The sequence below is a fragment of the Salvelinus fontinalis genome, chromosome 3 (assembly GCF_029448725.1).
Source record: "Salvelinus fontinalis isolate EN_2023a chromosome 3, ASM2944872v1, whole genome shotgun sequence".
NCBI classification, from domain to species: Eukaryota; Metazoa; Chordata; class Actinopteri; order Salmoniformes; family Salmonidae; genus Salvelinus; species Salvelinus fontinalis.
Window position 1 is genome coordinate 19,256,861 of NC_074667.1, and position 72,089 is coordinate 19,328,949.

General features: G+C 44.0%; 2 protein-coding genes across 2 annotated transcripts; one reads left to right on the forward strand and one right to left on the reverse strand.

Moving 5' to 3' along the window:
• Positions 1-2,196: 2,196 nt before the first annotated feature.
• On the reverse strand, positions 2,197-22,060 carry LOC129840586 (protein APCDD1-like). The gene is made up of 4 exons (XM_055908574.1): positions 21,447-22,060; positions 10,834-11,011; positions 10,001-10,520; positions 2,197-9,704 (listed from the first exon to the last, which is right to left on the reverse strand). Exons 1-4 carry the CDS (start codon positions 21,505-21,507, stop codon positions 8,937-8,939), a joined length of 1,527 nt encoding a protein of 508 aa, XP_055764549.1. The 5' UTR covers positions 21,508-22,060; the 3' UTR covers positions 2,197-8,936.
• LOC129840595 (chromobox protein homolog 2-like) lies at positions 16,345-36,200 on the forward strand. The gene is made up of 2 exons (XM_055908586.1): positions 16,345-16,617; positions 35,532-36,200. Exons 1-2 carry the CDS (start codon positions 16,508-16,510, stop codon positions 35,926-35,928), a joined length of 507 nt encoding a protein of 168 aa, XP_055764561.1. The 5' UTR covers positions 16,345-16,507; the 3' UTR covers positions 35,929-36,200.
• The last annotated feature ends 35,889 nt before the right edge of the window (positions 36,201-72,089 follow it).

The following is a 72,089-nucleotide window of genomic DNA, read 5'->3' on the forward strand; positions in this document are numbered from 1 at the left end:
AAGCCTGTTATGTGCTTTTGAGTGACAACCGCAGAAAGGTTGAGGCTAGAAACAAAATTCACCCATGGGATTGTTCAACAGACCCTCCCAATGAACGCAAGCCTACATCTGACCATGTGAATTTGACTCTTCACAGTGAAAACTTGGTCCCACAGAGAACAAGGCTTTTCTTTCATAGACAAGCATTACCAACAGCCCTCACATAACCTGTTGACTGCGATTGAGCTAGCTAACCGTCCTTGCAAACAACCAATCGTGACCTTATGGGGATGCCCTGTATTGAGGTTCAGCTTCCTGTGGAAAAAGGAAGTGTCTTAATTCATCCTCAACATGGTCCTTCATTCTCTCTGCAGTTTACACAATTTCCCACTTCTGCTGAGGAGGGTACATTGTGTTATAGGCTGGCTTAACTGTGAGCATTCTAATCAAATGCATCAAAATAGATATTGCTCTGTGTTTTACGCCAAAAGTTGGAGATGCATAGCAATGCCTAATATGTGAGGCATATGACAGTTAGTTCTCAAATAGCAGCACTCCTATCCAGTAACTGGGCAGTCAAACTTGGACCATTGTTTGGAAAGCTTCTTTAATGGAAGAATCCCACCTTTACTGTAGTACTGAGGTGGCTATTTTATCTTAAGGATTAATAATTGAATATGATATGAACATTAAACATGATTAATAATGATTATGATTCATTTCACAATCATTATTTATGACTAATTATTCATTTCACAGCCAACTCTTTTTTTCTTTTGAAAGTTTGGCATTAATGTATCATGATATAAGACTGAAGACTTATTTTTTTTTACATTTACGTCATTTAGCAGACGCTCTTATCCAGAGCGACTTACAAATTGGAAAGTTCATACATATTCATCCTGGTCCCCCCGTGGGGAATGAACCCACAACCCTGGCGTTGCAAGCGCCATGCTCTACCAACTGAGCCACACGGGACCACTTATCTCTTCAGTAGGTCATATGATTGAGTGTAGTATGGCCCAGGAGTGTGAAAGTGAACGGAAAGGCTCTGGAGCCATGAACCGCCCTTGCTGTCTCTGCCTGGCCGGTTCCCCTCTCTCCACTGGGATTCTCTGCCTCTAACCCTATTACAGGGGCTGAGTCACTGGCTTACTGGTGCTCTTTCATGCCGTCCCTAGGAGGGGTGCGTCACTTGAGTGGGTTGAGTTACTGACGTGATCTTCCTGTCTGGGTTGGCGCCCCCCCTTGGTTTGTGGTGTGGTGGAGATCTTTGTGGGCTATACTCGGCCTTGTCTCAGGATTGTAAGTTGGTGGTTGAAGGTATCCCTCTAGTGGTGCGGGGGCTGTGCTTTGGCAAAGTGGGTGGGGTTATATCCTTCCTGTTTGGCCCTGTCCGGGGGTATCATCAGATGGGGCCACAGTGTCTCCTGACCCCTCCTGTCTCAGCCTCCAGTATTTATGCTGCAGTAGTTTGTGTCGGGGGGCTAGGGTCAGTTAGTTATATCTGAAGTACTTCTCCTGTCTTATCCAGTGTACTGTGTGAATTTAAGTATGCTCTCTCTAATTCTCTCCTTCTCTCTTTCTTTCTCTCGGAGGACCTGAGCCCTAGGACCATGCGTCAGGACTACCGGGCATGATGACTCCTTGCTGTCCCCAGTCCACCTGGCCTTGCTGCTGTTCCAGTTTCAACGGTTCTGCCTGCGGTTATGGAACCCTGACCTGTCCACCGGACGTGCTACCTGTCCCAGACCTGCTGTTTTCAACTCTTAATGATCGGCTATGAAAATCCAACTGACATTTATTCCTGATTATTATTTGACCATGCTGGTTATGTATGAACATTTTGAACATCTTGGCCATGATCTGTTATAATCTCCATCCGGCACAGCCAGAAGAGGACTGGCCACCCCTCATAGCCTGATTCCTCTCTAGGTTTCTTCCTAGGTTTTGGCCTTTCTAGGGAGTTTTTCCTAGCCGCCGTGCTTCTACACCTGCATTGCTTGGTGTTTGGGGTTTTAGACTGGGTTTCTGTAAAGCACTTCGAGATATTAGCTGATGTACGAAGGGCTATATAAAATAAACTTCATTGATTGAAACTTGATTTCTCATGCAGCTCAATAGTTAATCAATATAACACATCTAGTGGAAATATTTAAAAAGAGAAAGAAGCTCCAAGGACAGACTGTACATAACAGATAAAAACATAGACAGGAGTATTCAATAATTATTTTTAATATCAAAATTAGTAAATCAATGACAATAAATATGGTTTGTATGTCTTCTCTCTACAATGAGTTCACCAATGTTATATTGGAGGATATTGGGCAGCAGTACGCTTGTGGGCACTTCAACATTGTGAGGAAAATGTATAATAGCATTCTGAACTAGGGTCCAATTAGTGCACTGGTCATGTCTGGTTTTCCACCTATCAAAAATGGACACGTTAGATCAGTACCAATGAGAATCAATGTGTTTCTTGTCAACATCTGTTGACAAGACACAAGTTGGCGTTTCCTCCATGATATCCAGTTCCTGATTTGCACAACCTGAAGTCGATTGGAATGTCTGTTGCTTGTGCTTTGAAGGTATTGGTAAATATTGGTCTTGTTTTTTTGTGCTTTGTTTTGTTAGAAAATATACTGCATTATTGGTGGAATTCCGACCCGAGTTAAGTGTGCGTACATGGAACATACAGTACTTCCCTTTTTATGCAATTTTCTCTCTACCTGTATTCTGACCTTAAAGTTAAGCATGAGAATAGCTTGCTATTCACCAGCTATTTGTTTGGGGTGGAGATCAAATAAGTGAAGGTGTTGCGGAGGTGTCTACAGATACGCTGTATTCTGACGACTAATAATTCAACCACATTTACCTGTGAGGAAACCATGAATAAGGTCTAGCGAACCTACTGGTTCCAAGTGGAAAAAGCATCTACTAGATTTTTTTCTGATTGAAAGAACAACATTCTCCATGCACTGTAATTTCCAATTTAAGAAGAGCTTGGTAAATGCGTAATCCGTTGAATAAGGTACATTTAAATGTTAACTGTCACTTTTACATCTATTTAACCTTAAAATCGCTGGAGAGAAATGTGAAACCAGTCATACGGCAGAAATCTGAAGCGTATAAACTTTCCCACAGTAAAAGTGATGAAATGCTGTGCCCTTTTGAAGAATTTAAATTGTATGGCCTTTTAACTTGCAAGGATGACATCCTGGTCTCATAGACGTAACATAGTAACGTAAATCCTGGACACTCAAATTAGAATCATGTATTACGTTTGGTAGGTTACACAAGACAAAAGGTTACTTGAGGCAAGCATTTTAGTGGGGTGGGGTGGGGTGGGGTGGGGTGGGTGGATGGGTGGGTGGGTGTATAATGCAAACGTCTAGCAACCCGAAGGTTGCATGTTCAAATTTCATCACGGACAATTTTTAGCTAATTAGCAACTTTATACTTACTTAGCATGTTAGCTAACTCTAACCTTAATCCTAACCTTAACCCCTAGCTTAGCTAACGTTAGCCGTATAATGCAAACGTCTAGCAACCCGAAGGTTGCATGTTCAAATTTCATCACGGACAATTTTTAGCTGATTAGCAACTTTACACTTACTTAGCATGTTAGCTAACTCTAACCTTAATCCTAACCTTAACCCCTAGCTTAGCTAACGTTAGCCGTTTAGCTAATGTTAGCCATCTGGCTAACTTTATCATTAGCCACTTACCCATCAAGCTAATTTTAGCCACAACTAATTTAATTGGTATCATATCATACATATTGCAAATTCGTAACAGATCATATGAAATGGATGATGGGCATCCACAAATGAATACAGTGTATTCACACCCCTTGACTTTTTCCACAATTAGTTGAGTTACAGCCTGAATTTTAAAAATGTATTAAATTGAGATGTTTTGTCACTGGCATAGACACAATACCCCATAATGTCAAAGTGGAAATATGTTTTTCTAAATGTTTACAAATTAATACAAAAATGAAAAGCTGAAATGTCAATAAGTATTCAACCCCTTTGTTATGGCAAGCCTAAATACGTTCAGGAGTAAACATTTGCTTAACAAGTCACATAAGTTGCATGGTCTCCCTCATTTTGAATGACTACCTCATCTCTGTACCTCACCCATACAATTATCTGTAAGGTATCTCAGTCAAAGACAGTGAATTTCAAATACAAGTTCAACCCCAAAGACCAGGGAGGTTTTCCAATGCTTCGTAAAGAAGGGCTCCTATTGGTAGATGGGTAAAAAACAGACATTGAATATCCCTTTTCGCATGGTAAAGTTATTAATTACACTCTGGATGGTGTATCAGTCACTACAAAGTTGCAGGCGTGCTCAGGTATTTCACCAGGAAACCAATGGTGACTTTAAAACTTACTGAGTAATGGCTGTGATAGGAGAAAACTGAGGATGGATCAACAACATTGTAGTTACTCCACAATACTAACCTAATTGAGTGAAAAGAAGGAAGCCTGTACAGAATAAAAATATATTTTTTAAATGCATCCTGTTTATTTATTTAACCTTTATTTAACTAGGCAAGTCAATTAAGAACAAATTCTTATTTACAATGACAGCCTACTGAGGAACAGTGGGTTAACTGCCTTGTTCAGGGGCAGAACAACAGATCTTTACCTTGTCAGCTCAGGGATTCAATCCAGCAATCTTTTGGTTACTGGCGAAACACTCTAACCCCTAGGCTACCTGCCACTCCTGTTTGCAACAAGGCACCAAGGTAATACTGCAAAAAATTAGACAAAGCAATTCACTTTTTGTCATGAATACAAAGTGTTATGTTTGGGGCAAATCCAATTTGCCAACATTAAGGAGTACCACTGCCCATATTTTCAAGCATAATGGTGGCTGGATTATGTTATGGATACAGTATGCTTGGGGAATTTTTCAGGATTAAAAAGGTTATGGAATGGAGCTTTTTGGAACAGAATCTCTCTTGGCAGAATCTGTTTTGGAGCTGAATTGGACTATTACCGAATTTTGCATCTATGTCCATATGGTTAAAAGTGATTTAGCTCCATCATGTCTAACTAGCATCCACTTTTCATATTTTGTAAACCTATCTTTTACTACCATGTTTTTGTGTTAGGATTTGGATTTAGTAATGGACACTTTTTTTTTTACATAGAGGAAAACCTGTCTCAGTCTCCTTTCCACCAGGCACTGGGAGATGAATTCCCCTTTCAGCAGGACAATAACCTAAAACACAAGGCCAAATCTACACTTGAGTTGCTTCCTAAGAAGACCATGAATGTTCCTAAGTGGCCGAGTTACAGTTTTTACTTAAATCTGCTTGAAAATCTATGGCAACCATTTTCAAAATGGTTGTCTAGCAATGATCAACAAACCATTTTTACAGAACTTGAAGAATTTTGAATAGAATAATGGGCAAACATTGTACAATCCAGGTGTGCAAAGCACTTAGTGACTTACCCAGAAAGACTCACAGCTGTAATCGCTACCAAAGTGGATCCTAACATGTATCGTCTCAGGGCTGTTAATACTTATTTAAATTAGATATTTCTGTTTAAATTTCGCTATATTTGCTAACATTTCTAAAAACATGTTTTCACTTTGTCATTATGAGGTATTGTGTGTAGATGGGTGAGAAATCAAATCTATTTAATCAATTTTGAATTCAGGCTGTAACACAGCAAAATGTGGAATAAGTCGAGGGGTATGAATACTTTCTGAAATGTATCATACTAATTGGAGTGTTCCGGATTTACATTTACAATGTTACGTCTACCCATGAGTCCAGGTTGGGGATAAACACTCTCAAATGTCTTTATTTTAGGCTATCCCAACTTTCTCAGTTTCCTATTTTCCTCGTGTTAAATATTAGCCACTATCAGCATCGACCGTCAGTAAGCCTAATAACCACACAAATTCAACTGCCAATTTACTGTTAGTTCCCTTCAGTTGGTATAGCCTACATTATCATTCCAATTAATTACAATGTTTCATTTACCATCATTTGCTTCCTCTGTAAACTCCGTCACGGATCATTAGTAACAGTTGAGAATATTTAAAAGGCAGGCTAATTAAATCGTTATGGAACGGAGCACAGACCAAGCTGTAACAGTTTAAACCCGATGCATGGCTTGTAATCACACAATTCCATGGTTAATACAGGCAATATACGAGGGTGTAGCCTACTATTGTACAGTATTCTCCCTATTATAATTATATGTACACTAATCTTCCAACATTAACATGGGTTGAAGATATGAATGTGGCAACTTTCAGGATGAATCAAACCATTCTATATTTTACCAATCAATATACAGTATCAGTCAAAAGTTTGGACACACCAACTCAAGGGTTTTTCTTTATTTTTAATATTTTCTACATTGTAGAATAATTGTGAAGACATCAAACTAGGAAATAACACATATGGAAGGAATCATGTAGTAACAAAAAAAGTGTTAAACAAATCAAAATATATTTTATATTCTTCAAAGTAGCCACCCTTTGCCTTGATGACAGCTTTGCACACTTGGCATTCTCTCAAAAAGCTTCAAATGGTGGCTAAATATAAAATAAATGTTTAACACTTTTTTGGTTTCTACATGATTCCATATGTGTAATATCATAGTTTTGATGTCTTCACTATTATTCTACAATGTAGAAAATAGTAAAAATAAAGAAAAACCCTTGAATGAGTAGGTGTGTCCAAACTTTTGACTGGTACTGTATTTTGTGCGTAAAAGCTCTCCAAACCTGTTTTTTTATTATTCATAGATTATTTCCTAAACCTAAATAATCTACAAAATCAGAATATTTTCAATCTACCAATTGGTGCTGAAACGGATACGAATATGCATGTATTTAGATTGGCTTTCTCATTGATCACTAATATTCGGAGCCCGTTCTCGCAATATGTTCTAGTGAGTCTGTTGACAAAATTCTAACTAAAAGGTATACCCTATTTAAAGGGATGGCCAGGGTTGGGTAGGTTTCTTTCTAATTGTAATCCGTTACTGTTACTAGTTATCTATCCAAATTTGTAATCAGTAACGTAACTTTTGGATTACCCAAACTCAAACATTGTTACTTTTAGATTACTTTCCCTTTAAGAGGCATTAGAAGAAGACAAAAATATATGTTACCAATTGAACGACATCTTTTGCAGGATAAATCAATGTTAAAGTTTACATAGCTGGCCATATATGGATGTTACATTTTACTTTATGGGTTGGTTATGTAGGTTTCTTCTAACCTATCGCTTTCTACTACATATAATAATACGATTAAATCTTTACATTAAAAACAAGAATTCCAGTCATTCCAATAAGTGTTCTAACCCTTAATTAATCTTAAAGAATAAGACTTGGAAATATGGAAATCTAGATAAGCCAAATTGTTTTACCTGAGCATGACCCCAAAACTAAGGATTTATTAGCCAGCCCAAATCTGTTGTTTATGATTTTGTTGTCATGGAGGATTGATTGGGCTCATTGATTTGAGTTGAAAAATAAATGCAGCGCTTATGGAATGGCATGCTTTGAGCATTACTGAAGAAAAAAAGAACCACTTGTATTACATAGGCTTGGATCTGCACTGTGCAGCTGTTGCAAGAGCGCATTTGTCACTGGCTGTCCACTGGTTTCAAAAACAATGATTGATGGGCAGCTTAAACTTCTTGAATTCAACCATTATTGGGTTCAAATACACATTTAGATTTGTGAACAGCCATCCACAACAACCACAATCCGTACGGAGCCAATAGTTAAATGAGAGAGCAGCAGTGTGATTCACATCAATGCACTATGTAGATATTCGTATCGCCGTAGATTAAACCACTGCTGTCATCCTTACCTCCAATCATTTATTCAAATTGGATAATCTTTGGATGCTGACAGCAGTCACACCATTGGAAGACATAGCTTGGACTGTAGCCTACAAAAGCCTATTGCTTCTCTTTTCCCGCGATCCATCAAACACGTTTGGTGTGTCATCATAGTGGTCTCTGACTTGTGGTCAGACTCGCTCAGGTGGAACAAACTTAAACTAGCGCCTTTTTTCAATGCTGATTTGAATGTCATTGAGCGAACAGATGAGTGTCAAAGATTTTTCCCGCAAACATCCTTTCTGAATTTCGAAGTAATCATCTAGTTTTTCAAAAGTATCTGTAATCTGATTACAATATTTTTGATTGTAACGTAATTGATTACAGTTATCATTTTTTGTAATCCCCATGTAATCCGTTACTCTCCAACCCTAGGAATGGCTTAACATAAATGTACTGAAAACCCATAGAGATAGATAGAGAACTCATCTTTTTATCTGTGCCATTATAGCGTCTGTGGTAGCATGGGCGGCGCCATTGAGGTTATCTCCGTTTTGAAGTAGTCTATTTTCTTCTTTATGATTGGCTGATCCCTCCTGATGACCTGGTTGGACATAACTCTAACAGGGTCACCAGGAGGGATCAGCCAATGAAGTTGGAAGTCCCACCAAGTTGACGACATTAAAATGGTGGAAGCCCTCAATGGTGCTGCCCATGCTTATAGGGCCTTTTGGCAGCTAGAAGCCTCTATCATTATCTATGTATATATACGTTACGTGACGGAATAGGGTAAGTCTGAATACCAAATACTGAGAAGTACATAGGAAATGCACGCTGTTCTAAAGTCTGAATCTGCCACTCTTTAGAAAAGGAGTGCTTACGTGACTTAAACATTTGCCAAAAGGCATCTCCGGTTTAAAAGAAAACAAAATGATACACATATAATATGATAGATATGCAACATGAATACACTGACAGTCTATGTACAGTTTGCTTGAAGATGGCTTCGGCCATCTATTATGTGGTCTGGCATTATCTTGATATTGAGGAGGAGCACATGGAGTTTCCTTATAGACCGCGAGCAGCTCCACCATCGTTTGTGTGTTCTTCTCCAATGTTCAGTTTTTCTCTAGAACACACAGTACCAACCCCACAGTAAAGAGACCAGTACTAGGACAAAGCAAGGGAGCCGTGGTAGGTTATTGGTTCCACTAGCTGCTAGCTTGAGCTGGTTGGTGTGGCGTTGCGACGTGGGGGTGTCTTCCTCGCTACAATGCACCAGGGCGGCCTGGTAAGACGTGGGCCTCTTCTGGGGCCGGTCAGGGCTGGAGCCATCCGTCGGCCTCTCGCCGATGAACAGCAGAGTGCGCCGTCGATGGTCCAGCTCCGTCTTGAACAGCTCGTACTCCTTGTGCGGCAGCTTGATCCCCAGGACGGTACACCCATCCGTGGGGGTCACGTCCTGCTCCACTCCCACCTCCCACCCCCCCGCCTTCCCGCAGCTGCCCCGCCTGGTCTCGTTGAGCACCCTGGCCGTGGCCCCTTCCAGAACGGTGACTCTGACCCGGGTTACCTTGAAGACGAACTCAGTCCCTCCCGCCACTTTGGCTGAGGGGCCTCCCTGGGCATAGTGGCCCGAAGCCCGCAGGGTGAAGGTGGGCTGGCTGCAAGTGGGTTCCGAGTAGTGGCGGTAGAGGCCTTCCCAGGAATGTTCATCTGGGCGGAAGGTGAAGTCTCGGGTGAGGAAGAGGACGGCGGGCCGGGCTTCGCAGCGTTGGCTCACCCATCGGCCGTCCAAGGACAGAGGCGTTGCTGCAGGGACATGGGGTAACACGGGGGGGCGCTGTTCTGAGGCCCGGAACAGCAAGGCGCACGCTGGGCAGGGGTGGATGTGGTGCTGGTGGAAATAGATATAGAAAGGTTAGGGTTATACAGTAGAACTGTCATCCAAAATGCCAAGCTAGTTAATATGAAGCCTTGTTTTGACCATAAAGTAGTATGCTTGTTTGGAGATTGGAACACTGTTTTATGTTTCAGTTAGTTAGTTTATCACTGTGGAAGGTATTCAGCATCAGATGAAGAATGGATAGAGAGAGAATTACCAAATTCACATACAATGTCCTGAAATACATTTTAATAAAACCCCTGCCTTGATCTACATGTATCTTATTAACAGGGAGTCCGTAATCTCACCATAGCATTCTGCAGTGGCTGCTGGTAGCCCATTGGTCGATAGTATGTCCTCTGGGTCCAGTCTGTGTGCACGTCCCCAAGGAAGAGCTCCTGAACCAGACCTCCATGGGGCTGATGCTGGGTCTCCACTCTCACCAAGCCCAACTCCATCATTGAGTACCCCGAGGCACCCAGACAGTCCCTCCCTGCCCGGGCGTTGTACAGCTCGTACAGGCGCCCGGGCACCATGCCACCCAAGGTGAGGCCCACACACATGGAGGGTAGACGGGTGGCAAGCTGGTGCATTGCACCTGGGCTGTGGATGACAATGCCCACTTTGTGGAGGTGGTGCTCGGTCTTGGTGGCACCCCGGGTGATCCAGGACGCCTGGCGCAGACGGAGCTTGCCCCGGACCACCAGAGAGTATGCGGGCTCCTCGCACCCACTGTCAGTGTAGTAGTGTTGCAGGGCTTTGAACAGGCGGCTTGGGTAGAAGGTGTAGGAACGGGTCAGGAACTCAGGGCCAGGCCGAACTTCACATCTACTCGGGAGAAAGAGGTTGAAGGGAGGTTGTCAGTTCCATTTTAGCAGCTAGCTGGATGGATGATTGATTGATTGATTGACTTGAATGAAATTGGATTAAATAATTAATTATCTGGGTGTCTTATGCAAACAACAACCTTCTGAATCACCCTGAGGCTAATTGAGCACACCACCACAAAGACAAAGAAGGTGACAGTTGTGGAAGAGTTTCCCACATTCATCATTAGATTGCAAAGGACGTGACAGACATAAATGGTACATATTCAGGAACTAGCCTGTACCGTTCTAAACTTTATTTGGACAACACTTGCCTTGTTGACACCCAGCTACCCTCCAGTCTTGGGGGAATGTCGGCTGTGATTCTGATGCCGTCCTGCAGGTGGGGATACTGACACTGTGGCTCCCATTCCAGGCTAGTCGTGTGGTTGGAGAAAGATCCAAAGAGGGCTATGGGTACCTCCCAGAGCTTACTACCCGACACAAGATCAGCTAGAACCAAGAAAAATAAGAACACTCCCGGTTATCACTCTGTCAATCGTATAAACACAGTTTATTTTTTACCCCATACTGTTTATACGAAACAGAAACACAAAATAATACGCTTGGAAGATGATTATCAATCTCATCCATCATAAATCAGGGGTTACACACAGAACAACTAATAGCCAAAGGAAATGATTCACTCCCTGGGCTTTTTAGGTCCAAACAAGATTTGGTTGACTGGAAGCAGTTTGAGGGTTCACATTTCTGTAACTGTCCATGTAATGAGATGTGATGGCTCCGTTACAGGCCATTTATAGATTTGAATTAGACCATGGCCACATCCACCGAGAGGACCTTTTCGAGGTTTGACACATCTATCAGCCAGCAGCTGGGCTCCAACTCCAACTCACATTTTTCCAAAATGTGTGTGCATGTGCGTGTGTGTGTGATATCTACATTGTGAAATTGAAATTGAAGTTTCAGACATGATTTGACATGATAGATGATAGATATTCAATTATATGAATTAGACCCTCCTTTGACACTTTTTATGTACTTTCACTGTGTTGGAATTATCATAGCTCAATCAAGAGTAGCAAACACAAACATGACAGCATGGTACATTTGCTCCTATCAAAATCAATATATTTTACTCAATTTTATCAACATAAGGGATCTGACGCATGTACATCTGCAATCTCTTTCTTTCTTTTGACTGCTATAGCCACACATTATGATGTATCTATGTACTCGTTTATGTGCATCGATTGGCCTGCCTTGGATGGAGCAAGGCCCACAATTCAGAGACCAATACAATCGTGCCCGAGTTGATTTCTTTGATTGAACCCAAATGATGCGAGCGTGAGGAGAGGGACTGATATCCAGCAAGAAGATCACTCATTGGTAATAGGACGCTATGGCTCCCGTTTCAGTCTCCCCAGCCAAACGTCAAACAGCAAGGGGATGAGTCCCCATTGACACCCACTAGTTTTCCCTCACCCACCCTGTTCTTTTTCTATATCTGTTCCCCTCTTGTTCTGTGTCTTGTCTTCCTTTCCCTTAGTCCCTCTTCGTCTCTCTCACTTTTTTTGGCCCTGTGCTGTCTCTCTCTCTGTGTGTCCTTATGTTGTCCCCCCTCTTTCTTTTGCTCTCTCTCTTTCTTTGTCCCTCTCTCTCGCTCCCTTTCTTTGTCCCTATGTACATATTATATTCATCCCTTTACATTTGTGTGTATTTGCGTGTATAAGGTAGTTCTTATGGATTTGTTAGATTACTGTTAGATATTACTGCATAGTCGGAACTAGAAGCACAAGCATTTCGCTACACTCGCATTAACATCTGCTAACCATGTGTATGTGACCAATAAAATTTGATTTGATTTGTCTTTGTCTGTTTTCCCTCTCTCCCCGGGGGTTGGTGGGCTTCGTCATGGCCCTGTGGACAGCTTTATGGATGTTCTTTGGGTCGGCTACCGGAAGTTTGTCTCTATGTCCCATGTTTGTCCCAGATAAAGCTCACTTCGCTGCCAGAGTCGCCACCAAGGCATCCTACTAGATGCCACTTTTCAGCTACTTCTTTGATTGGAGAGAAACCAATGTTTACTCAAAGTCAGCCAATCTACTTCCTTTTAAATCTTACGGAGAGTAATTGGACAGCTTTTATTTTCTGTGTCAATGTCAGCCTGGGGATGTTTGTTCCTTAGATGTTGGAATGGTTTCTGCGTGCCATTGAAGCTGCCTTATAGGCATTGTGCGAGACTCACTTAGATACTCTCTCTGCTCAGCATGATGTTTGGTTTGGGAGATTTTTGTCTTGAGGCACTTTTTGGGGAAATAGTGATCAAAGTCAATTAGTTAATATACAAAATAATTGTCCAAAGCAGAATAAACATGGTTGCAATTTTCCCTCTCTGAAGATGTATTTTTTTATTCTCTGTGTCTCCATTATTGGCGAGCACCACCGTCAAATTGACTCATTTTATTCCCTAAAGAGGACACTTTTTATGTACTTTCACTGTGTTGGAATTATCATAGCTCAATCAAGAGTAGCAAACACAAACATGACAGCATGGTACATTTACTCCTATCAAAATCAATATATTTTACTCAATTTTATCAACATAAGGGATCTGACGCATGTACATCTGCAATCTCTTTCTTTAATCAGGATTAATTAATTTGTTCCTCTTTGGTCATCTGACAAGTCTGTTTCAAGTTAGTAGAGAAAATCACCACACTCCATTGAATGGACAGGACTTATGAGATATGGCTGAAGAATCTTTTAGGGTGTAATATTCAGGCCTCTGTTTTGCCCACTTTTTCTAGTGTTTTTCAGGTGAGCTGTCATTCTGTTTCTCTCCTTCCTTGGATCTCATTCCAATGGGACATATGGTTGCATTTACCAAAAGAATAGAAGTTTAAAAAAATGTGCTTTATAAAAACTAAATTGTACAACCTGGGGTTTAAATTATTGTACTTAGTCTAAAAGGGGTATTATAGCATGACTTGTTAGAAGGTAACGTAGTAGTTTTATTTTCCACAGGTTTACAACATAATCTATTTTTCTTAATTTAGATTATTACGGTAGTTGTTTCTTAATTCAATGAATACCACTGATTCTTCACCTGTGGTCAGGGGAATATTCTAATTTGTTATTCAGCGACTCCTTGGTTTGCTATGAAGCTGAGGAATGGGGAGACATTTAAACCAACCACTTTCAATTTGGTGCTATGGATGCAAGGACTGACAGTCCATGAAATGAACATTTTAATATTGAACATGTTTTGAAGTTTTGCATTGTTTGTTAACAAAAAAAACGGAGTAAAACAACCTTATACTTTAGGTTATGATCTGGTAAAACTATTGGAATACTAATCTCATGAGGTATTTATAACTTATATTCTTCCAGAAGTGATGGCTATATACAGTATAATTCATTGTTATAGCCATCAAACATATAGCCATAAAAAATGCATGTATCAATCCCAAATTGCCTCTTTAGTTAAAATGACCAACAGCTGTACATATTGCAGATTGTACCTTAAATTAATGTAATTTCTGGCTGACCACCAGTCCTGGCTGTAACCTATGGAGGGTGCCAGTGCACTGCCACTGAGCCTCTGCTCATCAATTGCCTCACCTGTAGTATCTGACCAGCATGTGGTCACAGTTAGAAACTCCAGGGGACAATGCAGTGAATCAAGTGTGGTCTAACCCCCAGACTGCATTCCAAAGTTACCCTCCACAGCAAGGATCAGTGACATAATAGCAGCAACACTTTAATAGGGAATAGGGTGCCATTTGGGACATTGCCCTAGTCTATCAGCCCTACCGGTGCCACCCGGAAAGACAGGCATGTCTGAACCCCAGCCTAAGTCATCTACCTGCCTGGAAATTCCATCACAGGATCAATCCCACACACTGCAGACATTGATTTATAAAAGGGATGCCATTTATGATGGACCTCTGGGCTCCTGTTTGTGTTTGTGATTAGGGTTTGGCAACTCGGGCTTCTCCATCTCATGTCTCATCTACCAACAACCAGAGGCCAAGCGAAAATACTTTTTATGTACCTCTCTATTTGGATCTGTCTAGGTGCAAACACACATGAGGTGGGATCCAGGCGGTTTTTAATCTGCCACCCACGTCTTGTGGGGGAGTTGAGTGCTCGACGCCAGCCAGTCTCTCAGCCAGCCTGCTGTCAGACTCAAGTGTTTCCCAGTGCCTGTGGCCACTGTTCTGTGTGTTTGCCTCCCTCTCTTTTTCTCTCACTGCTTGTCTTACTGCTCCAATGCTGGAGGAGAAAACCCACTTTAACTGTCCCTGAATAGCTCCTTCACACACTGCTACATGGCTTTTGTGTGGAGCTAACACCTGCCTCTTGATTAGGGCAAACTTGATGAAAAAGCCATGTTTATGACTCATTACTTTTGGATGGATTTCAGAATATTTTCTCTTTTTTTCTTTCTCTTTCTGTATTTGTTTCTTTTTTTTGAGTGTGTGTCCGGGGTCTGATGAGGTACAGTTGGTCGGAAGGAAAAGCGTAAAGCTTCTTCGTCTGGTGTAATGAGTCTCCCAGTCCCCTGATTACTGGGGGGGAGTAGGGTCAAAGGGAAAGGGGATACCTAGTCAGTTGCACAACTGACTGCTTTCAGCCAAAATGTGTCTTCCACATGACCCAATCCCTCTGAATCAGAGAGGTGCGGGGGGCTGCCTTAATCGACATCCACGTCATCCACGTGTGTTTGTGTATGTGCGTGCATCTGTAAATGCATATGTGCATCTGCCTGTATTTGTGTGTGCGTGTGTGTGTGCCTGCATGTATGCGTCAGTGGGTGTTCGTCAGTGTGTGAGAAGTTTAAATTGAGTGGTACAGTGCAGATACACTATGTCTCCCAGGTTGAGTTGGCACTGGCCCCATCAAGCACAGCTGCTTTTTCAGACACTGCTGCGTTGGCCTCCACAGCAAGGATCAGTGATATAATAGCAGCAACACTTTAATAGAGGGAAGTATCTCACCGCCCATGTACAGATGGATAAAAAATATCCTCAGGCATCCTCATCGGGACAAGGCTTCTAACTCATTAACATTTCCACTATATTGATACTCAACCTACTGGGCACAGACATCAATTCAACATCGAATCTACGTTGGTTCAACGTAATTTCATTGAAATTACATAGAAGCAACATTGCTTCAACCAGTGTGTACTCAGTGGGAATGTTGTGCATTCAGCAGTACACAACACTGATAGAAATATAACATGTAAAACAAACATGCCTCTCTGACATGTAGAATCAGGAATAATGTCAGCTTTATTCATGACATTTCTATCTGCAATGTTCTGTAATGTTTGCCTGAAGCTTACTCTGCATTTCCCAGGTGCTCTTTTATTTGTCAGTGGAGGCTCCTCAGAGGAGGAAGGGGAGGACCATCCTCCTCAGTGTATTTCATAAAAAATAAAAATGGTAAAATATAGAAAAAGTTATCCTTTTTAGATAAAACTATACCAAATATATTCAAGTCACCAAATAATTGATTAAAACACACTGTTTTGCAATGAAGGTCTACAGTAGCCTCAACAACACTCTGTAGGGTAGCACAATGGTGTAGCCAGAGGACAGCTAGCTTCTGTCCTCCTCTTGGTACATTGACTTCAAAACAACACCTAGGAGACTCATGGTTCTCACCCCCTTCCATAGACTTATACAGTATTTATGACAACTTCCGGAGGACAACCTCCAACCTATCAAGAGCTCTTGCAGCATGAACTGAAATGGTGTCCACCCAATCAAAGGACCAGAGAATGAAACTAGTACTGAACACATAAACTACAGCTAGTTAGCACTGCAGTGCATAACATGTGGTGAGTAGTTGACTCAGAAAGAGAAAGACAATAGTAGAACAGTTTTCAAAAAATTATTTTCTTAAATGAAGGAGAAGCAAGCGAGAGAGAGATTTAGTTAAAAAAAATAACTTTCAGTTTCACTTACTTAGCTAGAAATGCAGCTCGCTAGTTTAGTTACTCAAACACCCGGCTCAAACAGAGGGATGCTATGTTATCTAGCTGTCTATGACTATCCAACACCGCACTGGAACTCTTCCAAATCAAGGTAAGCTTTTGGTTTTATTAATTTATTGCCACCGGGGAACCCTCTGGTGTAATTGCTTACTGACTATACACTGTAACGTTACTGCATGATTGTAGCGAGTTTACTAACGCATTAGTTCTATTAGCTACGTTGACTAGGACGTTACTTTAGCTAATATGGGAACAACGATGTAGGCCGTGTGTAGCGGTTATGACATGGTTTGGCTTGGAAAGGTTTTTTCGCCTGGTCACGTACAGCTGATGTGTTGTTCATTGAAGTCCACAAACGAAAGGAAAAGGTGAGAGGAGAAGAGTGCATAGAAGCTAGAATGAATACAACTTGGCTGCTGTGATCAGGGATGTATTCATTCTGCCGATTCTGTTGAAAAACGTTTCTTAAATGGAAGCAAACGAAACAAGGGATAAACATACCTGCATTTGTCCAATAGGAACTCTTGTTTACAACTGTTGGACTAATGATTACATCCTATATACGCTACTGCAGGCAAGAGTGTGCAAGGCGGTATTGAATGTGTCACTGTCTGTCCATGTGTCCCTGTCTGTCATCTCAAATGTTTCTCTCGACCTGTGTGCGCCCATGTTGTAAACGTTCATTCATAGGCTAGGTTGTAGCAGCCTCATGGTGGGTATAGGGAAAATGTATGTTTCATGTAGTAGCCTCAACTACGATGTTACATTGAACTGCGTGAATGGAATATGAATGACAGTCATCCAACATACTCTAATAGAAATAAGGCCATGTTCATTAATTTTTTGTTGTTGTCCTCCCTCATCATAAACGGCACTAACCGCCACTGTTATCCAAATAGCAGCTTAAATCAAATGTGACTTTGGTATAACATGTTTATCATATCAAATTATATGTATATTTTTTACTTGCCTTTATTAAATCAGGTAAGTTATTGGAAATACATGATGACCTCACATATGGGCACCTCCTATCATATGGGCACTATGGGACGGTCTGTGCGGTCAGTAAATACAACATCTGTGTCCCAAATGGAACCCTGTATACTATAACAGTGCACTACGTTTAACCTGATCCCTAAGGGCCTTGGTCAAAAGTAGTGCACTATAAAGGAAATATGGTGCCATTTGGGACGCATAGGTTTCAATGTACCAACAGCCATTCATCTCCTCAAGCTGTCACATCCTCATCGCGCTATAGCAGCCTCAGCCATTCACATTCTCTCTCTCTCTCGAAGACATCCTCACTGGAAACAACAAAGTCAGTCAAACCGAGATGTCTTTCTGCACGGGTTTAAGGGCGTTTCACAGGGGGCACCAGGTCGTTTTTGTTTTTTCCCCATCTCGAGTGTCCCCTCAAGTCGTATATAGCCACCCATTGTTGTCTTTTCATCAAAGTTAAACCTGACTTAATCCGGCGGCCCTGTTTATTTAGTCAAGGGATGAAGGGGGTGGGGGGAGGGGGGGGGTGTTCTTCCAATAAGGCCTGCCAGTTCCCTTGTGGTTCACTCTGGCTCCTATTAACCCAACAGTACTCCGCACATTCCTCTCTCCAAACACTTCCAATATTCACCCCCAGACACTGTGGTGAAGGCAGGAGCTTACCATCAAAAATTCCAGTGACGTTATGGAACCAGACGGTGGCTACTGTTATATAAATATATACACAGGTGATATACATTTGAATGAATGAGGTCAGATGGGTTAGTGAGATGAGTAGGGTGATAGGAATGTTAGGGATGGAAGGGATGAAAGGCAGGGATGAAATTGGGATTCTGAGCTCTGAGAATTCAGTGGCTGTTATTGCAAGTCTACTCGAGCTCTGGTAGGTGCTTTCACTCTGTCATTTGCATGTAAGTTCTACAGCAGGATGGTCTTTAGGCCGTATAAACATTATTTATTTAGTTTACAAAAAATGAATGTCCATTCTAGTAATTCTATTTCTATGGTTTATGCTACCTCCATCTTGCAAGACTTGTACTTTGCACCAGTAGGGTGGTTCTACTGAATATACTCTAATAGGGATGTTTCACTCATGGCCAGGGATATAAAACAGAGATCCAACTTGTCAAAGTTTGAAACAATCCCAAAGAGCAACAGTCAGCACCTAACATGCAATGCATGCTGGGCTACTTACAGAGAACAGTGGAGAAGATAACAGAGCGAGAGAGGGGGAAGTTGATTGTCTATTGACGTTATGGGGCTAGAGCTAATTGGTGGGTTGGTTTCTTCTTAAAGAGATAGTTCACTTGTCAAAAAGGTGAACTATCTCTTTAATTCTATCTGTTTGGGTTGGGTGAAATTCTAACAGTTGCTGGGTGTCAACGCTTTTCTCATATGATATGGTGTTTATCACATGCAAGTTTAAACCCAGGGTTGCTCAGTCATATCTCACCAATATGATTCAGGAGGAGGGGAGGGGGTACAACTAAGAGAGAGGTGAGATCATTTGGAATTATGTAAATAAGCCAAGTATTGACATTGTTGGACATTGTTGCTGTGTTGTTGCAACGTTAAGGTAGAGTTGTCCAAAAGTCTGAATCAATATGGAAGATTCTTAGTCTAAAGGCCCAGTGCAGTCAACATTCAGTTTTTCCTGTGTTTTATATCATATCGTGCAAGAGCTGATAAAACAAACACTGCAAAAGTTCCAAACATGTCTGCTAATAATAGCAAGTTTTCAGTTTCCCCCTCTCCACTAAGACTACTCCCAGCCAGTAAAACTCCCAGCCAGTAAAAGCAAAATTCTTGCTTGAGAAATAGTTTTTTGCTAAAAGGCTTTTTTTGTCCATTTAAATGGAGATCTTTTACGCTAAGGTACTTTATTGTTACCCAGAAATGATTTGGTATTTATATAAAAACAGCTGCATTGCTCCTTTAAGTCATTGCTTAGGTTATTGTCTTTTTGGAAACCCTTCGAATGAAGTAGTCTTGCATTGTTTGCGTGGCGTTGTCATGAGACTAGCATTCCACCTGTCACAAGCTCCAAAGTCCAAAGTCCAAAATCCAAAGTGCTGGAGTACAGAGCCAAAACAACAAAAAATGTGTCAGTCTCCCAATACTTTTGGATCTCACTGTATATGGTTCTAAATAACATAATTGCTTACTTAATTGTGTGCTGTGGATTCTTATCCTATATTAATTGTGTGATTTTCACACCAATCATTTTTGTCTCACTTCATAAACCTTTTGGAATTATGGTCGCTGTCCCAATACTTTTAGAGCTCACTGTATGTCCAACCACTAATGAAAGTGAATGGAAGTTCCTTGGATAACAACTTTGATCTACAAACAATGAGAAAAAGTATTGGGTTGTGGTGTAAACTAGACTCATGGCATGTGTCTGGGCCCAGGGACTCAAAAGCTCCTGTCTACTTGACTGAGCTGAAGCAAAAGAAAAACAGCTTTTCAAATACCAATCTATTGGCCCTGAGCAGCGGGTGTATTACGGTGATTATGAGTGGGCAGATGCCTCCCACCGTCTCCTCGCGCATCACCTTAGCGGGCCCTGATGGGCAAAATGCTTGTCTCCCCCAAGGCTGCTGGGAGGAAAATCAACTCTAAACGCTATCCTGAGGTAGGGTCAGTTAATGGTAGTGTCCTGTTATTCCATCTACTACCATAATGGCAATATTAGTTCCAGGACCACGCTTCCCTGCTGCTGGGGAACCATGCAAGGCTTTTTAAGAAGGCTTTTCAAGAAGGACTCCTGAGCTTACTATGCTGTTTGTCTCTCTGGAGAGAGAATGATAGCCTTTGATAAGACTTATTCTTCACTAATCTAATTTCAGTAAGCAGTTTTTTTTCTAAGGTTATAATATAACTTTAAATATGGGACTTTATGCAAGGATTTTAATCTTTCCTCAACAAGTTGCATCATTGCTAAAGTCCTCAGCATATTTCTCTTAATTTAATGTCCACTGCAGGCTCTTTCTGATAGACACACTGTTAGAGGCACTGTCAATTGTTCTCTGAATTTAACTTCACGTCAGACAAGTTTAACATACATTTCGAAAGCAGATCAGCCGGTGTGAACAATTGGATGCTTTTAACTACTGCCCCTTAAACGGTGGATACCTGCTCAAAGTTTCAACAACTTCTGATACGGTGATTTCAACATTTCAGCAATTCAGCGGTTAGACGACAGCCCTAGAGGTAAAAAATAAACGAGCTATTCGCTAATTAATTTGATCACTGATTATGTATGCAATCATTCAGTTGTATTGCTTTGTTACAACTTTGGATGAGTCAACTAGCAACAAGTTGTTAAAAGACAGGTCAAACATACATGATTCATATTTCTGTAAGTGTTTAAGCTATCCTTTAACACCTTGGTAAACAGCGCAGAAAAAGCAGTTCACCTTAGATTATGTTTTTGAGGAATCTGATTCTCGGCGATAGTTTCAAAGCCATGTGCTTTAGATATACGTGCTCATACATTTTTTAATCCATGTTAAATATATTTTTAAAGATCATGAAAACTGTAGGGGAAAATATTGTATCAAATTCATGGTGCTGCAATGTAATCTGATTCCTCAAGTTAAATAAATAAATCATCAAAGTAGGCATTCATCTGAAATCATGTTCAGTGAATTAAATAACATGTAAATTAATACATGTAGCCTTTAAAATCTACTTCTGAAAATAATACATTTTGGTGAAGATTCACCATAATTGACATAATATAAATCAGATATCATCATGGAATCATATGCACATAATCAGGCTTCAGTTTCATTTGAAGCTTGGCTGTTAAAGCTGTTACTGTCCAGATGCACAGTAAGTGGACAAAAACTGGGTCTTGAGGGCAACCAGAGGACACAGACTGACAGAGAGACAGAGAGAGCGCAAGTGTGAACTTACCTTGCCACAGCCACAGTACCCAAAGTCCCCTCAACAGGCGAGTGAAATTTCCTTTTGACATGATCCCTCTCACACACACACACACACACACACACTCACTCGCACTCAGAGAAAGACCCTCAAAGCCCACTGTGGTCCAGAACAAGCAGCCTCTTCAATACGTGCTAGTAATTTAGGACATCACCATGCCAAAGATTTAGAGAGGAAAGCCCAATAATCCAGTTTGAAATGTGGTCCTTTACAGATAGTGTTTGTTGGTTTCTTCTTCTATTTCAGCTTGTCCTCCCATGGTATGAAATGCAATCCACTCAGTCAGAATAAATTGCTTGAACCCCCTCACACTAAACTCAGTGGTAGAGAAGAGGATTTCTCTCTCTCTCTCAGTTGTCTATCTTGGTCCTGGGCTGCACTCTGTTTGCGTCCTGTGCATGTGTGGCTGTGTGTGTGCTCCCCCCGTCTGACTGTTGGTTTGAGCGGAGAGGAGTGAGTGTGCGAGAGAGAGAATAAAAGAGAGAGTAAAAGAGAGTTTAAAACTTCTCCAACTGAAGCCTCTGGGAGTTTTCAGAGTAAGTTGCAAAAGGGCAAAGAAATAGCTGCAGGCTAAGTGAGAAACGATCAAATCCCCAACATATCTATAAAGTGAAAAAGTCTTAATACTTGAGAGAATTACCATGTATAATGTTTTTTTGCGATTTCCTTCCTTTTTTCACACGCCTCACTATACGTTATACATTATTATGCCTCTAATTTGTGGAAGCTACATAGCAACACAGTACACAGCCCCCAGATCACACCTCACTGCTGAGGCACACACACACACATTCAAAGGGCAGAGTTGACATTGCTGACCACTGCAGAGGTAAAGTGGGGGTTTGCTGGAATTTCAAAGGTGGCTGCCAGGGCAGTGTTGGCAGGGGTTCTGGAATCAGTGGGCAGACTGGGGCTCTGGCTCAGCCCCACAGACGGGTAATAGAGGTGGGTGGCTTTTGGGCTGATCACAGGCCAGCCAATTGGTTCCCTGAGGAGTTTCTACCCCGGGTGTGTGGAGCTTTGATCCACTCCACGCAAATGGCTGGAATTTTCATACACTCGCACACACCAGTAGCGTAGCCAGAAATTCATTGGTGGGTGGGCCTAAAGAGATTTGGGTGGTGTAACGGTTGTCTTCCTCTTCTGATGGGGAATATGAAGGATCAGACAAAAATGCAGCGTGGTAAAGTGTCCATGTTGTTTTAATATAACAGAACACGAAAAAAGACAAAAATAACAAAGAACAGTCCTGAATGGTGAAACAAACACAAAAACAGGAAACAACTACCCACAAACACAGGTGGGAACAGGCTACCTAAGTATGGTTCTCAATCAGAGACAACGATTGACAGCTGCCTCTGATTGGGAACCATACTAGGCCAAACACAGAAATACAACACATAGAACAAAACATATAATATAGAACATAGAATGCCCACCCCAACTCACGCCCTGACCAAACCAAAATAAAGACATAAAAAAGGGACTAAGGTCAGAACGTGACAGTACCCCCACTCCAAAGGTGCAGACTCCGGCCGCAAAACCTGAACCTATAGGGGAGGGTCTGGGTGGGCATTACACCGTGGTGGCGGCTCTGGTGTGGGACGTAGACCCCACTCCACCTTAGTCCTGGCCCACTTATGTGGTGCCCCTGGAGTGGCGACCCACGCCGCCGACCCCGGACTGGGGACCCTTACAGCGGGCCCCGAATAGGAGGGAGGCTCTGGCAGCGCCGGACAGGCGGGAGGCTCTGGCAGCGCCGGACAGGCGGGAGGCTCTGGCAGCGCCGGACAGGCGGGAGGCTCTGGCAGCGCCGGACAGGCGGGAGGCTCTGGCAGCGCCGGACAGGCGGGAGGCTCTGGCAGCGCCGGACAGGCGGGAGGCTCTGGCAGCTCCGGACTGGAGAGAGAACCTGGAGGGAGGAGACGGAGAGAGCCTGGTGCGTGGAGCTGCCACAGGACCCACCAGGCTGGGGAGACCTACAGGAGGCCTGGTGCGTGGAGGAGGCACCGGATGGACCGGGCTGTGGGGGAGCACTGGAGCTCTGGTGCGCAGCCTTGCCACCACTCCTCCAGGCTGGATGACCACTTTAGCCCGGACCCTCCAGAGTGCAGCCACAGGTTGAACCGGGCTGTGGGGGAGCACTGGAGATCTGGTGCATACCACTTGCACCTCTCCCTTAGGTTTACAATTGGCTCATTCATCCCCCTCCTCTCCCCTGTAACTATTCCCCAGGTCGTTGCTGCAAATGAGAACGTGTTCTCAGTCAACTTACCTGGTAAAATAACGGTAAAATAAAATAAAAATAAACAAAAAAGGCTCAATGCCCACATTCGCCCGGCACGAGCAGAGAGCAGGCATAGGGCGCACTGCACCCTCCCAGCGCCCCGGAGACACAGCACGCAGAGCCGGCACAGGATACCCTGGGCCGAAATGGCGTACCGGGGACCAAACATGCTGAGCCGGCACAATACGCCCTGGTTGGATGCCCACTCTCGCATGGCACCAATTTGCAGCGTGATAAGTGTCCATTTTAATTAAATGCAACTGAACACTGAAAGACAAAACAAAAAGAGAAATGAACGAGACTGAAACAGTTCTGTATGGTAAAACACAGACACAGAAAACAACTACCCACAACCCATAGTGGGAAAACAGGCTACCTAAGTATGATTCTCAATCAGAGACAACGATCGACAGCTGCCTCTGATTGAGAACCATACCAGGCCAAACACAGAAATACAAACATAGAAAAACAACATAGAATGCCCACCCCAACTCACGCCCTGACCAAACCAAAACAAAGACATAAAAAAGGAACTAAGGTCAGAACGTGACAGTACCCCCCCCCCCCAAAGGGGGTAAAAACCTGAACCTATAGGGGAGGGTCTGGGTGGGCATTTCACCGCGGTGGCTGCTCTGGTGCGGGACATAGTCTTTTTTCATTTTTTTTTCAATTACTACGATGTCCTAACCGACTTGCCAAAACTATAGTTTGTTAAAACCTCTCTGGAATATGTGGGACACTAACGTCCCACTTGGCCAAAAGCCAGTAAAAATGCATAGCGCCAAATTCAAATTAATTACTATAAAAATCAAACTTTCATGAAATCACACATGAAAGATACCAAATTAAAGCTACACTTGTTGTGAATCCAGCCAACATGTCAGAATTCAAATAGGCTTTTCGGCGAAAGCAAACGATGCTATTATCTGAGGATAGCAACAGAGTAAACAAAGAGAAGCATATTTCAACCCTGCAGGCGCGACACAAAATGCAGAAATAAAAATATAATGCATGCCTTACCTTTGACGAGCTTCTGTTGTTGGCACTCCAATATGTCCCATAAACATCCCAAATGGTCCTTTTGTTTGATTAATTCCGTCGATATATATCCAAAAAATGTCCATTTATTTGGCGCGTTTGATCTAGAAAAACACCGGTTCCAACTTGTGCAACGTGACTACAAAATATCTCAAAAGTTACCTGTAAACTTTGCCAAAACATTTCAAACTACTTTTGTAATACAACTTTATGTATTTTTTAACGTAAATAATCGATACAATTGAAGACAGGATGATCTGTGTTCAATACAGGATTAAAACAAACTGTAGCTAGCTTTCTGGTCATGCGCCTCTATCTAACGTACACTTCTAGTGACCCTCGTTCAAGATGACCGTACTTCTTCATTACACAAAGGAAAAAACCTCAACCAAATTCTAAAGACTGTTGACATCCAGTGGAAGCGGTAGGAACTGCAAGAAGGTCATTTAGAAATCTGGATTCCCAATGAAAACTCATTGAAGAGAGAGTGACCTCAAAAAAAAAAAATCTGAATGGTTTGTCCTCTGGGATTCGCCTGCTAAATAAGTTCTGTTATACTCATAGACATGATTCAAACAGTTTTAGAAACTTCAGAGTGTTTTCTATCCAAATCTACTAATAATATGCATATCTTATCTTCTGGGGATGAGTAGCTGGCAGTTGAACTTGGGTATGCTTTTCATCCAAACGTGAAAATGCTGCCCCCTATCTTAGAGAAGTTTTAACAAGAAATTTGTGAAGTGGTTGAAAAATATGTTTTAATGGTTCCTACCTATGTGTATGTAAACTTCCGACTTCAACTGTACATACTGTATACACCTACAGTAGAACAAGAACAGATATAAGGAACTTACTTTGATAGGAATGCACACATGTCCGAAGTTATTATGTGTAAGAAAAACAACAAGGAAGGCAAAGCGAGCGCCAGTAAGAAAATGTTCCAATTCTTGCAAGACTATGTGAATTAATGAGGAGGCAGAACACACCTCAATTCAAACTGTTGTTAGAAAATACAACTTGTTAGAAAATAATTTTAAATGGACAAGTTGAAACATAGTCTATAGATAATTACAGATTCTACCCCCAAGCCATAAGACTCCTGAACATCTAGTCAAATGGCTACCCAGACTATTTGCATTGCCCCTCCCTCTCCACACCACTGCCACTCTGTTGTCATCTATGCAGTCACTTTAATAACTCTACCTACGTGTACATACTACCACTGTACCAGCACCCCCTGTATATATTGTTATTTTTACTGCTACTCTTTAATTACTTGTTACTTTTATCTCTTGTTCTTATCTGTATTTTTTTCCTTCAAACTGCACTGTTGGTTAGTGGCTCGTAAGTAAGCATTTCACTCTAAGGTTGTGACACATGTGACTAATACAATTTGATTTGATTAGCAGGCAGTGCGTGTTAACTGTCACATTTTGGAACAGAGAGTGCATTCTGACATCATGTGCATAAAACAACTCACGCTGGGGGCGAGCGTTTGAGATATTTAGAACTCACGTGTGAAAAGGATAAAATAAATAAATGAGGTCTTCTCGAATTAGCATACTTTCAGCACCCATGTGCTGTCCACCTCCGCTGCTGCCGCTTCATAGTAATGTTTGTAAATGACTAGAATATGGCTTATTGTGAGGTCAATAACTCTGATGAATAGCTCCATTATGGGCAACGAAACATGTTGTTTTTATTAAAATTAATTATAGCAATACCAAGCTTACCTTCCGGTCCTCCTTCTCATCTTCAAGCTCTCCCTCTCAAGCTGAACAGGACATCAGCAGGCCGGGGCTCATGATTGGGAGTGCCTATCCATAGCATTGTGTAATTAATCAATAAGGCCTAGGGGTGTGTGGTATTTGACCAATATACCCCTCGGGAGTGTTCTTAGGAACAACGCAATGTGGAGCGGCTGGATACAGCCCTTAGATGTGGCATATTGGCCATATACCACAAACCCCCGCGGTACCTTATTGCTATTATAAACTGGGAACCATCGTAATTAGAAGAGTAAAAATACATGTTTTGTCATACCCATGGTATACGGTCTGATATACCACGGCTTTCAGTGCTATCAGCATTCAGGGCTTGAACTACCCAGTTTATAATGCACAGCCTGGTCTCGAGGGACGCAGGTAGCCTACTGGTTAGAGTGTTGGGCCAGTAACTGAAAGGATGCTGGATCGAATCCCCAGCCCCTGAACAAGGCAGTTCACCCTCTGTTCCTAGGCTGTCATTGTAAATAAGAATTTGTTCTTATTAACTGACTTGCCTAGTTAAGTAAATAAAATTGACTGTTTCACCTGTCTTTGTGCTTGTCTCCACCCCCTCCAGGTGTCGCCCATTATCCCCTGTCCATTTATACCTGTGTTCTCTGTTTGTCTGTTGCCAGTTCGTCTTGTCAAGCCTACCAGTGTGTTTTTTGTGCTCCTGTTTTCTTGAGCCCCTGTTTTCTAGTTAACCCGGTTTTGATCATTCTGCCTGCCCTGACCCTGAGCCCGCCTGCTGTTTAGTACTTTTTTTACACTGCCTTGGATTACTGACCTCTGCCTGCCCGGACTCTGAGCCTGCCTGCCGCTCTGTACTTTACGGAGCCTGAGCCTGCCCTTCTTGACCTGTCGTTTTCCTGCCCCCTGTTTTTATAAACAAACGTCTGTTATTCAAACTGTCTGCATCTGGGTCTGATCCTGAGTTGTGATATAGACTAGGCATAACATAGTAAAGGTACATCCGGGACACTCAAATTTGAATGATATGTTACGTTTGGTATGGTTACATAAGACAGATGATTACTTAAGACAAAAACAAAAGTAGGGTGGTTGGTCAGGTTGAATGGATGGGTGTATAACACATCTAGCAATCCAAAGGTTGTGAGTTCAAAGCTCATCATGGACAATTTTAGCTAATTAGCAACTTTTCAACTAGTTCATAATTTTTAGCTGCTACTTAGCATTTTACCTAACCCTTTTAGCTAACCCTTCTCCTAACCCTAACCTTATCCCTTTAACTTCCCAACTCTAACCCTAAGTTCTGGCCTAGCTAACATTAGCCAGCTAGCTAACGTTAGCCACCTAGCTAGAATACATAACATATCATACATTTAATATAAGAATATATAAATCTAAGAATTGTAAATCCTAACATATCATACTAAATGGGTGATGGACATCCACAAATTAATACATACCATACGAAATGTAACATATACATACATGGAGTGTCTCGGATTTATGTACAGAATAATATGAAATGCTGTGAGATCAGGTTGTAATGCAGTGTAGCCTAGTTTTATATATACCATCCCAGCAGAGCAAAAACTCTGTACATTTTCGTAACTTTGCCCTGTGCTTCTCTGAGCATGCTCTACTTCTAGCCTAGGCTTATAGTATACTGAACTAAAATATAAATGCAACATGCAACAATTTGAATTTTTTTACTGAGTTACTTTTCATATTAGGAAATCAGTCAGTTGAAATAAATAAATTAGCCCCTAATCTATAGACTTCACATGACTGGGCAGGGGCGCAGTCATGTGTGGGTGAGGGAGGGCATAGGCCCACCCACTGGGGAGCCAGGCCCAGCCAATCAGAAGTCGTTTTTTATTACAGACAGAAATAGTCCTCAGTTTCATCAGCTGTCCGGGTAATGCGTCTCAGATGATCCCGCAGGTGAAAAGCCGGATGTGGAGGTCCTGGGCTGGTGTGGTTACACATGGTCTGCAGTTGTGAGGCAAGTTGGACGTACTACCAAATTCTCTAAAACATCGTTGGAGGCGGCTTGTGGTAGAAAAATGAACATTCAATTCTCTGACAACAGCTCTAGTGGACATTCCTGCAGTCAGCATGCCAATTGCACAATCCCTCAAATCTCTTGAGACATCTGTGGCATTGTGTTTTGCAACAACTGCACATTTTTGAGTGGCCTTTTATTGTCCCCAGCACAAGGAGCACCTGTGTAATGATCATGCTGTTTAATCAGCTTTGTGATATGCCACACCTGTCAGGTGAATGGATTATCTTGACAAAAGAGAAATGCTCACTAACGGATGTAAACAAATGTGTGTACAAAATTTGAGAGAAATAAGCTTTTTGTGCATATGTAACATTTCTGGGATCTCATTAAAACGAGCGTGCAGGCCTTGGTCACAGGACAGTTCCAATAGTATATCATCAAGAACCGGTGACAAACTGTGATTATGATGGTGAACGGATTAAGTATCCACTGCTTTTTGGTGCATGGATCAGATTATGAGGGGAATTAATCCTCTAATTTGAGTTTTCCTCAGATGTGACCCCATCAATTTACGCATGTGATCCATGTTTACATAACCCACGTCCAGTGGCAATTTTAGCATGTAAATCTTGGTGGGGGAAAAATACAAAAACAAGTGGGATGCATGCCAGCAAAGCCACTATACAATACAACACTAGACAATACATTAATTGCACTATAATGATGACAAACAGTGTCCACAAACTGGGGCTACATAAAACTGTCCCAACAGCAGTCCCAACATCTTACCACTGCTACACCTGGCTAACAGTGGAGCCTTGTCTGGCAGCAAAACAGTTAATTCAGCCTCATTTACTGCCTTTTTAAAAAACATAGCTGATATGTCTGACTTGCTTAAAAAATGTGGTTTCTAATGACAATTGAGATGTTCAAACTATGGCATAAGGGGACAACAAGGGAATTAGAGGTAATCCGTAATTTCGAGTAAGACATTAATGAGCGAGTTAGGACGGACGTAGTCAATATAACTATTTGTTTAGCACTTTTGAAATGTACAGCGACAGAATTCAGAACATGGGCCGTTCTTACTGTACATCAAGTCAGAACCGTAGGATAAATAAAGGGGGCATATAAGCAGACAATGAAAGCTCTTACAAAATTCGATGATGACATTTCTCTAAAACAGGTTATAGGCTACATGTGTACCACCAATTTAAAAGATTAGGTGAAATTAAGAGGGGTACATAGACCAAATTACTAGGGTGAGGCACATGGGCTACTAACAGCTTACTACACAACATACACTTTGCATTACTTTCGTAGCTACAGTATACATATCTCCCTGGCATATTACATAATTTATGCAGCCGCATACAAGACATTTTTAGGCTCACCTTGTCGTGCTCATTTGAACAGGAAGGTGGCACGGCGGTCCTTCGTGGGCAAATTTTGTCATCAAATCTGGCATTCTCTGGATTTATGGAGCTTTCAAGACAACTGGGGAAAAACAAGGTTGAATCAAGATGACGTCATTGATCTTCTGGTCGTAGCTCTAGAAAGAGGCTAAATGTACAATTCCGAGTTGGATTGTACAAATTATATTTCCCAGTTGGAGCTCATTTTTTTCCGGAATTCCCAGTTGTCTTGAACTCACTGAAGTCAAATTTTCACAGTTCCGAGTTAACAGTTGTTTTGAGTGCGGCACAAATCATGCTTCATTGACAGCATGGCCGGCTGAAGCTAGGCTGAAACACCTGCATTTTGGAGCTGCCTTACACCATGCCCAAACCGGACATGTGCGCCATTGTGCGCAAATTGATTTTGTCCCCCCACAGCAAACGCGATCATGACAAGCAGGTTGAAATATCAAAACAAACTCTGAACCAATTATATTCATTTGGGGACAGGTCGAAAAGCATGAAACGTTTATGGCAATTTAGCTAGCTAGCTTGCTGTTGCTAGCTAATTTGTCCTGGGATATAAACCTTGAGTTGTTATTTTACCTGAAATTCACCAGTACTTGTGAATAAAACTGTAAATACATTATGCTACATACATACAGTATGCGCCTACAGTAGAAACGATGATATACAGAAAATAAGGAACTTTGATAGGAACGCACACATGTCCAAAGTTATTATTTATAAGGAAAACAACAAGGAAGGCAAAGCGAGCGCCAGCAAGTATATGCAAACTTGATCTGCGCAAACATGATTGAAGTGCGGTGGGCTCTCCTCGAAGAGAGAAGTTTATCCAGCTCAGTAAAGCCTCAAACATAAATAGTCCGCAACGCTGAATGTGAGTTAATGACGAGAAAAACACACCTCAATTCAAACTGTTGTTAGAAAATACAACTTGTTAGAAAATAATTTGAACTTGACAAGTTGAAACATAGCCTATAGATAATTAGCAGGCAGTGCGTGTTAACTGTCCTGTTGCGTAATAATCACATTTTGGAACAGTGAGTGCATTCTGACATCACATGCATAAAACAACTCACGCTGGGGCAACCGTTAGAGATATAAGGTTAATAACGTTATTTTACATTCTGGGCATTTTTTCCAGTCCCACAAAAAAGCGCAACGAAGCGCAACAAAGACTTCACTGTCACTCAGAAACTTATTCCAGTGTCTGCCTGCCTGCCAGTGTCACGACTCCGACCGAGGCAGGCTCTCCTTCCCGTTCGGGTGGCGCTCGGTGGTCGTCGTCACCGGCCTACTAGCTGCCACTGATCCGTTTCTCCCCCTCCTTATGTGTTTATTGGTTACACCTGTTTTGTATTTGTTTGTAATTAGTTGGGCTTATCAGTCAGCAGGCCCGCCCGTTTCTTTGTGCGGGATTGTTAGTTTGTAAGCGTGGTGTTTGTTTCGGACTATACGTGTTTGTGTATGTTCGAGTTTGTTACTGGACTGTTTTCGTTCCCCCCGTGTCTGGGGCAGTTTATGGAGAGCACCCAGTGTGTATAGTAGGGTGGCCGAAGTTCTCCGTGTTTCATTAAAGGAACACTTGTTATTGCATCCTCTGTTTCCTGCGCCTGACTTAGCACTCCGACACCTAGTCCTTACAGTATCCCGCACCAAGAAAAATGGAGTCAGCAGGAGCAGCGGCAAACCCTCTCCCATCGATGGAGGATCGGGTGCTCCACCATACCACGTTCTCCACCGTATCGGATCGGCGATGGATTCAATGATGGAGAGAATGGACCGATGGGAGAGGAGTGGTCTCCTCTCTCCACCTTCGGCTCTCCCAGCTCAGGACTCTCCATCCCCCGGCTCCGTCTGACACTCCTGAGGGATTATGATGGAGCGGCGGCGGGGTGCCAGGGTTTCTTACTCCAACTGGAACTGTACCTTGCCACCGTAAGACCCACTCCCTCGGGAGCGGAGAGGGTGAGTGTCCTCGTCTCCTGCCTCACGGGTCGTGCTCTGGAGTGGGCAAACGCAGTCTGGAATGGCCCAGACTCAGCGAAGGAGCACTACCCGGAGTTTACCCGCCGTTTTCGTGCCATGTTTGACCACCCTCCAGAGGGCCGAGCGGGGGGAGAACGACTATTCCATCTCAGGCAGGAGAAGAGCGCCCAGGATTACGCGCTGGAGTTCCGGACCCTGGCAGCAGGATCTGGGTGGAACGACAGGGCCCTTATTGACCACTACCGGTGTAGTTTCTGGGAGGACGTCCGCAGGGAGCTAGCATGTCGGGACACCGCTCTTTCCCTGGATGAGCTGATTGACATGTCCATCCAACTGGACAATCTGCTGGCTGCCCGCAGGCGTTCGGAGAGGGTCCTGTACGTTCCACCACCCAGCACCTCCGCTCCCATTCCGATGGAGTTGGGAGGGGCCGTGCCGAGGGGTACTGGAGGTGGAGGCTCCCCCTGCACCAGCTGTGGTCGGAGAGGACACACGGCTGATCGGTGCTGGGGGGGTCCGTCTGGGAGTCGAGATGGCAGGCGGAACGCTTCTCGATCACCCCAGGTGAGTCAGCACCAAATTCACCCAGAACCCCCTGTTGGTCACATGTTTGTCTTAATTTTTTTCCTTCAATTTTTTCCCTCTTCCCAGCATAGGGCGCTAGTCGATTCAGGCGCAGCTGGGAACTTTATGGATTGCGGACTCGCTCTTAAGTTAGGTGTTCCGCTTATGCCGATAGATTCTCCCTTTCCCGTGCACTCCCTAGATAGCCGGCCATTAGGGTCAGGGGTGGTCAGGGAGACCACGGTTCCCCTGGACATGGTGACGCAGGGGAATCATAAGGAGCGTATCAGTCTTTATATTATTGATTCGCCTGCGTTTCCAGTGGTGCTAGGGATTCCCTGGCTGGCCCGGCACAATCCTAAAATTTAGTGGAGACAGGGGGTTCTCCAGGGGTGGTCAGAGGAGTGTTCTGGAAGGTGTTTGGGAGTTTCCATCGGTGCCACATCGGTGGAAAGTCCAGACCAGGGTCCCACGGTGTGCATTCCCCCTGAGTATGCCGATTTGGCAATCGCTTTCAGTAAAACGAAAGCGACTAAATTACCACCTCATCGACCGGGAAGGGATTGTGCGATAGATCTCCAGGTAAACGCTGCGCTTCCCAAGATTCACGTGTACCCATTGTCCCAAGAGGAGACGGTGGCTATGGAGACATATGTCACTGAGTCTCTGGGACAGGGGCACATTCGGTCTTCCATCTCACCCGTCTCCTCGAGTTTCTTTTTTGTGAAGAAAAAGGAGGGAGGTTTGTGTCCGTGTATTGATTTTAGAGGTCTAAATGCCATCACCGTGGGGTTTAGTTACCCACTACCTCTCATTGCTACGGCAATGGAATAATTTCACGGAGCGCAGTTCTTCACAAAATTGGATCTCAGGAGCGCGTATAGTCTGGTGTGTATTCGGAAGGTAGACGAGTGGAAAACCGCATTTAGTACCACATCGGGCCATTATGAGTACTGCGTCATGCCGTATGGATTAAAGAATGCTCCAGCCGTTTTCCAATCCTTTGTAGACGACATTCTCAGGGACCTGCACGGGCAGGGAGTGGTTGTTTATATCGATGACATTCTGATCTACTCAGCCACTCACGCCGCGCATGTGTCTCTGCTACGCAAGGTGCTTGGTAGACTGCTGGAGCATGACCTATATGTCAAGATGAGAAGTGTGTGTTCTCCAAACGAGCCGTCTCCTTTCTGGGTTTTTGCATTTCCACCTCGGGGGTGGTGATGGAGGGTGACCGCATTAAGGCCGTGCGTAATTGGCCGACTCCGACCACGGTAAAAGAGGTGCAGCGGTTTTTGGGTTTTGCCAACTACTACCAGAGGTTTATCCGGGGTTTTGGCCAGGTAGCAGCTCCCATTACCTCACTTCTGAAGGGGGGTCCGGTGCGGTTGCAGTGGTCAGCAAAAGCGGACGGAGCTTTCAACAGGTTGAAGGCGCTGTTCACGGATGCACCCGTGTTGGCGCATCCGGACCCCTCTTTAGCATTCATAGTGGAGGTGGACGCGTCCGAGGCTGGGGTAGGTGCCGTGCTATCACAGCGCTCTGGTACGCCACCAAAACTCCACCCCTGCGCTTTTTCTCGAAGAAGCTCAGCCCAGCGGAGCGTAACTATGATGTGGGGGACCAGGAGTTGTTAGCAGTGGTCAGTGCTCTGAAGGTGTGGAGAAACTGGCTTGAGGGGGCTAAGCACCCTTTTCTCATCTGGACCGACCACCAGAATCTGGAGTATATTCGGGCAGCTAGGAGACTGAACCCACGTCAGGCAAGGTGGGCCATGTTCTTAACCCGATTCCGGTTTACGTTATCGTATAAACCGGGCTCCCAGAACGTAAAGGCGGATGCACTGTCCCGTTTTTACGACACGGACGATCGGTCCACCGAACCTACTCCCATCCTTCCCGCCTCAAGGCTGATAGCACCAGTGGTGTGGGAGGTGGACTCGGACATCGAGCGGGCGTTACGGGCGGAACCCGCTCCTCCTCAGTGTCCGGCGGGTCGGAAGTACGTGCCGCTTGGTGTTCGGGACAAATTGATTCGGTGGGCTCACGTTCTACCCTCCTCGGGTCACCCTGGGGTGACGAGGACAGTGGGGAGCCTTCGGGGGAGGTATTGTTGGCCTACCTTGGCTAGGGACGTTAGGGTTTATGTTTCCTCCTGTTCGGTATGCGCCCAGAGTAAGGCTCCTAGAGGGAAGTTACAACCCCTCCCCGTTCTACAACGGCCTTGGTCGCATCTGTCCGTAGATTTTCTGACCGATCTTCCCCCGTCTCAGGGGAACACTACGGTACTGGTGATTATGGATCGGTTCTCTAAGTCCTGCCGTCTCCTTCCGTTGCCCGGTATCCCTACAGCGGCATTATTCACCCATGTCTTCCGGCACCCCGTAGTGGACATGGTTTCTGATCGGGGCCCCCAGTTCATGTCCCGAGTATGGAGGGCGTTCATGGAGCGTTTGGGGGTCTCGGTCAGCCTGACCTCCGGTTATCACCCCGAGAGTAATGGGCAGGTGGAGAGAGTGAACCAGGAGGTGGGTAGGTTTCTGCGGTCGTATTGCCAGGACCGGCCAGGGGAGTGGGCGAGATACATCCCCTGGGCCGAAATGGCCCAGAACTCACTACGCCACTCCTCTACTAACGTGTCCCCCTTTCAGTGTGTATTGGGGTACCAGCCGGTTCTGGCACCATGGCATCCGAGCCAGAACGAGGCTCCTGCGGTGGAGGAATGGGTGCAGCGCTCCAAGGAGACATGGAGGGCCGTCCAGGAATCCCTCCAACAAGCTAGTGGACGGCAGAAGAGGAGTGCTGACCGCCACCGCAGTGAGGCCCCTGTGTTTGTACCGGGGGACAGGGTCTGGCTCTCGACCCGAAACCTGCCCCTCCACTTGCCCTGCCGGAAGCTGGGTCCGCAGTGTGTAGGGCACTTCAAAGTCCTGAGGAGAATAAACGAGGTGTGTTATCGATTACAACTCCCTTCCTATTATCGTATTAACCCCTCGTTTCATGTGTCTCTCCTCAGGCCGGTGGTAGCTGGTCCCCTGCACGACGGTGAGGTGCCGGAGGTCCCTCCTCCCCCTCTGGACATCGAGGGGTCCCCGGCATACACGATACGGGCCATTCTGGACTCGAGACGCCGGGTGAGGGGCTTGCAGTACCTCGTGGACTGGGAGGGGTACGGTCCGGAGGAGAGGTGCTGGGTACCGGTGGGGGACATTTTGGATCCGTCTATGCTGAGGGATTTCCATCGCCTCCATCCGGATCGCCCTGCACCTCGTCTTCCGGGTCGACCTCGAGGCCGGTGTCGGCGCGCTGCGGGAGCCGCGTGTCAGAGGGGGGGTACTGTCACGACTCCGACTGAGGCAGGCTCTCCTTCCCATTCGGGTGGCGCTCGGCGGTCGTCGTCACCGGCCTATTAGCTGCCACTGATCCGTTTCTCCCCCTTCTTATGTGTTTATTGGTTACACCTGTTTTGTATTTGTTTGTAATTAGTTGGGCTTATCAGTCAGCCGGCCCGCCCGTTTCTTTGTGCGGGATTGTTAGTTTGTAAGCGTGGTGTTTGTTTCGGACTATACGTGTTTGTGTATGTTCGAGTTTGTTATTGGACTGTTTTCGTTCCCCCCGTGTCTGGGGCAGTTTATGGAGAGCACCCAGTGTGTATAGTAGGGTGGCCGAAGTTCTCCGTGTTTCATTAAAGGAACATTTGTTATTGCATCCTCTGTTTCCTGCTCCTGACTTCGCACTCCGACACCCAGTCCTTACAGCCAGCTGAAAATCTTTGCCTGTGTGTGTGAAGGCTAACTGCCCTGAATGCCTCTGCCGATTCTACAACTATTGTATGCAGAAATCATGTGTCTATGAACCAGATGTATGCAGTTAGCACTGAGGCGGTGTGCCCTAGTAGGAAGTCCACTGTATGCAGCTCGCCCTACACTAACATAAATAACATGAGAATATCTACTTCTGCTAAGCTTCCCAGTAAAGGAAAGAAAACAAGCAAGCATCCCAGAAAGTGCTCAATATAGCCCACGTTAACTTTTCTAGGGTAGGGTGCAGCATTCGGACTTTTGGATGAAAGGCATGCCCAAATTTAACTGCCTGCTTCTCGGGCCCAGAAGATACGGTATGCATATGCTGGTAGATTTGGATAGAAAACACTCTAAAGTTTCCAAAACTGTTAAAATAGTGTCTGAGTATAACAGAACTGATTTGGCAGGCGAAAACCTGAGTAGAATCCATTCGGAAAGTCATTTTTTTTTTTGGTTTTGTAGTTTTCTATTCAATGCCATTACAGTATCCATTGACTTAGGACTCAAATTGCAGTTCCTATGCCTTCCACTAGATGTCAACAGTCTTTAGAAATTGTTTCAGGCTTGTATTCTGAAAAATTTGGAAGTAAGAGCAGTCTGAATGAGTGGACCCTAAAGTGTCACAGAGCTTTTTCTTGCGCGCGACCGAGAGAGTGCCTTTCTTGTTTACCTTTTATATTGACGACGTTATTGTCCGGTTTAAATATTATCGATTATTTAGCAACCTGAGGATTGAATGTAAACATCGTTTGACATGTTTCTAAGAACTGTACGGATACAATTTGGATTTTTTGTCTGCCTGTTTTGACTGTTTGAGCCTGTGGATTACTGAAGAAAACGTGCGAACAAAACGGAGGTTTTTGGATATAAAGAGACTTTATCGAACAAAAGGAACATTTATTGAGTAAATTAATGTCTGCTGAGTGCAACCATATGAAGACCATCAAAGGTAAGGGATTCATTTTCTCTATTTCTGACTTGTGTGACTCTTCTACTTGGCTGGTTACTGTTTGTAATGATTTGTCTGCTGGGCTATGTTCTCAAATAATCGTAAGGTATGCTTTCGTCGTTTTAAATCTGACACCGTGGTTGGATTCACAAGAAGTTCATCTTTAAACTTATGTAAAATATGTTTTGTTTTCTGAATTTTTATAATGGGTATTTCTGTATTTGAATTTGGCACCCAGCAGTTTCACTGGCTGTTGAAAAGGTGGGACGCTATCGTCTCACGTACCCAAGAGAGGTAGCGTAAAAAATAAGGTTCATGAAATTAATAACTTGCAAGTAACATATGACATTCATATTCTAACAATCTCTTAAACTCACTTAGACAATACATACCCTGGTAGCAATACAAGGTTATAACACTTACAGAAATGACAGAAATGCCAGTGGTGGTGGTGTTGCTGTTTATATTCAGAACCACATTCCTTTAAAGATTAGAGAGGATCTCATGTTAAATATTGTTGAAGTAATATGTCTACAGGTTCATCTGCCTCACGTAAAGCCTGTTCTTGTGGGAAGCTGCTATAGACCACCAAGTGCCAACAGTCAGTATCTGAATAGCATTTGTGAAATGCTTGATAATGTATGTGATATCAACAGTGAGGTATATTTTCTGGGTGATTTAAATATTGACTGGCCTTCATCAAGCTGCCCACTCAAGACAAAACTTCAAACTGTCACCAGTGCCTGCAACCTGGTTCAGGTTATCAGTCAAACTACCAGGGTAGTTAAAAACACCACAGGAATTAATTTTTTTATTTTTTATTTCACCTTTATTTAACCAGGTTCGGCTAGTTGAGAACAAGTTCTCATTTGCAACTGCGACCTGGCCAAGATAAAGCATAGCAATTTGACACATACAACAACACAGAGTTACACATGGAATAAACAAAACATACAGTCAATAATACAGTAGAAAAATAAGTCTATATACAATGTGAGCAAATGAGGTGAGATAAGGGAGGTAAAGGCAAAAAAAGGCCATGGTGGCGAGGTAAATACAATATAGCAAGTAAAACACTGGAATGGTAGATTTGCAGTGGAAGAATGTACAAAGTAGAAATAGAAATAATGGGGTGCAAAGGAGCAAAAATAAATAAATAAATACAGTAGGGAAAGAGGCAGTTGTTTGGGCTAAATTATAGATGGGCTATGTACAGGTGCAGTAATCTATGAGCTGCTCTGACAGCTGGTGCTTAAAGCTAGTGAGGGAGATAAGTGTTTCCAGCTTCAGAGATTTTTGCAGTTCGTTCCAGTCATTGGCAGCAGAGAACTGGAAGGAAAGACAACCAAAGGAGGAATTGGCTTTGGGGTTGACCAGTGAGATAAACCTGCTGGAGCGTGTGCAACGAGTGGGTGCTGCTATGGTGACCAGTGAGCTGAGATAAGGCGAGGCTTTACCTAGCAGAGACTTGTAGATAACCTGTAGCCAGTGGGTTTGGCAACGAGTATGAAGCGAGGGCCAACCAACGAGAGCGTACAGGTCGCAATGGTGGGTAGTGTATTGGGCTTTGGTGACAAAACGGATGGCACTGATAGACTGCATCCAGTTTGTTGAGTAGAGTGTTGGAGGCTATTTTATAGATGACATCACCGAAGTCGAGGATCGGTAGGATGGTCAGTTTTACGCGAGTATGTTTGGCAGCATGAGTGAAGGATGCTTTGTTGCAATATAGGAAGCCGATTCTAGATTTAATTTTGGATTGGAGTTGCTTAATGTGAGTCTGGAAGGAGAGTTTACATTCTAACCAGACACCTAGGTATTTGTAGTTGTCCACATATTCTAAGTCAGAGCCAGAGTAGTGATGCTGGATGGGCGAGCAGGTGCGGGCAGTGATCGATTGAATAGCATGCATTTAGTTTTACTTGCGTTTAAGAGCAGTTGGAGGCCAAGGAAGGAGAATTGTATGGCATTGAAGCTCGTCTGGAGGTTAGTTAACACAGTGTCCAAAGAGGGGCCAGAAGTATACAGAATGGTGTCGTCTGCGTAGAGGTGTATCAGAGAATCACCAGCAGCAAGAGCAACATCATTAATGTATACAGAGAAGAGAGTCGGCCCAAGGATTGAACCCTGTGGCACCCCCATAGAGACTGCCAGAGGTCCGGACAACAGGCCCTCCGATTTGACACACTGAACTCTATCAGAGTAGTAGTTGGTGAACCAGGCGAGGCAATAATTTGAGAAACCAAAGCTGTCCAGTCTGCCAATAAGAATGCGGTGATTGACAGAGTCGAAAGCCTTGGCCAGGTCGATGAATACGGCTGCGCAGTAGTGTCTCTTATCAATGGCGGTTATGATGTCGTTTAGGGCCTTGAGCGTGGCTTTGAAACCAGATTGCATAGCGGAGAAGGTACAGTGGGATTCGAAATGGTCGGTAATCTGTTTGTTAACTTGGCTTTCGAAAGACCTTAGAAAGACAGGGTAGGATAGATATACAGCGGGGGGAAAAGTATTTAGTCAGCTACCAATTGTGCAAGTTCTCCCACTTAAAAAGATGAGAGGCCTGTAATTTTCATCATAGGTACACTTCATCTATGACAGACAAAATGAGAAAAAAAATCCAGAAAATCACATTGTCAGATCTTTAATGAATTTATTTATGGTGGAATGGTGGAAAATAAGTATTTGGTCACCTACAAACAAGCAAGATTTCTGTCTCTCACAGACCTGTAACTTCTTCTTTAAGAGGCTCCCCTGTCCTCCACTCATTACCTGTATTAATGGCACCTGTTTGAATTTGTTATCAGTATAAAAGACACCTGTCCACAACCTCAAACAGTCACACTCCAAACTCCACTATGGCCAAGACCAAAGAGCTGTCAAAGGACACCAGAAACAAAATTGTAGACCTGCACCAGGCTGGGAAGACTGAATATGCAATAGGTAAGCAGCTTGGTTTGAAGAACTCAACTGTAGGAGCAATTATTAGGAAATCGAAGACATACAAGACTACTGATAATCTCCCTCGATCTGGGGCTCCACGCAAGGTATATAACAAAGTATTGAGAAACTTTTGTTATTGACCAAATACTTATTTTCCACCATAATTTGCAAATAAATTCATTAAAAATCCTACAATGTGATTTTCTGGATTTTTTTTTCTCATTTTGTCTGTCATAGTTGAAGTGTACCTATGATGAAAAAAAGATGAGAGGCCTGTACTTAAGTGGGAGAACTTGCACAATTGGTGGCTGACAATACTTTTTTGCCCCACTGTAGGTCTGTAACAGTTTGGGTCTAGAGTGTCACCCCCTTTGAAGAGGGGGATGACCGCGGCAGCTTTCCAATCTTTGGGAATCTCAGACGATACGAAAGAGAGGTTGAACAGGCTAGTAATAGGGGTTGCAACAATTTCGGCAGATAATTTTAGAAAGAGAGGGTCCAGATTGTCTAGCCCGGCTGATTTGTAGGGGTCCAGATTTTGCAGCTCTTTTAGAACATCAGCTATCTGGATTTGGCTGAAGGAGAAATGGTGGGGGCTTGGTGGGTTGCTGTGGAGGGTGCCGGGCAGTTGACCGGGGTAGGGGTAGCCAGGTGGAAAGTATGGCCAGCCGTAGAGAATTGCTTATTGAAATTCTCAATTATAGTGGATTTATCGGTGGTGACAGTGTTTCCTAGCCTCAGAGCAGTGGGCAGCTGGGAGGAGGTGCTCTTATTCTCCATGGACTTTACAGTGTCCCAGAACTTTTTTGAGTTAGTAATACAGGATACAAATTTCTGTTTGAAAAAGCTAGCCTTAGCTTTCCTAACTGCCTGTGTATATTTGTTCCTAACTTCCCTGAAAAGTTGCATATCACGGGGGCTATTCGATGCTAATGCAGAACGCCACTGGATGTTTTTGTGCTGGTCAAGGGCAGATAGGTTTGGAGTGAACCAAGGACTATATCTATTCCTAGTTATACATTTTTTTGAATGGAGCATGCTTATTTAAGATGGTGAGGAAGGAACGTTTAAAGAATAGCCAGGCATCATCTACTGACGGAATGAGGTCAATGTCATTCCAGGATACGCCGGCCAGGTCGATTAGAAAGGCCTGCTCGCAGAAGTGTTTTAGGGAGCGTTTGACAGTGATGAGGTGTGGTCGTTTGGTCCCAAACCCATTACGGATGCAGGCAATGAGGCAGTGATCGCTGAGATCTTGATTGAAAACAGCAGAGGTGTATTTGGAGGGCGAGTTAGTTAGGATGATGTCTATGAGGATGCCCGTGTTTACGGATTTGGATTTGTACCTGGTAGGTTCAATGATAATTTGTGTGAGATTGAGGGCATCAAGCTTAGATTGTAGGGTGGCCGGGGTGTTAAACATGTCCCAGTTTAGGTCACCTAGTAGCACGATCTCAGAAGATAGATGGGGGGCAATCAATTCACATATGGTATTGAGGGCAGAGCTGGGGGTAGAGGGAGGTCTATTTCAAGCGGCAACAGTGAGAGACTTGTTTCTGGAAAGGTAAATTTTTAGAAGTAGAAGCTCGAATTGTTTGGGTACAGACTTGGATAGTAATACAGAACTCTGCAGGCTATCTTTGCAGTAGATTGCAACACCGCCCCCTTTGGCAGTTCTATCTTGGCGGAAAATGTTATAGTTAGCGATGGAGATCTCAGGGTTTTTGGTGGTTTTCCTAAGCCGGGATTCAGACACGGCTAAGACATCCGGGTTGGCAGAGTGTGCTAAAGCAGTGAGTAAAACAAACTTAGGGACTAGGCTTCTAATGTTAACATGCATGAAACCAAGGCTTTTACGGTTACAGAAGTCAACAAATGAGAGCACCTGGGGAGTGGGGCTAGGCACTGCAGGACCTGGCTGGATTAATCTCTACATCACCAGAGGTACAGAGGAGAAGTAGGATAAGGGTATGGCTAAATGCTATACGAACCGGCCGTCTAGCACGTTCAGAACAGAGAGTAAAAGGAGCAGGTTTCTGGGCTTGATAGCATATATTCAAGGCGTAGTGTACAGACAAAGGTAAGGTAGGATGTGAGTACATTGGAGGTAAACCTAGGCATTGAGTAATGATGAGAGAGATATAGAGACGTTTAAACCAGGTGATGTCATCACATATGTAGGAGGTGGAACAACATGGTTGGTTAAGGCATATTGAGCAGGGATAGAGGCTCTACAGTGAAATAAGACAGTAATCACTTACCAGGACAGTAATGGAAGAGGAATATTGATATTAGAGAGAGGCATACATAGCCAAGTGAACATATGGGTCCAGTGAAATACCTACTGTATTTATTTATTAATTTATTTTGCTCCTTTGCACCCCATTATTTCTGTCTCTAATTTGCACTTTCTTCCAATGCAAACCAACCATTCCAGTGTTTTTTTAGTTTTTATTTTACTTGCTGTGTTGTACTCACTTCGCCTCCATGGCCTTTTATATTTTTATTTATTTATACATATATCTGTTTGCCTTCACCTCCCTTATCTCACCTCACTTGCTCACATTGTATATAGACTTATTTTTTTTTCACTGTATTATTGACTATATGTTTGTTTTTACTCCATGTGTAACTATGTGTTGTTGTATGTGTCGAACTGCTTTGCTTTATCTTGGCCAGGTCGCAATTGTAAATGAGAACGTGTTCTCAATTTGCCTACCTGGTTAAATAAAGGTTAAATAAAAAAATAAAATAAAAAGTGAGTGGTTGGGCTGACTGGGTACACGGCGATTCAGACAGTTAGCAGGCCGATGCTAACAAGCTAACAGTTAGTAGGCCGGGGCTAAACAAGCTAGCAGTTAGCAGACCGGGGCTGGTAAGCTAGCAGTTAGCAAGCAAGCAGTTAGCAGGGGCTAGCAGTTAGCAAACCGGGGCAGGTAAGCTAGCAGTTTGCAGACCGTGGCAGGCAAGCTTGCAGTTAGCAGACCGGGGCTAGCAAGTTAGCCTTTGGGGGACGTCGCAATGGGGGTAAGTCTGTTTTTTCCTCTTCGTGCGGTGACGTTGATAGACCAGTCGTGGAATTAGTAGGATTCCAGGTAGCTCTAGGTAGCTAGCAGGCCTAGCAGGTAAGCAGAATGGGCCTTCAGTGGGCGTCGCGCCTGAGGGGCCTGTTGGAGTCCTCGGGCAGATTATGTTGGTATTCCAGTCGTAGAGGATCGGCGGGGTTCCGTACCCCGTACCGGCAGTAGAAGGGGTCCGGATATTGTAGCCCAGGAGTGGGCTTCGGTGGTAGCACCGGAGCCCTGGCCGGGCTAGCTTCAGGCTAATTGGTGCTTGCTCCGGGATGGTAACGCTAGCCAGGAGTGGTCACCCGGGATTGCTGTTAGCTAGTTGCGAAGATCCAGATGAAAATGTTCAGAGTTTGCGGTAGGAATCCGGGGATATGGAGAGAAATAGGTCCGTTATGCTCTGGTTTGAGTCACGTTGTTCGAACTGGCGAGAGCTTTCTGAGCTAAAGGTTAGCTGATGACTGCTAGCAATGGTTTGCTAACTGATAGCTGGTAGGTAGTTAGCTGGCTAGCTTCAGTTGAGGGATTCCAGATCCGAAGTAAATAGAAATACTTTCGAAAAAAAAGCAGATCCACGCCACATTGTGTGAGGCGGGTAGCAGGAGAGTATTTAGAAGTTGAGGTTCAGGAAAATATTTTTAAAAGATATGCGAAGAAAAAGATGTAAAAATATATTTACAAGGGACAGGACAGGACAAAGACAAAGACATCTGACTGCTACACCATCTTGGATTGAGCCATCTTGAAATCATCAACATGTATTGATCACATCTTTACTAAGGCTGCAAAAATGTGCTTGAAAGCAGTATCCAGATCCATCGGATGTAGTGATCACAATATAGTAAACATATCTAAGGAAACCAAAGTTCCAAAGGCTGGGCTTAATGTAGTGTATAAGAGGTCATACAATACAGTTTGTAGTGATTCCTATGTTGTTGATGTAAAGAATATTTGTTGGTTCGTGGTGGGTAATGAGGAGCAAACAGACATTGCACTTGACACATTTATGAAATTGCTTATCCCAGTTACTAATGAACATGCACCCATTAAGAAAATGATTAAAAACATTTAAATGGATCGATGAGGAATTGAAAAATGTTGTAAGGTTGAGAGGGATGAGGCAAAAGGAATGGCAAATAAGTCAATTTGTAAGTCGCTCTGGATAAGAGCGTCTGCTAAATGACTTAAATGTAATGTAAATGTAAGTCTGGCTGCTCAACCGATTGGCAAACGTACTGCATATTGAGAAATCATGTGACTAAACTGAATAAAAAGAAGAAAAAACTACACTTTGAAACAAAGATAAATGACAAAGAATGATAGTAAAAAGCTTTGGAGCACCTTCAATAAAATTTTGTGAAAAAGGCAAAATGGTGTTTGACCAGATACAATGCTATTTTACAGTAAATAAATTGACAACAGACTTTCAGCACGCTTATAGGGAAGGACATTCAACAAGCACAGCACTTACACAAATGACTGATGATTGGCTGAAAGAAATTGATGATTGGGTCCCAAGGTTTTTATAAGACCAATCATATCGAGTGCTTCCAATGACAAATTTGACGTGAGCCACCTGTCCCTGGGTGAAGATGGCTGACAAAACATAACGGTGGAACGAAATGTAAGTAGTTATAATGTCATAACAAGTCAAGCAAAACATGTACAATTGAGAGGAATATGTTAGTTAATGTAGAGACAAACGTTTGTGCATATTTTTTTATCATTAAGTTAATTTACGGAAATCGCTATTTAACAAGTTAGCTGACTAGCAAACATTAGCCAGCTAGCTAGATATTGTTATGACAGGAGAATTCATTTATAATTCATGTTGTTTAATGTTTTAGGGATTCCTGAGAAAACCAGCTAACCAGGCTGTCGTCTTGTGAAACAGTGGATGTAAATAATCTAGCTAGCTAAAGCATTTACTGCACACTGAATGTACAATTGTGTAAGCTTGCCTTGCAATGCAGCTGAAGTAACATAGCTAACTAACTATTTACTTGCTTATTGTGTAGTGGAGGATAAAAATAATTGTATGCCTATGGATGTGTAGCTAGCTACAGTATGTAGCCGATCTGTGTATGGACACTAAAATGTTCTGAACTAATATTCATACCAATCTTTAAACTCAGCTATCATAGTTGTTGTATCAACTTCAAGTCTGAATGGCATTTTTGAAGTCTATGGATAGAGTAGAATATAATAACTTTATTGTGCCAAGGATGCAAATCCTAAATACATGTATTGTAGTTATTACCACACATGAGTTTCCCACATTGTAGCCTGTATATTGAATATATTCACTGATCATGTACTCTGTCTTGGCAAATAAATGTGCGGTTCAGGTATGAATCTCTGAGACATTCTTTTTCAGTCATATCAAACTCCATTATTTGAATGATGCTGTGTCTGCATGTATGTAACCAAGGCGGTGACCCGTTCCTGTAGGTTCATGCTCTACAACATTCGCAGAGTACGACCCTGCCTCACGCAGGAAGCGGCGCAGGTCCTAATCCAGGCACTTGTCATCTCCCGTCTGGATTACTGCAACTCGCTGTTGGCTGGGCTCCCTGCCTGTGCCATTAAACCCCTACAACTCATCCAGAACGCCGCAGCCCGTCTGGTGTTCAACTTTCCCAAGTTCTCTCACGCTCCTCCGCTCTCTCCACTGGCTTCCAGTTGAAGCTCGCATCCGCTACAAGACCATGGTGCTTGCCTACGGAGCTGTGAGGGGAACGGCACCTCCGTACCTTCAGGCTCTGATCAGGCCCTACACCCAAACAAGGGCACTGCGTTCATCCACCTCTGGCCTGCTCGCCTCCCTACCTCTGAGGAAGTACAGTTCCTGCTCAGCCCAGTCAAAACTGTTCGCTGCTCTGGCACCCCAATGGTGGAACAAACTCCCTCACGACGCCAGGTCAGCGGAGTCAATCACCACCTTCCGGAGACACCTGAAACCCCACCTCTTTAAGGAATACCTAGGATAGGATAAAGTAATCCTTCTAACCCCCCCCCCCCCCCTTAAAAGAGTTAGATGCACTATTGTAAAGTGGTTGTTCCACTGGATATCATAAGGTGAATGCACCAATTTGTAAGTCGGCTAAATGACTTAAATGTAAATGTAAATGTAAATGTATGTATTACAGTTATACACTTCAACAGTGTTTACCACTCCTGCTCCTGGGACATCATTGATTCCACATTAGTCTATTGCATAGTTACAGAAACATGATTTAAGTAAAGGCTGATTTGTAATTCATATATATAGAAAAAAAACTATGCATAGCCAACTCCCTTCATCTGCATTAATCTGAGGACACGGGATAGTATTTCAATGAGATACTTAATTTCAACCAGTGGAGAATTATCCAGGTGTTATAAATACATAATACATGCATTATAATTATGATAATTGTAATATTATATTATAAATACAAGTTCAATCTGTACTTAAATGCACATATGGTTTGGAAGACGAGGTGGGAAGAGAGGTGTAGAAGACAGAAAGGGAAAGAGGTAAGAACAGTGGCAGACAGCATATGATTCATGAATTACAGTGCTACCCTAATATTCTCTCAGTTCATCACAATTGCGGTGTCTAACCAGCCTTCTGCCCCCAGTTGGCCCGAAGGATATCTTAAGAGGGGTGAGGTGGCAATGACGGGACTGGCTTCCTCTCTTACATCAAAACATACCTGCAGACAAGAGACAGATGGATAGAGCGAGAGCATAATTAATAGGCTGACCACGCGACGCGAGCATTGCAAAATACATTTAGAAATCTATGTTATTCAATTATTGCACCCACACTGCTGATCGTGCTGCAAGTCCTGCCTCTCCCATCGCCTCATTGGTTATACCCACGTGGGTGATTGAAAGACAAACTGTGTTGCCGGTCGGTGTAGTAATACTATGAAAGTTTAGATGCCAATCACCATATAAGTTCAAAGATGAAAAACCACGGAAGGAGGAATGATGACTAGAAACAATTCGGTTGACCGTTTTATGTGTGGATTAATTGTCAGAGTAGAGGACCTTGTGCATTTCAGGTAAAATAACAACTCAATGTTTATATCCCAGGACAATAGCTAGCAACATGAAGCTAGCTAAATAGGACAAATTAGCTAGCAAGTGCAAGCTAACTAGCTAAGTAGCCATAAATGTTCAATGCTTTTCGACGTGTTCCCAAATTAATGTAATTGGTTCAGAGTTTGTTTTGATATTTTAACCTCCTTGTCGTGATCGCGTTTGGTGTATGGGGACGAAATAAATGTATGCACAATGGCGCACGATGGAGCACGCGCGCAGCCGGTTTGGGTTCCATGTAAGCCTTGTTTTTTTATTCTAACACGGTTAGTCATCATAATCATCAGGAGGTGAAATGCAAAACTGACCTTGGATAATTAACTTTTGGACTACAACATCTCTGTCTGTATTTCAATGTAAAGCATCTCTTTAATAATACTTCCTGTTGACCTGACCAATTGACCTCTCACCTATGATCATGCTGTGCCCTCTGTGTCAGCCAGTTCAGATGCGGGAGGGGTTCACCAAAACGCTGATATAACCTAGAGGATTTAGGGAGAAGGGGGAGAGGGATGAAGTGAAGAAGAGAGACTGTTATTGTGTGTGTGTGGTCTCACCTGGTGTCCATACTAAGTGGCTACAGAGTACTTTATGCTGAAAAACAGACACATGAGGACAAACAATAGAAGATAATGTCAATAGAAGGTACTGTATGTGATGCAGACACCTATTGGAGTACACCTGAAACATTTAAATATAGAGCGCTATGGGTCTCACCACTTGGTTATTGCAAGGCTAACCCCCGGGGAAATCATGACTTGGCAGCAACATAGCAACAGATAGTCCAGTGAAAATGGCTGTGTTTATGTTTTGTAAATCTGTAAAAAAAATGCTGCTGACATCTTAAGGGTTTTTTAATTAATGCATGTGAGACAGGTTCCATGTATGACAAGACAGGCAGAGATGAAGAAAGAAAAAGAACACAGAACAGTTTAATTATGGACACTTGCCAGCAATAAAGCTTCCACGGCCTATTCCTCGGACAGTGAACATCTGGCAATATCTACATGTTCAACCCCTTGATCAACTCCTCTCTGAAAGTAAAGAAAATAGCTTATTTTTTGTAGATATGAAAACAATGAGTGAGATATGACCGTTCAATCTAAAGGAGCAGATGTCACTTTCAGGATATGTCAATACAGCACAGAAAGCTTAATGCCAGACTGGTATTGTGGTTGTTCATTAGGTGATGGGAAATATGCAATGATATCTGCACCCTCTACACGCTGAAAAGACTCCCTAACTCTTTGTGACAGACATATATTGTGTTCTTTCATCCTGTAAAAAAAAGCTAACCGTAACACTGTCATGAAACATGATCATATATCGACTATGAAACAAATATGACATGGCCTGCTTATGAGTCGCCATGAAAGAAAGTTAGATTAATTCAACTGAAAATGGCGAGAACAGGCGTTCGTAACTAAATGCTTTTGTTTAGCTTGAGAATAGTAGTTGCATGATTTATCATTCTACGGTATGTATGTAATATAGTAGAATGTTATGAATCGACACTGAATCGTAGGTGCTAACTACAGGCTATGTAAAAGTTGGACGGAAGAACACACAGTGGTGCTTATTTCTTAAAATCAATCCCATATACTATGTTATTACAAAAAAGGTTTTAAATTCTCTGGTAATGCCAATACGGAATACTATCAAATGCTTCTCAAAGATGCGTGGTGGTCAAACAAGCAATAACAGAACCAAAATGGCTGACAATTTAATGACGTGTCACAGAATTCTGCGGCAACACTCAAGGTGTGCCGCAGTATGACGCAACTTTTAAAGGAGGAACCATTGTATGTATGCGGATGACTCAACACTATACATGTCATCTGCTACAGCAACTGAAATGACTGCAACACTTAACAAAGAGCTGCAGTGAGTTTCACAATGGGTGGCAAGGAATAAGTTAGTCGTAAATATATATAAAAAACTAAAAGCATTGTATTTGGGACAAATCATTCACTGAACTCTAAACCTCAACTAAATCTTGTAATAAATAATGTGGAAATGAGCAAGTTGAAGTGACTAAACTGCTTGGAGTAACCCTGGATTGTAAACTGTCATGGTCAAAACATATTGATACAACAGTAGCTAAGATGGTGATAAGTCTGTCCATAATAAAGTGCTGCTCTGCCTTCTTAACAGCACTATCAACAAAGCAGGTCCTACAGGCTCTAGTTTTGTCAAACCTGGACTACTGTTCAGTTGTGTGGTCAGGTGCCACAAAGAGGGACTCAGGAAAATTGCAATTGGCTCAGATGTACACAGAGAGCAAACATGAATAATATGCATGTCATTCTCTCCTGGCTCAAAGTAAAGGAGATATTGACTTAATCAAAAACGTAATCAAAAACTGTAATATCTTATGTTTCACGGAATAGTGGCTGAATGACGACATGGATATTCAGCTAGCGGGATATATGCTGCAACGGCAGGATAGAACAGCACACTCCGGTAAGACGAGGGGTTGTCGGTCTGTGCATATTTGTAAACAGCTGGTGCACAAAATCTAACGAAGTCTCTAGATTTTGCTCGCCTGAAGTAGAGTATATCATGACAAATTGCAGGCCACACTACTTGCCTAGAGAGTTCTCAGCTATACTTTCCGTGGTTGTTTATTTACCACCACAAACAGATGCTGGCACTAAGACCGCACTCAGTCAGCTGTATAAGGAAATAAGCAAACAGGAAACCACTCACCCAGAGGCGGCGCTCCTAGTGGCCGGAGACTTTAATAATGCAGGGAAATTTAAATCAGTTCTACCAAATCTCTATCAACATGTTAAATGTGCAACCAGAGGGAAAAAAATTCTAGATCACCTGTACTCCACACACAGAGATGCGTACAAAGCTCTCCCTCACCCTCCATTTGGTAAATCCGACCACAACTCTATCCTCCTGATTCCTGCTTACAAGCAAAAATTAAAGCAGGAAGCACCAGTGATTCGGTCTATAAAAAAGTGGTCAGATGAAGCAGATGCTAAACTACAGGACTGTTTTGCTATCACAGACTGGAACATGTTCCGGGATTCTTCCGATGACATTGAGGAATACACCACATCAGTCACTGGCTTTATCAATAAGTGCATCGAGGACGTCGTCCCTACAGTGACTGCATGTACATACCCCAACCAGAAGCCATGGATTACAGGCAACATTTGCACTGAGCTAAAGGGTAGAGCTGCCGCTTTCAAGGTGCGGGACTCTAACCCGGAAGCTTACAAGAAATCCCGCTATGCCCTGCGACGAACCATCAAACAGGCAAAGCATCAATAAAGGGCTAAGATTGGATCATACTACACCGGCTCCGGCGCTCGTCAGATGTGGCTGGGCTTGCAAACTATTACAGACTACAAAGGGAAGCACAGCCGTGAGCTGCCCAGTAACACGAGCCTACCAGACGAGCTAAACCACTTCTATGCTCGCTTCGAGGCAAGCAACTGAGGCATGCATGAGAGCATCAGCTCTTCCGGATGACTGTGTAATCATGCTCTCCTTAGCCGACGTGAGGAAGAAGACCTTAAGACAGGTCAACATACACAAGGATGCGGGGCCAGGCGGATTACCAGGACGTGTGCTCCGGGCATGTGCTGACCAACTGGCAGGTGTCTTCACTGACATTTTCAACATGTCCCTGATTGAGTCTGTATTACCAACATGTTTCAAGCAGACCATCATAGTCCCTGTGCCCAAGAACACAAAGGCAACCTGCCTAAATGAATACAGACCCGTAGCACTCACATCCGTAGCCATGAAGTGCTTTGAAAGGCTGGTAATGGCTCACATCAACACCATTATCCCAGAAACCCTAGACCCACTCCAATTTGCATACCGCCCAAACAGATCCACAGATGATGCAATCTCTATTGCACTCCACACTGCCCTTTCCCACCTGGACAAAAGGAACACCTATGTGAGAATGCTATTCATTGACTACAGCTCATCATTCAACACCATAGTACCCTCAAAGCTCATCACTAAGCTAAGGAACCTGGGACTAAACACCTCCCTCTGCAACTGGATCCTGGACTTCCTGACGGGCCGCACCCAGGTAGTGAGGGTAGGTAGCAACACATCTGCCACGCTGATCCTCAACACTGGAGCTTCCCAGGGGTGCGTGCTCAGTCCTTTCCTGTAGTCCTTGTTCACCCACAACTGCATGGCCAGGCACGACTCCAACACTATCATTACGTTTGCAGATGACACAACAGTGGTAGGCCTGATCACCGACAACAACGAGACAGCCTATAGGGAGGAGGTCAGAAACCTGGCCGGGTGGTGCCAGAATAACAACCTATCCCTCAACGTAACCAACACTAAGGAGATGATTGTGGACTACAGGAAAAGGAGCACCGAGCACGCCCCCATTCTCATCCATGGGGCTGTAGTGGTACAGGTTGAGAGCTTCAAGTCCTTTGGTGTCCACATCAACAACAAACTAGAATGGTCCAAACACACCAAGACAGTCGTGAAGAGGGCAAGACAAAGCCTATTCCCCCTCATGAAACTAAAATGATTTGGCATGGGTCCTGAGATCCTCAAAGGGTTCTACAGCTGCAACATCGAGAGCATCCTGACCGGTTGCATCACTGTCTGGTATGACAATTGCTCGGCCTCCGACTGCAAGGCACTTCAGAGGGTAGTGCGTACGGCACAGTACATCACTGGGGCAAAGCTGTCTGCCATCCAGGACCTCTATACCAGGCAGTGTCAGAGGAAGGCCCTAAAAATTGTCAAAGACCCCAGCCACCCCAGTCATAGACTGTTCTCTCTACTACCGCATGGCAAGCAGTACCGGAGTGCCAAGTCTAGGACAAAAAGGCTTCTCAACAGTTTTTACCCCCAAGCCATAAGACTCCTGAAAAGGTAACCAAATGGTTACCGGACTATTTGCATTGTGTTCCCCCCCCAACCCATCTTTTACGCTGCTGCTACTCTGTTTATCATATATGCATAGTCACTTTAACTATGCATTCATGTACATACTACCTCAATTGGCCCGACCAACCAGTGCTCCTGCACATTGGCTAACCGGGCTATCAGCATTGTGTCCCAACACCCACTGCCCGTCAACCCCTCTTTTTACGCTACTGCTACTCTCTGTACATCACATATGCATAGTCACTTTAACCATACCTACATGTACATACTACCTCAATAAGCCTGACTATCCGGTGTCTGTATATAGCCTTGCTACTGTTATTTTCAAATGTATTTTTACTGTTGTTTTATTTCTTTACTTACCTATACACACACCTTTTTTTTCTCCGCACTATTGGTTAGAGCCTGTAACTAAGTATTTCACTGTAAGAATACCTGTTGTATTCGGTGGACGTGACAAATAAACTTTGATTTGATCACTACTTGTATTTGTGAGAGGTAATTGACATGTTGAAAGCATCGAGCTGTCTGTTTAAACAACTAGCACACAGCTCAAACACCCATGCATACCCCACAAGACATGCCACCAGAGGTCTCTTCACAGTTCCCAATTCCAGAACAGACTTTGGGAGGCGCACAGTACTACATAGAGCCATGACTACATGGAACTCTATTCCACATCAGGTTGTAGTGGAAATTCTAACCAAAAGGAGAGAGAGAGAGACTCTCGATTCAAACTACTTTCTTATAAGACTTTTTTATTTATTTTTTATTTCACCTTTATTTAACCAGGTAGGCTAGTTGAGAACAAGTTCTCATTTGCAACTGCGACCTGGCCAAGATAAAGCATAGCAATTTGACACATACAACAACACAGAGTTACACATGGAGTATACAATAAACAAGTCAATAACATGGTAGAGAAAAAAAAGAGAATCTATATACAATGTGTGCAAAAGGCATGAGGTAGGCAATACATCGAGTAATTACAATTTAGCAGATTAACACTGGAGTGATAAATCATCAGATGATCATGTGCAAGAAGAGATACTGGTGTGCAAAAGAGCAGAAAAGTAAATAAATAAAAGCAGTATGGGGGGTGAGGTAGGTAAATTGGGTGGGTAGTTTACAGATGGACTATGTACAGCTGCAGCGATCGGTTAGCTGCTCGGATAGCAGATTTTTAAAGTTGTTGAGGGAGATAAAAGTCTCCAACTTCAGAGATTTTTGCAATTCGTTCCAGTCGCAGGCAGCAGAGAACTGGAAGGAAAGGCGTCCAAATGAGGTTTTGGCTTTAGGGATGATCAGTGAGATACACCTGCTGGAGCGCGTGCTACGGGTGGGTGTAGCCATCGTGACCAGTGAACTGAGATAAGGCGGCACTTTACCTAGCATAGCCTTGTAGATGACCTGGAGCCAGTGGGTCTGACGACGAACATGTAGCGAGGGCCAGCCAACTAGGGCATACAGGTCGCAGTGGTGGGTCGTATAAGGTGCTTTAGTAACAAAATGGATGGCACTGTGATAAACTGCATCCAGTTTGCTGAGTATAGTATTGGAAGCTATTTTGTAGATGACATCGCCGAAGTCGAGGATCGGTAGGATAGTCAGTTTTACTAGGGTAAGTTTGGCGGCGTGAGTGAAGGAGGCTTTGTTGCGGAATAGAAAGCCGACTCTAGATTTGATTTTGGATTGGAGATGTTTGATATGAGTCTGGAAGGAGAGTTTGCAGTCTAGCCAGACACCTAGGTACTTATAGATGTCCACATATTCTAGGTCGGAACCGTCCAGGGTGGTGATGCTAGTCGGGCGTGCGGGTGCAGGCAGCGAACGGTTGAAAAGCATGCATTTGGTTTTACTAGCGTTTAAGAGCAGTTGGAGGCCACGGAAGGAGTGTTGTATGGCATTGAAGCTCGTTTGGAGGTTAGATAGCACAGTGTCCAAGGAAGGGCCGGAAGTATACAGAATGGTGTCGTCTGCATAGAGGTGGATCAGGGAATCGCCCGCAGCAAGAGCAACATCATTGATGTATACAGAGAAAAGAGTCGGCCCGAGAATTGAACCCTGTGGTACCCCCATAGAGACTGCCAGAGGACCGGAAAACATGCCCTCCGATTTGACACACTGAACTCTGTCTGCAAAGTAGTTGGTGAACCAGGCAAGGCAGTCATTAGAAAAACCGAGGCTACTGAGTCTGCCGATAAGAATATGGTGATTGACAGAGTCGAAAGCCTTGGCCAGGTCGATGAAGACGGCTGCACAGTAATGTCTTTTATCGATGGCGGTTATGACATCGTTTAGTACCTTGAGCGTGGCTGAGGTGCACCCGTGACCGGCTCGGAAACCGGATTGCACAGCGGAGAAGGTACGGTGGGATTCGAGATGGTCAGTGATCTGTTTGTTGACTTGGCTTTCGAAGACCTTAGATAGGCAGGGCAGGATGGATATAGGTCTGTAACAGTTTGGGTCCAGGGTGTCTCCCCCTTTGAAGAGGGGGATGACCGCGGCAGCTTTCCAATCCTTGGGGATCTCAGATGATACGAAGGAGAGGTTGAACAGGCTGGTAATAGGGGGTGCGACAATGGCGGCGGACAGTTTCAGAAATAGGGGGTCCACATTGTAAAGCACAGCTGATTTGTATGGGTACCGGGTTTTCCAGCTCTTTCAGAACATCTGCTATCTGGATATGGGTAAAGGAGAAGCTGGGGAGGCTTGGGCGAGTAGCAGCGGGGGGGGGGGCTGTTTGCCAAGGTTGGAGTCGCCAGGAGGAAGGCATGGCCAGCCATTGAGAAATGTTTGTTGAGGTTTTCGATTATCACGGACTTATCAGTGGTGACCGTGTTACCTAGCCTCAGTGAAGTGGGCGGCTGGGAGGAGGTGCTCTTGTTTTCCATGGACTTTACAGTATCCCAGAACTTTTTGGAGTTAGAGCTACAGGATGCAAATTTCTGCTTGAAAAAGCTGGCCTTTGCTTTCCTGACTGACTGCGTGTATTGGTTCCTGACTTCCCTGAACAGTTGCATATCGCGGGGGCTCTTCGATGCTATTGCAGTTCGCCACAGGATGTTTTTGTGCTGGTCGAGGGCAGTCAGGTCTGGAGTGAACCAAGGGCTATATCTGTTCTTGGTTCTGCATTTTTTGAACGGAGCATGCTTGTCTAATATGGTGAGGAAGTAACTTTTAAAGAATGACCAGGCATCCTCAACTGACGGGATGAGGTCAATATCCTTCCAGGGTACCCGGGCCAGGTCGATTAGAAAGGCCTGCTCGCAGAAGTGTTTTAGGGAGCGTTTGACAGTGATGAGGGGTGGTCGTTTGGCCGCGGACCCGTGGTGGATACAGGCAATGAGGCAGTGATCGCTGAGATCTTGATTGAAGACAGCAGAGGTGTATTTGGAGGGCAAGTTGGTCAGGATAATGTCTATTAGGGTGCCCATGTTTACGGATTTAGGGTTGTACCTGGTGGGTTCCTTGATGATTTGAGTGAGATTGAGGGCATCAAGCTTAGATTGTAGGACTGCCGGGGTGTTAAGCATATCCCAGTTTAGGTCACCTAACAGAACAAACTCTGAAGCTAGATGGGGAGCGATCAGTTCACAGATGGTGTCCAGGGCACAGCTGGGAGCTGAGGGGGGTCGGTAGCAGGCGGCAACAGTGAGAGACTTATTTCTGGAGAGATTAATTTTTAAAATTAGAAGTTCGAACTGTTTGGGCATAGACCTGGAAAGTATGACAGAACTTTGCAGGCTATCTCTGCAGTAGATTGCAACTCCTCCCCCTTTGGCAGTTCTATCTTGACGGAAAGTGTTATAGTTGGGTATGGAAATCTCAGAATTTTTGGTGGCCTTCCTAAGCCAGGATTCGGAAACGGCAAGGACATCAGGGTTGGCAGAGTGTGCTAAAGCGGTGAGTAAGGCAAACTTAGGGAGGAGGCTTCTGATGTTGACATGCATAAGGCCAAGGCTTTTTCGATCACAGAAGTCAACAAATGAGGGTGACTGGGGACATGCAGGGCCTGGGTTTACCTCCACATCACCCGAGGAACAGAGGAGTAGTAGGATGAGGGTGCGGCTAAAGGCTATCAAAACTGGTCGCCTAGAGCGTTGGGGACAAGGAATAAAAGGAGCAGATTTATGGGCGTGGTAGAATAGATTCTGGGCATAATGTGCAGACCAGGGTATGGTGGGGCACGGGTACAGCGGAGGCAAGCCCAGGCACTGGGTGATGATAAGAGAGGTTGTATCTCTGGACATGCTGGTCTCAATGGGTGAGGTCACCGCATGTGTGGGGGGTGGGACAAAGGAGGTATCAGAGGTACGGAGAGTGGAACTACGGGGTCCATTGCAAACCAAAACAATGATAACTAGGCTGAACAACAGTATGCAAGGCATATTGATATTTGAGAGAGACATACAATAAGGCATAAAGTGATTGCAGGTCTTGATTGGGAGAGCTAGCTAAAACAACAGGTGAGATAACAGCAGCTAGTCAGCTAACACAGCACCAGAAGGTAAACATGGCGACGACTAGGCAGAGAGGGTCGGATTAACTACACACAGATCCTGAGTTAAAGCACAGAGCCGACAGATAAAACACAAATAAACGGAATGGAGTACCGTGAATTAATGGACAGTCAAGCAGGCATCAGCTATGTAGCCGAGTGATCATAGTGTCCAGGGGGCAGCCGTAGATGGAGCAGTGAGGCCTCCACTAAGCTAGCCCGCGGCGTTTAAAGTTAGTACCCCGGGGGCTTGGTCTGCTCAGACGGAGGGGGTCTGCTCAGACGGAGGCCGGTTGAGGGCACAGCGGATGGAGTGTTCGTCTGCAGACCAGACGTAGTCGTGTCGACAGAGAATCCAAGCCGGATGGCGGTGGCGAAAGAGAGGTTGTGAATTGTAGAATTGTGTATGCTAATTGGTGCTAGCTTCGTGATTCAGACAGCTAGTCATGGGTAGCAAGCTAGCAGAAGATGGAGGTCTGTTTTTAGCCACGCCGTGCAATTCCGTCGGTAGATTAGTGGGGTTCCGTGTGGTAGAGGGGACCAATCCAATTGTCAAAATAGTTATAGTGGCCTAAGAAGATTGTTCGATAGACCTGTTCAGATAGCAGCCGATATGCTCAAGACAGCTAACGATTAGCGGGCCGCAGTTAGCATATGGACGTTCAGGTTACGTCGCGATGGAGGGGCCAGTTGAAATACTCCCTCGGGCAGATAACGTCGGTATCCCAGTCGTGAAGGCCCGGTGGGGCTCCGCATCGGCAGTAAAACGGGTCCGGATAGGTGATTGTAGCCCAGGAGTGGCTGATGGAACTCTTCAGCTGGCTAGCTCCGGGATAATTGGTGTTTGCTCCGGAATTGATGTTAGCCAATAGTCACTCGGATAGCAGCTAAAGGATAGCTGATAAGCGCTAGCTGTGGTTAGCTGAACTACTAACGTTAGCTTGTGAGCTGGCTAACTTCTGGCTAGCTTCTGTTGTAGATTTCGGATACGAGGTGAATAATACTTTTGAGGGAAAAAAAACAGATCCGCACCACATTTGGTGAGGTGCGTTGCAGGAGAGTTTTTTGAAGTAGAGTTTTTAAGAAGAAAAAAATATATATATAAAAAGATATGCGAAGAAAAATATATAAAATATATATACACGGGGCAAGACGAGGACAAAGGACATCTGACTGCTACGCCATCTTGGATTCACAAAAATGGAGCAATCAACAAGCACTAAAATAGGGCAGAGTTGAATGCCCAATGAACATAGTTGGGTCTCACTTTTACAGAAAAAGTACAAGCCCTTTTATTTCTACGTGGCAGTTTAGCAGATGTATGGAAACAGGGGCGGAACATAGTGTAAAAGGCAATTGGTTTATCTGTGCAGATTAAGATAGCCCGAGGTTGATAGCACGAGGGCTCAACCGTATAACTGCGCTTTGTCACAGTTCACACTATAATGTGCTTCTTACTGCATGTTTCCACACAGCTGACTTCCTGCAGAGAGTAGAACCACGGGATGTCTCACATGCTGCTGTCGCACCCAAACGGATCTTAGCTATACGCCCAATATTACGACTAAGTCACACAAAGATAAGTTTGCGTCAGGTTTGAAAAAAAACACTAGCATATTTACAAGAGACAATTCTTTAAGCAGTGAAACATGTGATAGCGTGACTAATTTTGTAATTTTCCACGACAAGGTAACTGGTGCAAGCAGTAGAATCAGATTTAAAAAACAGATACAAATACAGCTTATGGAACAGAGTGTGAAGCAACACAAACATAGGCACAGACACATGCATATACACACACACACACGATGTATTACAACCGGCCGGGATCGGGAGTCCCATAGAGCGGCGCACAATTGACCCAGCGTCATCCGGGTTAGGGGAGGGTTTGGCTGAGGTAGGCCGTCGTTGTAAAATAAGAATTTGTTCTTAACCGACTTGCCTAGTTGAAAAAAAGATTAAGTTAAATAAAAAATCCTCCCCCTAGGTTGTGCTGCTACAAGCCAAAATGTATTTAAGTACATTAAGTACCCACCTCTGCCCATTTGGAACACTGACAAGTAGAGAGCATAATTGATTTGATTTTTTAAGTTGTTGTTCAAACTGATTGGGTGGGCCTGGCTCCCCAGTGAACCACACTCATGCAAGCACACACCCACACACCCACACACTAATGAGCACACACATGCATATACAGGCATGCACACAGTAGTGGAAAAAAGTACCCAATTGTCATACTTGAGTAAAAGTAAAGATACCTTAAAAAAAAAAATACTCAAGTAAAAGTGAAAGTCACCCAGTAAAATATAACTTGAGTAAAAGTATTTGGTTTTAAATATACTTAACTATCACAAGTTGATGTAATTGTTCAAATATACTTAAGTATCAAAAGTATAAGTGCACTCGTTCAAAATGTAACGAGTACTTTTGGGTGTCAGGGAAAATGTATGGAGTAAAAAGTACATCATTTTCTTTAGGAATGTAGTGAAGTAAAAGTAAAAGTAGTCAAAAATATGATTAGTAAAGTACAGATACCCCAAAACACGACTTAAGTAGTACTTTCAAGTATTTTTACTTGAGTACTTTACACCACTGCATGCACACAAAAACTGTACATGCTATCTCTTTCACACACAGGTTTCGTTTTTTTCTATTCTCGTGGGGTTCTAAATTGGACTTTAGGTCCCCACAAGGATAGAAGAAGAACCAACCCACACACTCTGCCCATTCATGCACCCACTGTGTCCACTATATTAAAATATCAAATCAGATCCTTCAAAAAGCCTGGAGGTGTCTCCAAGCCCCAACATGTGGTTACAGCGCCCCCATAGGGCTCAGTCTGTCTCTCTACCCATCAGCACATTAGGTGGGTCCTCTTCTTCCCCTCTCCCACCTCTCCTCCTGGTTGCCTCGCTTAGCTCACTCTGCTTCCATTCCGATTGCTCCAAGCCTCTTGGCCCGCACTCATATCACACACACTCACAAAAGTCAGTTATACAAAATGTAATACTGCAACTCACCCCCTTGAACCACCCAAACACCCACTCCATTCCATGCCAGCCCTGGCAACCTCCATTCCCCTATTTGCCTAAACACCCCTTCTTCCCCACACACATGCACGCACACCAAACTGAACTGACGGCATTGAGGTGTTAAAGAGATACTGTGAGATTCGGGAAATTAAGCCTTTTTTCTACTTACCCAGAGTCAGATGAACTAGTGGATACCATTTTTATGTTAGAGGAAGTTAGAAGTAGTTTGTCGACTAGCGTTAGCGCAATGACTAGAAGTCTACAAGTTCGCTAGTGTATGCTACTGTACCTGTAGACTTCCAGTCACTACTCTAACGCTAGTTTGCATTGGCTTGCGAAACTACCTCTAACTTCATACTGCACACAGAGACAAAACATGGTATCCACGAGGTCATCTGACTCTGGGTAAGTACAAAAACATTGACAGAATCTCGCAGTATCCCCAAGCAGGGTATTCCTAAGCAGGGCCGGATTAATGCAGGGGCTTACCGGGGCTGAAGCCTTCCCCTGAAAAAAATAATATATACATTTAAATGTACAGTATTAAGGAAATATATACTGTATCTATTGTATAGATACATTAAATAAATATACAGTATCTATTATATACAGTATGTAGTATATCTTTGACATATTTTTACTGCAACCGCCAACCCCCGTAAGAATCAGGAGTCCGCTCTCTGCTGCCTGCTGCCACTCTGCTAATCATCAGATGGGGGGGAGAATAATACAAATAAAAACGCATAATAAATAAATGTGACTGGTCAGTTGTGTGAGTCAGTGGCTGGGCCTGAGCCCATAGGGGGCCCAAGAGGCAAAAATAAAAAAAGTTTTTTTTTTTTTTTTTTTCATTATACATTTCTTGGGTCCAACCACAGGAGCCCGCTACCCATGAAAAATCGTAATAATAAAAAAAAAAGGTCAAAAACCATGCATTGGGCCTTTGCTAGTCCTGTATTAGCGGACCGATATAGCTATCTGTAGTGCTGGGATTTCATTTTTTTCCTGCCCCCCCCCAAACATCTTGATACTGTTATGGTTGCGCCTCCATGAGCTGACAGAACAGCTTCAATGTGCCTTTGCATAGATTCTACAAGTGGACCAAAACCATGCCAGGGAAATGCACCCCACACAATAACATTTTCTTTGTATCCCTTTGTATCAAGTATTTCCTTTATTTTGGTAGTTACCGGTATGCCTACAGTTGAGAAGACGGCCGTTTGGGCAGCATGACTGCCAAATATAGGCTACTGCATTTTGCGTTGTGGCCATAGACATATAATCCATCAAAGGATTTTGTAACCTCTTACCTTGGTAATTTGACTCTTAAACTCATGGTTACACTAGCAATGGATGGCAGTCCTGACTTGAATGGGAACTGCCATCTATGGATAATATGTCTATGGTTGATTTGCGCCTGTCGGTTTGCATTTTGCATATTTCAAAATACAATTGCAGGATAAACGTAGTTTGGAAAGCAAATGCCTACTGCTAAAAAGACTAATCTGTCCGTAGAACAAATATTTAAAAAAATTGTCAACAACTCCCAATTTGTAGCTAACAGCAGCACTGCTTTTCCAAGTAGCTCATCTTGAGATAGATGAGCTCATCAGTCATCACCGTGAGTAGCCTATGGCTTCATCTTCATCATTAGGTGAGTCAGTGTGCTACTAGAAATGTTATTTAGTAGCCTACTTTAGCCTATGCTATACAGTATATACTGTATATATATATATATATATATATATATATATATATATATATATATATATATATATATATATATATATATATATATATATGTCGCCTAATATTGTATGTGTCGCTTCAACGGCCTGGGCTATATTTGTTTGAATTCAAGACCAGATTGATCTCAGTTTGTCAGAATAGCCACTCATTTTGGTCATTTGCATTGTATAAAAAAAAGTTAATGTCTTCTGTCAAGTAAATGACATAGAAATGGATGAAAGGCTGATTTTCTTTAGACCTCGGGGCCTATGATTTCTTAATCCAGCCCTGTCCCCAAGACTTCAAGACTTCTCATAACATTAGCACCCACTTTGCTTCCATTTATACGTAGTCAATAACTAATAACACTTGAAACAACTGACCAGTAATAGCTCATTACAGTGGTTAAGCATTATCACACGGCTCAAACTATGGAGATCAACAATTGACAATCTTTTGAGGTGAGTGCTGCTGCACATTGGTGGTGGGTGAGGTGGGTCCCCCTTCACAATGCAATTGGGAAACATAAATCCAGTCCATTATTCGATATATTTGTAGTAATTTGTAGGTGAAATGCAAATTCCTATACAAATCAGTCAATAAAGTGTCTAAATCGTCATAGAATAACGTAAAACATTTTCACAAAGTTTCTTGTTGTCTTCTCATACAAACTAGTACTTGTGAGTACAGAGAGTTATCGGTCACAGGTTGTCTCTTTTGCCTTTTCAATCCAACAATGCTGGTCTTTTTTTTTGGAAAGTTGGCTGCAGTGGTTCAAAGTCAGTGGAGGTTGAAGCATGGCAGCCTTCCAAGCTCTGGGAGATCGAGCCTCAGCCAGTCTTCTGTAGGGCGAGGGGAGGGCGGGGGGCGGGGGGCAGGCCCAGAACAAAGGGAACATGTGCCACCCCTACACACACACACACACACACACACACACACACACACACACACACACACACACACACACACACACACACACACACACACACACACAAAGGAAAGCACACATAGGCACACACACACACACACACACACACACAAAGGAATGCACACATAGGCACACACACACAAACACAGGCACTGATAAGGGCAGGCCTCTAATCATCACACTTTCACATCCCTCTCGCTATCGGGCAGATGTGTAACCCCCTAACACACAGACGTAGACAAACGCAGGGCAAACGTTTCCAGGACATTTCCTGCTTTTGTGTCATTAGCTCCTTTTCATCCCCATGTTGCTGAATGTCATATCGATGAAACAGAGTTTTTACAAATGTTCCGCTGCTCAAATCACCCTCCTCTCTGATGAGAATATAAGCTTATCGACTATTTGGGTTTGTGCAATGTGGTGAGATTCTACCTGGCTGTCTGATGTAGTTTTTAGCAGCTTCTCAATGTACCAATGAGTAGATAAGCAGTATTTTGGTCGACTTGAGTCAATTAAACCTCATTATCATTCCAGTATTAATATTGACGCCAATATATTGATTTGGACATGTTAGTGTTCAGCTGTCTTTTTTCTTGTGCCCTTTCCATCCCAACTGTCGGTGTGTCTGTCTCTATACAGTAGATATCTGAATCACTGGAAACTGGTGCATGGAGGACGGCTCATAGTAATGGCTGGAATGGAAAGCCATTACAATGAGCTTTCCTTCCCTCACCAACTTCCAGTGATCTCAAACTATTACTATCACCCACTTTTATTATTTAAATCAAGCAATAAGGAAAAAAGCCACACCCGTTTTGGGAATTTCCACCCACAGGTGCATGGCCTTCTGATTTTGTACTCTCCCTACGTGATGTCTGTATGTGCAAATATGTACAATTGTTCTGGTACTGTGTATAAGCGTGGAAATACAATCACATGAAGCAGTATGGGACAAAAACGAACTTGAATCATAGCCACCATATGACATCTGTATGTCGAATGCAATGGAGGCTGCTGAGGGAAGGGTGGCTCATAGTAATGGCTGGAATGGAGTCAGTGAAATGACATCAACCACATGGTGTTCACTAACATTAGCTATTTTCTATGGTAACATTACAAAAGAGGGCATACTGTATGCAGACAGGAGGAGGGCGTATGCAACTGGGAGAGTCAAGGGTGTTGACGCGAGAGTTCACGGAGCAGCCTGTTGATCACAAACAAAACAGCGAAAGCAACTTTGTTGCATTTTGTAACTCAGGATTACATCTTCGGTCGTCGTGGAAAAGAGGCATCATTAAAAACATTTGTAAACAACTGGTTGCAGTTCAGAGCCAAACTGGAAATTAATGAGTTCCTGGGAGTAATCGACGAGTATCAACAGATTTATGCTATGGAGGAACAACATACTCCATTGTGGAAAGATCCAGCTACCTCACAAAAGAACTCTTAACCCGACCAAAACAAAGAAAGCTAGACTCATCTACAGACACGGACGATTTACTTACCATTGAAGTAGAGGCTAGTACTCTTGCTGGAATCCATGCAACACTTGAAAAGTTGTGTGAGATGGTAGCAGCGGTGAGGGGGAGTTTGGAGTTTAGCCAGAGTGAAATTCTCTCGCTCCAAGGAGAGAACAAGGCACTCACAGCCAAGGTAAAAACCCTCAATTCCAACATGGATTGTCTACTCAGGGAAAGCAGGGTGATAAGGGAGTCTACTAGATATACAAAGCTGTAGCATACGTGAAAATCTCATATTTTCTGGGATTCCCGAGGACGCAACCAATAATCCAGAGGGGGCGATCAGAGAATTCATGCATTGCGCCTTGAAACTTCCTCTAGAGGCTGTAAACAAGGTGACTTTCCACCCAGTACACAGACTTGGAGCTCGGAGCAAAAAGACCAAGGGTCCCAGACCTATCATTGCAAAATTTGAACACTACCAACAAAAGGAGCTGATCAAAAGCAGAGAAAGGGAGCTAAAAGGGACCAAATTCTGACTCAATGACCTATTTCCACTGGAGACAAACAAACGACGCAAGAGGCTGTATCCTGTACAGAAGCAACAGAGGGAGAACGGTAAGCGTACCTTTCTCATTGTGGACAAACTCTTTATCGACTCAGCAAAAAAATAAGTGCCCTTTTTCAGGACCCTGTCTTTCAAAGATAATTCGTAAAAATCCAAATAACGTCACAGATCTTCATTGTAAAATGCTTAAACACTGTTTCCCTGGCTTATTCAATGAACCATAAACAATTAATGAACATGCACCTGTGGAATGGTCGTTAAGACACTAACAGCTTACAGACGGTAGACAATTAAGGTCACCGTTATGAAAACTTAGGACACTAAAGAGGTCTTTGTACTGACTCTGAAAAACACCAAAAGAAAGATGCCCAGGTCCCTGCTCATCTGTGTGTACGTGCCTTAGACATGCTGCAAGGAGGCATGAGGACTGTAGATGTGGCCAGGGCAATAAATTGCAATGTGCGTACTGTGAGATGCCTAAGACAGCGCTACAGGGAGACAGGAGGGACAGCCGATCGTCCTCGCAGTGGCAGACCACGTGTAACAACACCTGCACACGATCGGTGCATCCGAACATCACACCTGCGGGACAGGTACAGCATGGCAAGAACAAATGCTTGAGTTACACCAGGAATGCACAATCCCTCCATCAGTGCTCAGACTTTCCGCAATAGGCTGAGAGAGGCTGGACCGAGGGCTTGTAAGCCTGTTGTAAGGCAGGTCCTCACCGGACATCACCGGCAACAACGTCGCCTATGGGCACAAACCTACCGTCGCTGGACCAGACAGGACTGGCAAAAAGTGCTCTTTTCTGATGGGTCATGATTTTGTCTCACCTGGGGTGATGGTCGGATTCGCATTTATTGTCGAAGGAATGAGCATTACACCGAGGCCTGTACTCTGGAGCGGGATCGATTTGGAGGTGGAGGGTCCCTCATGGTCTGGGGCGGTGTGTCGCAGCATCATCGGACTGAGCTTGTTGTCACTGCAGGCAATCTCAACACTGTGCGTTACATGGAAGACATCCTCCTCCCTCATCTGGTACCCTTCCTGCAGGCTCATCCTGAAATGAGCCTCCACCATGACAATGCCACCAGCCATACTGCTCGTTCTGTGCGTGATTTTCTGCAAGACAGGAATGTCAGTGTTCTGCCATGGACAGCGAAGAGCCCGGATCTCAATTCCATTGAGCATGTCTGCGACCTGTTGGATCGGAGGGTGAGGGCTAGGGCCATTCCCCCCAGAAATGTCCGGGAACTTGCAGGTGCTTTGGTGGAAGAGTAGGGTAACATCTCACAGCAAGAACGGGCAAATCTGGTGCAGTCCATGAGGAGGAGATGCACTGCTGTACTTAATGCAGCTGGTGGCCACACCAGATACTGACTGTTACTTTTGAACCCCCTTTGATTAGTGACACATTATTCAATTTATTTTAGTCACATGTCTGTGGAACTTGTTCAGTTTATGTCTTAGTTGTTGAATCTTGTTATGTTCATACAAATATTTACACATTTTAAGTTTGCTGAAAATAAATGCAGTTGACAGTGAGAGAACGTTTCTTTTTTTTGCTGAGTTTAGATGGACAGCTCTTCCGAGACAGCTCCAAAACACCATCGCTGAACTTCTACGGGGATGTCAGGTAACGGGGAAAAAAGTATGGGAACTGTAAAAATATCAGAAACACTATGATGTTGATATGAACAGACACACACTCAATTACATGCTCGCTTACACATACGGACTTATACATACACACTTGATCTTTCTCTCTTCTCTCCCTCTTTTCCCTCTCTATTGTCGAGAACTTTTCTATAATTTAATGTTTTTTGTTTGTCTAACTTTTCTATGTCTTTGTCTACATTTTTATATATATTTACAACAAGCAAGGGGAAGAAATAAGAACAGGGACCTTGTGGAATAATAACATATTGTATGGGATCCATTTGTACTGTAGTGGAGCAGTCTCTATAGTAATGCAAGGTCTCTTTCATGGTCATGTAAAACGTCAGTTGCTATGGAAATGCCGGGATGTGTTTTTTTATGAAAATGATGTGAAAGGTAATTATGATTCAACTATGATGGTGATATGATATGGATTACAATTATCATTCTGAATACTTAGGCTATACTCCATGTTCCACACATGGACACTCAACCACACAAATTGGCTGGGTTATTATTTATTTGGACATCACACATTATAGTCTTTTTTTCTCAAAGTCTGCAGCCTCAGTCTGTATGATGGCAATTTGCATATACTCCAGAATGTTATGAAGAGTGATCAGATGAATTGCAATTAATTGCAAAGTCCCTCTTTGCCATTCAAATGAACTGAATCCCCCCCCCAAAAAAATTCCACTGCATTTCAGCCCTGCCACAAAAGGACCAGCTGACATCATGTTAGTGATTCTCTCGTTAACACAGGTGTGAGTGTTGACGAGGACAAGGCTGGAGATCACTCTGTCATGCTGATTGAGTTCGAATAACAGTCTGGAAGCTTCAAAATTAGGGTGGTGCTTGGAATCATAGTTCTTCCTCTGTCAAACATGGTTACCTGCAAGGAAACATGTGCCGTCATCATTGCTTTGCACAAAAAGGGCTTCACAGGCAAGGATATTGCTGCCAGTAAGATTGCACCTAAGTCAACCATTTATCGGATCATCAAGAACTTCAAGGAGAGCGGTTGAATTGTTGTGAAGAAGGCTTCAGGGCGCCCAAGAAAGTCCAGCAATTGCCAGGACCGTCTCCTAAAGTTGATTCAGCTGCGGTATCGTGGCACCACCAGTACAGAGCTTGCTCAGGAATGGCAGCAGGCAGGTGTGAGTATATCTGCATGCACAGTGAGGCGAATACTTTTGGAGGATGGCCTGGTGTCAAGAAGGGCAGCAAAGAAGCCACTTCTCTCCAGGAAAAACATCAGGGACAGACTGATATTCTGCAAAAGGTACAGGGATTGGACTGCTGAGGACTGGGGTAAAGTCATTTCCTCTGATGAACCCCCTTTTCCGATTGTTTGGGGCATCTGGAAAAATGCTTGTCCGGAGAAGACAAGGTGAGCGCTACCATCAGTCCTGTGTCATGCCAACAGTAAAGCATCCTGAGACCATTCATGTGTGGGGTTGCTTCTCAGCCAAGAGAGTGGGCTCACTCACAATTTTGCCTAAGAACACAGCTATGAATAAAGAAAGGTACCAACACATCTTCCCGAGAGCAACTTCTCCCAACCATCCAGGAACAGTTTGGTGACGAACAATGTCTTTTACAGCATGATGGAGCACCTTGCCATAAGGAAAAAGTGATAACTAAGTGGCTCGGGAAACAAAACATCGATATTTTGGGTCCATGGCCAGGAAACTCCCCAGACCTTAATCCCATTGAGAACTTGTGGTCAATCCTCAAGAGGCGGGTGGACAAACAAAACCCCCAAAATTCGGACAAAATCCAAGCATTGATTATGCAAGAATTGACTGCCATCAGTCAGGATGTGCCCAGAAGTTAATTGACAGCATGCCAGGGCGGATTGCAGAGGTCTTAAAAAAGAAGGGTCAACACTGCAAATATTGACTCTTTGCATCAAATTCATGTAATTGTCAATAAAAGCCTTTGACACTTATGAAATGCTTGTAATTATACTTCAGTATTCCATAGTAACACCTGACAAAACTATTTAAAGACACTGAAGCAGTAAACTTTGTTAAAATTAATATTTGTGTCATTCTCAAACATTTTGGCCACGACTACATATTCTCACTAAATCACATCCAATATACATATCAACCTACTCAGATTTACTACAAACATAATATCTTGACCCAATTTTCTAACATCTGTGGCATTGGCTCACAGGCAAACAGGCAAGGGAATAAAATAAATATTGCTCCAACCTGTTTCCTGAATTCTAAATATCAGACATTTGAATCTTATGGCTTTACAATCACTAATTATGGTCAACTTAGACTGAGAATAGTATCTAGTTATGGTGAAATAAGTATAGCCAGTTATAATTGTAACTGTTTAGCAAATTATAAAAAAAGAAGATCAGTCTTTACGTGGCTAAAAGAAAAGGAATATAACATATACCTTTTACAGGAAACCAACTCTACATCCTTAGATGAAGCTGTGTGGAAAAAGGAATGGAGTGGTAAAATAATTTTCTGTCATGGACAAAGGAATTCAAAAGGTCTGATGATATTGATTAATATTTTGATCTGAATATGCAAATAGTCAAGAATGATTCGCAAGGATCTTTTTTAATATGAAAGTGGACGAAAAATAGATTTGGCTCATTAATCTATACGGTCCAAATCAGAACTTATTCAAAAACGATCTAATGTAATCTATTCCAAAAATAAAGCAAACTGGAAAGAATATGGAGGAAAATGCACCAAATTCTTCCTGAATATCCAACACAGGAATGCTAACAAAAATAATTTGCAGAAACTCGTTATTGAAAATGGAGTCATCTATGGTTCTCCAAATTATATTTTAAAAGAGGAAGCTAAATATTTTAAGCAGATGTTCTCTTTTCCTTCTCCTCCTCACCCACTGAATGACGATTATTGGAATGTCACGACTTCCGCCGAAGTCGGCCCTTCTCCTTGTTCGGGTGGTGTTCGGCGGGCGACGTCACCGGCTTTCTAGTCACCATCGATCCATTTTTCAGTTTCGTTTTGTTTTGTCTGTATTATACACACCTGGTTTCAATTCCCCCATCATGTTCCCTATTTAACCCTCTGGCTTTCATTTCTGTTTTGTCCGTGATTGTTTGTGCGTTAGGTGTTGTAGTTGATACGTGTATGTATCTGTTTATTTTCCATTTGTGGAATTGTGCATTTAATTTGAGTAAAAACACTGTGGTTTCGCTCAACACTGTGTCCTGCGTTTGACTCCAAATATTCTCCGTACACAACCCTGACAGAATCACGGACCTTAACTTCAAATGGAGTCAGCAGGCGCAGCCAGCCCTTCTCTCCCCGTAGAGGAGCAGGTTCAACAGCACGCGACTATGTTGCATAGTTTAGGGACAGCCATGGATCGCGTGCTGCAAACTATGGAAAGATGGGAGAGAGGAGGTCTCCCGGTAAATCATAACCCAGCACCAACACCCGCACCTCAACCTACACCACCATCCATCCCTCCACCGGTCGGAACCAGTGGAATTCGGCTCTCGCTCCCGGGAGCGTATGACGGAACAGCAGCCGGGTGTCAGGGTTTCCTCCTACAGCTGGAGCTATACCTGGCATCTGTTCATCCGTCCCCTTTGGGACACGAGAGGGTGGGTGCTCTCATCTCCTGTCTGACTGGTAAAGCCCTGGAGTGGGCCAACGCCATCTGGGGAAGAGCGGGATCTACCCTTCTCTCGCCGCTTCCGGGCAGTCTTTGACCATCCACCTGAAGGGAGAGCGGCGGGAGAGCGATTGTTCCATCTCAGGCAGGGGATGAGGAGCGCTCAAGATTTCGCTTTGGACTTCCGTACTCTGGCCGCTGGTGCGGGATGGAATGAGCGGGCCCTGATCGACCACTACAGGTGTAGTCTACGAGAGGACGTTCGTAGGGAGCTAGCCTGCAGGGACACCACTCTCAACCTGGACCAGCTGGTGGATTTATCTATCCGGCTGGATAACCTGTTGGCCTCCCGCGGGCGTCTAGATCGGGGTCCGCCCATTCCATTACCCAGCTCCTTGGATCCAACCCCTATGGAGTTGGGAGGGGCTGCTAGGAGGGAGACCGGAGGGGGAACCACTCCATGTACCAACTGTGGACGCAGAGGGCACACTGCTGTCCGGTGCTGGGGTGTTTCTCCTGGGAGTCGAGGTAGCAGGCGGAGCACTGGTGGGTCGTCTCAGGTGAGCAGGCACATAACTCACCCAGAGCCTTCTGTTGCACTAATGTGGTTATCTATAGAATTTCCTGGGTTTTCCCCACATTCCCAGCATAAGGCGCTAGTAGATTCAGGCGCAGCTGGGAACTTTATTGACCGCTCTTTGGCTCATAGCTTAGGGATCCCTATTATTCCGGTTGATGTTCCCTTCCCTGTACATGCCTTAGATAGTCGTCCTTTGGGGTCGGGGCTGGTTGGGGAGGTCACAGTGCCCATCGCTATGAGAGCACGGGGGGATCACGAGGAGAGAATTAGTCTCTTCCTGATCGACTCTCCTGCGTTTCCTGTTGTGTTGGGTCTTCCCTGGTTGGCCTCTCATGATCCGATTATTTCGTGGCAACAGAGGGCTCTCAAGGGATAGTCCTGTCAGTGTTCAGGGAGGTGTGTAGGTGTTTCCTTAGGTGCCACTACGGTGGAAAGTCCAAAACAGGTTTCCACCATGCACATTCCTCCCGAATATGCCGATTTGGCACTCGCCTTCTGTAAGAAGAAGGCGACTCAATTATGACCCCATTGACCGGGGGATTGTGTGATAGATCTCTTGGTAGACGCTAAACTTCCCAGGAGTCACGTGTATCCCCTGTCACAGGAGGAGACGGTGGCTATGGAGACATATGTCACCGAATCTCTGGGACAGGGATACATTCGGCCTTCCATCTCACCTGTCTCCTCGAGTTTCTTTTTTGTGAAGAAGAAGGATGGAGGTTTGCGCCCGTGTATTGATTATCGCGGATTAAATAAGATCACGGTAAAATACAGTTACCCGCTACCACTTATAGCGAGTATGACCGAGTCATTACACGGGGCGTGCTTCTTCACAAAATTGGACCTCAGGAGCGCTTACAACCTGGTGCGTATCAAGGGGGGAGATGAGTGGAAGACAGCATTTAGCACCACTTCTGGGCATTATGAGTACCTCGTCATGCCGTACGGGTTAATGAATGCTCCATCAGTCTTCCAATCCTTTGTGGATGAGATCTTTAGGGACCTGCACGGTCAGGGTGTAGTGGTGTATAATAGATGACATTCTAATATATTCCGCTACACGCGCCGAGCATGTGTCCCTAGTGCGCAGGGTGCTTGGTCGACTGTTGGAGCATGACCTGTACGTCAAGGCTGAGAAATGTCTGTTCTTCCAACAGTCCATCTCCTTCCTAGGGTACCGCTTTTCAGCGTCAGGGGTAGAGATGGAGAATGACCGCATTTCAGCAGTGCGTAATTGGCCGACTCCAACCACGGTAAAGGAAGTGCAGCGGTTTTTAGGGTTTGCCAACTACTACCAGAGATTTATCCGGGGTTTTGGTCAGGTAGCGGCTCCCATTACCTCACTGCTGAAGGGAGGACCGGTGCGACTGCAGTGGACAGCTGGAGCGGACAGGGCGTTTGGTCACCTGAAGGCTCTGTTTACTTCAGCTCCCGTGCTGGCTCATCCTGATCCTTCCTTAGCATTCATAGTTGAGGTGGACGCGTCCGAGGCGGGGATAGGGGCTGTGCTGTCTCAGCGTTCGGGTACGCCACTAAAGCTCCGCCCCTGTGCATTCTTTTCGAAGAAGCTCAGCCCGGCGGAGCGAAACTATGATGTGGGGGACCGGGAGTTGCTGGCTGTTGTCATGGCTCTGAAAGCGTGGAGACACTGGCTTGAGGGGGCTAGACACCCTTTTCTCATTTGGACTGACCACCGCAATCTGGAGTACATACGGGCAGCGAGGAGGATGAACCCTCGTCAGGCAAGGTGGG

Bases quoted from the DNA above. Each gene is read 5' to 3' on its own strand.
- LOC129840595 (XM_055908586.1), top strand. From the start codon at position 16,508: ATGCAGCTCGCTAGTTTAGTTACTCAAACACCCGGCTCAAACAGAGGG. The intron at 16,618-35,531 runs GTAAGCTTTTGG...GTCTCTCCTCAG, and splicing joins TGGAACTCTTCCAAATCAAG to GCCGGTGGTAGCTGGTCCCC.
- LOC129840586 (XM_055908574.1), bottom strand. From the start codon at position 21,507: ATGTCAAAAGGAAATTTCACTCGCCTGTTGAGGGGACTTTGGGTACTG. The intron at 11,012-21,446 runs GTAAGTTCACAC...TCTTGGTTCTAG, and splicing joins GGTACTGTGGCTGTGGCAAG to CTGATCTTGTGTCGGGTAGT. The intron at 9,705-10,000 runs GTGAGATTACGG...TATTTCCACCAG, and splicing joins AGCCACTGCAGAATGCTATG to CACCACATCCACCCCTGCCC.